At 45.3% G+C, this 72,089-nt stretch overlaps 1 protein-coding gene across 1 annotated transcript; it reads left to right on the top strand.

The window, feature by feature from the left end:
- Positions 1-46,317: 46,317 nt before the first annotated feature.
- Positions 46,318-66,594, top strand: SERP2 (stress associated endoplasmic reticulum protein family member 2). Its single transcript, XM_028106941.2, has 3 exons — positions 46,318-46,497; positions 51,097-51,169; positions 66,187-66,594. The coding sequence occupies exons 1-3, from the start codon at positions 46,414-46,416 to the stop codon at positions 66,225-66,227; spliced, it is 198 nt and encodes a 65-aa protein (XP_027962742.1). The 5' UTR covers positions 46,318-46,413; the 3' UTR covers positions 66,228-66,594.
- The last annotated feature ends 5,495 nt before the right edge of the window (positions 66,595-72,089 follow it).

The raw sequence follows: 72,089 nt of genomic DNA, 5'->3' as shown, positions 1-72,089 counted from the left end.
TGAAGATACATCATTTCAAAGGAAACTTTGATTTCTGAATAAATGTACCATGTTCAAGCACAAATCAAAGCACTGGAAAGTTAGACAATAACATTAAACCACTTGATACCTATTTAACTAGCAGGAAACATTAATAATCATGCATGATGCCATCTAATTTGTGTCACTCAACTGTCATTAATATATTGATGGTCATATTGTAGATTTACATAAATCTTTTAGAAAGCAATATAATAATATATATTAAGTCATAAAAGTGTCCATCTTGCAGGGTGCCTGGGTGATTCAGTCGGTTAAGTGTCTGCCTTTGGCTCAGGTCAAGATCTCAGGGTCCTGGGACTGAGCCCCACATTAGGCCCCCAGCTCAGCGGGGAGTCTGCTTGTCTCGCTCCCTCTCCTTCTTCCTCTGCCCCTTGCCCTGCTTGTGCTTTCTCTCTCAAATAAATAAAATCTTTAAAAAAAATGTCCATCTTCCTTTATCACCTCAGGAATTTAAGAAAATAATTCAAAAGTAGACCCAAAGTTTATCATTGAAACTACTTTTAATAGTGCAAAATGGAAAACACCTTAAATGTGGAATAATAGGACAATAGTTTGGTAAAACATTATACAACACCTCAATGGAATATTCCACAGTCATTTAATATGATCTTTATGGGAATTACATTAACACCATGTGACTGTCACCTAAAAAGGTAGAATACAGTACATTATTGACATTTATGAAGAATATGGCCTAATATCTTTGCAAATTCCCAGATAAGTGAAAACCATTGTAGCATACAATTTCCTCCTTTAAAATGCAGTACTTAAAAATGTTAAGTAACCCCTTAAGACCCTTAATGTATCCATGAGCTCAGAATTTGCTTATAAAACTGTAAATATAAATTCTGCCAATAAAACAAACTCTAGACTGCATTATATCATATTATTAGCGAACTTATCCAAATTTACTGAAATCTGCAAGGAAACAACCTCTTTATCATTTCAGGAGAGTTCCCTGCAGCCTTCATATGCAACACAAAAGCTATATTGAAAGGCTCTCCCAGCAAGTGTGGGCTGGGCTTGTTCGATCCCCGTGGATTCCTACCTTCTCAGACGACAGTTTTCAAACCCAGCCATTTCAAAATCAAACCCCTGCAAAATGACAAATCATTGCAATCTTGGAAGTTCTAGGCAAATAATTGAAACTAAGAATGTCAAATTCAAGAATGTCAACAGTATACTACCATTCATAATCACAAATGCGTTATGATTACAACTGTTTGAAAATGTAGACATATAGCCAATGCTGCTTGGAAACGCAAAAAAGACAGTTTCATTTAGGTGAAAGAATTCCAAGTAATATTTTCCTTTTAAAGCATTTATTAAGCATTATATTGTTGCTTTACAAAAAGTAAAGTTCACACAACGCTTTATTACTCTACAGCCAAATTCTTCTAGGTTGCACTCCATTGCTTTTAGCTTGTCGGTATTTTATAGTTTTTAATGTGTTTGCAGGGCTTTAGGGTTACAATAAGTAGGTCAAGACTGGAGAATTAGCAGGAACTCGCCACAGAACTAACCACATCATGCTTCCTATGGCATTTAACTCGTGTCAAAGGCAAGAGTGTCTTTGTACCCATGAGCAGTACAACAAAACCTCACACTTGGGCTTCAAAGCTGACTCTGGGTCACTCAAATAAAGGAACGTGCTTATGATTCCTGAACCCCCGCTGATTGATTTGAGGGGAGCTACACGTTACATGGGGGCTCTGTCTACATGACTCGGGGAGAAAGAGAGGAAGGGAGGTAAACAGAAATTGGGAGGGAATCATGCTGTATCCAGGCTAACAAGTATTGCAAACCAGTTTTCTTTTTCTTGTTTTCACAGCTCCTTGTGTTGATCTCTAGGGGTCATTCTGTCTGTCGCATGCAAGTCACCAGAGACGGAAGGGGTGGGGCAGGTGGGGCAGGGGAGAGAGGCTCGGCCTACACATCAGTACGTGAAACTTCCAGAAGCCGGACCTGATGTTCCTCCGGGGGACTTGGCCAGACAGGAGCGTCTAGCTGCAAAAGCTAGAGGGGACAGAGAAGGGAAAGCCAAATGTTCAGGTGCATAAACTTTGCAATTTGTAAAAACTCATTGTTTTTTCACCTAGTATAAAGAAAAATTAATAATGCAGAGAAAGAAATTCTGGTGTCCAAGGATAAACTGAAAACAGTCTAAGAGAAACACCAGTAACAAAGATTAGTGGGGATGGGGACCAGCAGAAATTAGCGTATTTAGCTTGGATCTTGAAAACTGTGAATTCTCTGTGAAATCCAATATCCACTTTTTGACGTAATGGAACTTCACAACATCTTTAAGCCTTGCATTTATGCATTTTTCTTATCGACCAAACAAATCCAATAGAGAAATGGGGTGAAGTCTTAGACAAGAAGAAGAGGGGAGAATGTTTAGTTATGCAAGACGGACGAGTTCTGGGGGTCTAACACACAGGGTGTGATGATAGTTCACACCATATCGTATGATTGAATCTTCTAAGAGGATAAATCTCAAATTAAGTCATCTCACCACACGCACACACACACAAATGGTGACCGTGTAGAGGTAACTGTCACCTACGTTAATTAGCTGCATTGCGGTGCTCATTTCATAATGTATGTGTATATCAAAGGATCAAGTTGTACCCCTTAAATATATACAATTTTGTATATCAATAATACCTCAATCAAGTTGATTTAAAAAAAAAAGAAGAGAGGAGAAAAGAACATTTAAAACATTTTAGGAGTATTAACACCTCATTCTTGACCAAACTCTCTACCAATGCTGGAGTGCAGGGCAGTGAAGGAAAAGAATGAAGCAGGGAAGGTAGCAGCTCAGAGACCTCAGGCTTCTAGAGCCAGTACGCGCCCCCCAACCCCTCCCTCACTGACAAACTCAACCAGTAGTGACTGTCCCCACTGATCAGGCACAGCCAATCCTCATCCCACTGACTCCTCGGATCCACCGTCTTACAGATGAAGACCTGGGAATGCCAACAGGTTAGGTAACCCACTGCAGAGTGCAGCAAGCGCCGTGGTCGACTCCCTGGCAGCCCCTCCACACTAGTGTAAAGCAGTCAGGCTCCCATGATCCCCAGCCAGGAGCCACTTCAGGAATGTTTCTGAGGCATATTTCTGCTGGCGATCACCAGGAGGAAGCTTCTCTCTCTTGAGAGACCATCCCAGGCAGAGGAACTCTCTCTTCATCGTTGGGCAAGGATGTGATGCCTCTTCTCCCCAGCAAGCATCACTCTTGGGGTGAGGGGAAAGACAGCAAAGATCCTAGGTGGCATTACTGAGATGCCAGCACCGCCCCCCCGCCCCCCCCCCCGCCCAGCCAACCCCACCTCTGCACTTCACGGGAATGAGATGATAAATTTCCTGAGTGTCTACACCAGCATGAGTCACATGCGATATCCTTTTCATCAAAAGCATCCTGGCAGATGCAAAAAACCAGAATCCCAAATCAGGTCTGTCTGATGACCAAGCACCTACTCAGTCTAAAAGTTTTCTAGTCCAAGACGCTGTTTCTGGGTGTCAAGTCTTGAAGGGTCTCCAGCCCAACAAGTGTGGTGTCGCTGGAGTCAGATTAAATCCCAGCTCTGCCACTGATTATCTGTGCAATCATAGGCAAGTTACCTCTCTTATGTCTTCTACCTCGTCTGAAAAGTGGGAATAATATTAGTGCTTGCTGTAAAGGAAGTTTAAAGACCAAAGGACATGGGGCACCTGGGTGGCTCAGTTGGTTAGGCGGCTGCCTTCGACTCAGGTCATGATCCCAGGGTCCTCTGCTCCCCCTGCCTCTGCTCTCTCTCTGTCAAATAAACAAATAAAGTCTTAAAAAAAAAAAAAACTAAAGGACGTTTCCATACAGTAAGTACCCCATGCCTACTAGCTGTCATGAGAAAGGGGGCTTCATGACTTTTGGCACCTAGGTTCTTTATAGAAATTTTACGTTTTATTTTATTTCCCCTGATATATGAAATCGGTGTCATAATTAAAATAGTGTTTCCTTAATGTCTGTCCCTCTCTGAGCTTTCAGCTTTTTAATTAGTGACTGTCCTCATTCTTTTTCAAGAAAACACAACATCATTAAACAAAACATTTAAAATGTTACCCATAGTATCACGCCACCTAATTAAACTATTCTTGTTCCTTGATATTACCTCTGGCGTGTAATATTTACATATCCACAATTTACAGCGAACATTCTACTTTGCTATTATTTTTACTTAAGTCACAGCACATTTCTCTGTATTTCTATATTCTTTATAAATATTCATTTTAATAGTTTTATGATATTGATATAGAGTATTTCACTGAACATTCTCCTAACATTGGTATTTTGTACACAAATTGCTTCCTTATTTTTCATCTTAAAGATAATGCAGCAGTAAACATTTTTGTTTATATATTCTTTGATTTCTGTGAATTTTTCCTTAAGAAAAATTCCAAGGAGTAGAATTACTCTGTCTTGGGTATGTATTGTCTTTATGCCTCCTGCTGTATAATTCCTTCCAAAAAGATTGTTCCAGTTTGCAACTGTAAAGTTTATCTTAACTAGTCGAGACCGAAATTGAGTTCCTCTAAGCAGTTACTTGGTTTGAAACATCAGAGAAGTCTTTGTACTTTGGTGAAATTGGTATTTTGATTGCCTTGCCATGGTTTCAAGCTTTATAAGTCAAGTTCTGCTTTCTTGCTTTGAAAGTTCCCCCTTGAACCAATCAGTCTTTTTTTTTCCCCATAGGCCATGAACTTTTAAAAGCTTGTCTGCTTTTATCTCCCTGTCTCCCTTCATGAATCTAATTGGATTGATATAGACCCCCAAGGATTTGTAAATGGCTCAAGGACACCATTTTAAATGGATAATCTAACCCAACTTCATACTTCCTGTAAAAGGTACATTTTTAGTCTGGAAGTGAAATGGTACAATCACTTCACCCAGATGGAGTAACACTGATTTCCCCAGGTCCTTGGAAACCCAGCGACAACTTCGTGAATACCTAGGACGTTAATTGGTGAAGTAACTAAGAAAAATGCGCCCCACGCAGAGTTTAATGTGGATCCTTCCTCACTCCTCCATATAGCAAAAATAACTACCCTACTTTTCCTTTGGAGCATGGAAAGTGGTTTTGACTACACCAGGATGAGTCTCTTAGGGGTGTGTATATTTCTCTGGTTTGGAGTTTACCTGACTCATGAGCAGACACCTCTCAGTCATAGGCAAGGCAGTTAACACAGCCCTCGATGCTCCTAAAGGGACTTTGTCTAGCTTGCTGTGAGGTCTTTCTATTTTCTCATGTTTCTAATGATGATCAATCCTAATCTAAATGCAGACACTACCACACAAGGCACTGTGACTGGTTCTAGAGGAGTCGTTCAGATGAGGCAGAGTGTGCTTGTGTTCGTTTCTCCCCCTCCAGACTATCATACACATGAAAACACATCATTTAAAAGTTCTGGTAGAATGCCCAAAGTATGTCTAGAGACCTACTGGAGTTACAAATGCCAGGTTAAGAAACACTTCAGGTTCAAGGATCTAGACATTGTTTTTCTGTAAAAGGTCAGATAGTAAATATTTTAGATTTTGAAGCCCAATGGTCTTTGTAGCAACTATTCAAATCTACCAGTACAAAAACTGCCACAAATGATTTTAAACAATAGGCACTGCCATGTCCCATGAGACTTTATTAACAAAAAGAAGTCCTGGATTTGGCCCCAGGGCCAGAGTTTGTCAATTTTGATCTAGTATGTAAATGGTGAAGTGTGAAGAACACCTACCCAGCATCTCTGTACTCTTGCTTTCTGCAATATGTGTTTGCAAGCCCATTTGTTCATTTCATCTATGTCTGTATTTGTATATCACGGGATTTAGGATGTAGACATTGATTCATTCATTCAAACCATGTGAATTTTTTTGCTACCTACTATATGCTGTCACACTACAGTGTGGTCCTTAATTTAGTCCTATCTCTGTCTGTTAAATATAACCCAAGACTGCATTTTTTAGTGATGTAGGTAGAATTAGTTAAGAAAATTAAAAGCTGAACAGTAGCGAGCAGTATAAATCAATTTTTAAGAACTTCTGATGAATAATTAGATCCAGTCTCTTCTTTGAGATCTGAGCAGATGGATTGGAATGGCTTCTCTAGGGATCAATGAAGAGTTGAAGGCAGGAAAGTTATCGGATGTAGGAGAGCATACTGAGCTCGGAGCTAGTGACCGGTACTGCAAATATTTAACTGTGTGATCTTTCCTTGGGCAAGTTGTTTAATTTCTCTGGGACTCAGTTTGCCCTTCAATAAAGCAAGGGATTGGGATTAGGTTCACTGGAATAGATGAGTCCCAAATCTGCTCAAGCTTTGAAACTTTAAAGTTTTGTGCCAACCAGCCTATGCTGAGAGGCTTCCATTATGCCAGAAAACAAGCAATTTAGAGAGATTTCTTCCTTTAGTAGAGCTCGAATACACATCCTGTGAAGGCCCCTCATTTGACTGTCACCTAAAACTAGGACATTGCATTCATCTTGGGAACCACGATGATCATGAAAATGGACCTGGCTTAAAAGTCTTCCACCCACTGTGGAAAGCAAGCATGCCCCCGCCAACTGCAACCCAAGGCAGAGAGGGGAAATGGAGGCACATGCCATGGGAGTGGGGAGAGGAGGCACAGGACCAGCCCAGAAGCAGAAGCATTAGAATTGGGCCCTGTGGGGTGAGCAGATTTTAATAAACCTGAAAGGGGGTCAGTGTTAGAAGATTTTGCTAACAGAGGGTAATTCAAACGGAGAAATACGGTGGGAGAATGGAGGCACCATCCCGAGCCAAGGTCAGAGTCCAGTCGCCTTGTGAGTGGGTGCGTTCACTGAACCCCACTTCTGTTCCTACTCATCTCCAATGGTTCAGCAACAGTAACTATCACAGCAAACAGGCACGGAGGAATTTTTCATTACGCACCAATTTTTTTTGTTTTTGAGTATGACTTTTTGGTTTACACCTTTCAGTTGGCTGGTTCTTCATGATCATGGATCCATGGTTTCAAATAAAGTCAGGTTAAAGTGGAACTATAGTGACTATGGTAAATTCAATGACTCCAACAGAGACGAGGAATCATGTGGACAAGTGAAGTATCAGAAATGTAGGTACACGAGTCTACTAATAAGCCCAATATTGGCAATTTAGTTTCAGTAAAACATCACCTAACATATGAAATGAATGTTATTAATTTGAATGATATTGATATGTTGTCTTATTTGTATTTAATTAGATTTTTAGTGGTTGTGTAACAAATAGAAGCATACAGAATATATGTCTACTTTCATATTTTTGCATTTTTATACAACCCCCTATAAAAAAGAATTTGAGTCAACACTTGGAGTCTTTTAAAAGAATTTTTTAAAGGTATTTATTACTCAATTTTTCTGGATATCACATTATATGAACTTAAAGTTTATTTCTTCATATATCAAAAGGAGATGGTAATTGTTTATTTTGCGGGGCTATTAAGAGGATGAAAAGAGTTCTGGAAAGTTTAAAATGCTCTGTAATATCAAGGAGATAAAACAGTATTTATTACAAAACAAGCACGAGGGAAAAACCAAAACAGCTGCCCGGTATCTACTTCTCAGTCTACATAATCAGGACTCTTGGCAAAACGGTTTTTATGGGTAAAGAGTAATGGCTTACAATTTCGATGTGTTCCTTGGGGAGTCCTAGACATGCAGCAAAACTCTACCTGCCTGACTGAATCATTATCCCTGTAAGTTCAAAGACACTCATGAGTTAATTCAGGGCTCCTTTCAGCCCTTTGAAACAAAACCCAGCCCAGGGTAAATGCAGAGGCCGGCTCATGAAGCTGAAGCTTCGCAGAACGGTTTGCAAGCAGCTGGTGACAGAATGTATCTTGAAATCGAAGCTGGAAAGTCTTTTGACCGAGGCAGGTGGGCAAGATTTTCTATAGAACATTCTTTTGCATCGAGGAATCCAAATAGGAGGCATGTCATCAAACCCTCAATTCAAGCTGGGCTCAGGGAGATGGGTGCATACAGGAATCACAAGGCAGGCGTGTATCCAGCTGAAACTATGGAAGACAGCGATGGGGCTACAGGATTTCCGCATGAAATTGCTCACTGATACCCATGCACTAGTATTTACTGAAGAGAAGTGGATCACTGCCACCAGTGGAAATGAAATTTGGATAAGTCAAGAATTAGCTAGTAGTTTCCGGAGTTTAAAATTTTATCTCTAGCACCAATGTGGCAATTCTTTATTCAAGGTGAGTCAATCCCCATTTCTCAGGTGTCCAGGGAATGACTGGTACTGAAGTTTTTGACTTCCAGTTGCCCTATTTCAATGACAGAGACATTTTCCTGGCAGACAAAAGTTTTTAGAGTCTCCAAGAACTTTTTTGAACTTCACAATAAGGTGGAATTATAATTTTTAACTTGAGATAGATACCTCTGAACTATTATGCTGGGGACTTTGTTCCAAGTCACTGAGCAACATCAGTCCTTTTAAATACTTTCCTTCATCCTTCTCACATGCCTGACAGCTTGCTCTATAGCTGATACACTTTCCTCAGCCAATGTGCTCTCCCTGTTCACTGCTGGGGCGAGTCTGAGCACCTGGACCGCCTGAGTTTGTCAGGAGCTGTCTCTTCTCCACCTCTCACTAGGGCCAGGGTCCTCTTGCCCAGGTGGGTGAGAAGTGATCGGGTTTCACTCCTGGTACCAATTCTTGTGGGTTGGTAGTAATACCGGATTCTTCCAAAGCAGACTTGGAAATGGGGTTTGACATACAGGGTATTTATTAGGGATCAACAGCCGTGGAAGTGAGGGGGGAGGGGGTAGGACTGGTCAGAGGGAGAAGTCAAACCAATACATGCCCAACGAAACCTTGGCCACACCGCAAGGAGCTCAAGAGTGTACATGACCCATCAGGGCTATCTCACATGGGGCTGAAATGGGTGGGTCCCCATACCCCCACAACCAGTCAGTGGCTAGGCTGCCACTGGATGAGGCAGATCTGAAGCGATGGAGGCCTGAAGACACGGAGAGATGGGGAACGAGTCGCTCCTGTTAGGGACACAGCGGATCCTCAGCATCTCTCTCTTCAGCTTTCCCTACCTAACTTCTCCTACCCACAGTCACCACATCTGTGGGCCCCCGTGGCTCACCTAGGGTCATGACCCAGACCCTCCTCTCTGAGGACTGTGAGTCCCCACTGTGGACATTCTCTCCTCTTGGGCCTCTACTCCAAGCATTAAAATTTTGCTGTCAGGTCATCCTTTTCTAAAGTGAGATTTGAGTTTTTAAAATCCAGTTTGAAAAAAGTCAACCCTTAAAGTAGCATCGTGCCCCTGAGCCCCTTCCAACTCCTGCAACGATCCATATGTGTGAGCCTCTGCACTCCCCTCTAATTGTTTATTCCCAGGCGGGCCCAGCCCTTTCCACCACGGGCTCAAAGGAGGCAAAAGAAGACCCAGCAGGATATGAAAAGAACTATTTTCACTCCGGAGAACTGGAGAAACAAAAAAGCTACCTGCATAGAAACTCACAAGAAATCCTGTAGAAGCTCTCTCATCATGAAAAATGTCTCATTCATTTTAGCCTTAAAATAATATTCCATCAGAGTAGTTTATGGGAACAGTCCTTTATTATCTTTGAAATGCCTTTCTAGAGCACTGTGATATCTCAGAGTCCCCCCATCGGCGCTTTGAGGGAGGTATCATTATTTTGCCACCTTTTCAGAAAAAGAAACAGAGATTCTGAGTGGTTCACTTTTTAACAGCCCATGTGTGGAGGGAGTCTGAATACAGAGGCCTTGCAATCTTCTGGGGATAGGGCCAGAAATCTTCTGTGCCCTCCTGCCGCCTCTGCCTTGCAGGGCCGGGGTCTCATCAGTGGCCCTCCAGGAGAGGAGATGGTGTAGCGCCCCTCTTACTTCCGTCAGTGCCCTCCAAGGGCCCCCCAACGAGTACAAAATAGCATACTTGCTTTGGGAACCCAGCTTTGCCCAGAAGTGACCTCCATGCCCCTCCTGTGTATTGACAGGACCTCTCTTGGGGTTTCACAGCCAGGATGTACAGGCCCGTGTGACGGTCCCTGCACGGGTGAAGGCTTGCGGGAGCTGAGACCGAGAGCTCTCTCGATCCCACTCCTCAGCCACAGCCCACTGCCATGTAGCTGAGAATTTTCTCAGGAGACAGAACTGTTCTTACCTTGCTTCTGTCCTTCCCACCTTCTTCCTCAGCAGCTCAATAAGCCCCGATGGCTCTCAGAGGCTCCCCACAGTTCTGGAGAAGTCCCAGCTGGGAGTCCGACGTGCGCTGCTCAGGTCATAGGCACAGAAGGTCTGGAAGATGACCGCCTTTTTCAAGGAGGCTTCTCCCACGCCTCCGGGGGCCTCAGTCCCTCCGTTGCAGCCCAGGCCTGTGCCTTTGCACTTTCTTCACTGCTCTGATAGACTGCGAGTTCCCCTAGGAGGAGGTCTATGTCACAATTTTATCCGCCATTTTATTTTAAGATGAATACATTTCAGAGTCTGTCCTGGGGATAGTTTTGACAGGAAAATGCCTCGTGTGTGGAACTGCACACTCCCCACAGAACAAGAAATGCGTTGTGGGGAAAGGCAGAGCCGAGAGCTGTTGGAGGCATGGGGTGTCCCAGGCGGGGAGGACGGCCCCTCTGTCCTGTTTGCTGCAGGAGTGGAGTTATCCTGGGAGGACCGAGCTGCCAGGACTCGGGCTTTGCAAGCAACAGAAAACTGGGTGGGCTGAGCTCAGCGGAAAGGAGTTGGTTGGGAGGGTGTTGGGGAGAAGACCGAGAATAGTGGGTCTGAGAAGCTGAGCGAACCGTCAGCAACCCACCAGGGGGATGACAGATTTAGGAGCTCACTCTGCAAAGTCACGTGAGGTCCCCAAATTTCTGCACGCATCCCTCCCCTGCTGCTGCCGCCTCCATCCAGAACATAGTACAGGGGAGAAAGCCCCCCCGAGCGCCGGGCAGTGTCCTGGTGGCAGGGGTCCCCCAGAGAGGGGAAGCTCTGTTCCTTACGTCTATTTAAGAAGAGGAGCTTCCCTGAAGAAAAGCTTCGCCCTTCTACCAGACCAGATGGATTTTAATCTCCAGCACAAGCGGATTCCAGTATAAAGCAGTAGAGATGGTGCAGATTTAAAATCAGACAGAGGGGCTCAAATCCTGGCTCAGCCACTTACTGGCTGCATGACCTCAGGCAACTGATTTAACCAGTGAGGGTCTCAGTTTGCTCATCCATTAGAGGAGGGTAACATTTTGTACCTCACAAAGTGGTTGGGGAGAGTTAAGAAAACAAAAATATAAAGCAGCTGGCCCAAAGCATGCATTTGATAAATGCTCTTTCTTCTTTCCTCCCTCCATATCCCAGTTCTCTGTGTGTCGTTGGCCCATCACAGGTCCAGCCTGGGGCGCAGTGAGAACCGTTTTCCACAGTGACAATCTGTCTTGCTAGGCGGAGGGAGCGGGGCGGAGCGCGCATCAGCATTTCTGCAGCAGCCGAGGACTAGAATCTAGGACTTGGACCCCAGTGGTGCACAGGGACGCTGTATGACAACCTGACACACACCACCCCGGGGCCTACCGGAGCCAAGAACACGGAGAACACCCACCCCAGCAGCCCCGACAGTGAAGGGCCCTCCAGTCCAAGTTATGTGGCTCTGTGGAGTTGACCATGTGAAACTCGCCTTACAAAAGCAGAGAAACAGGATCAAAGGGGGCACCTGGGTGGCTCAGTCGGTTAAGCATCTGCCTTCGGCTCAAGTCATGGTCCCAGGGTCCTGGGATCCAGCCCCACATCGGGCTCCCTGCTCAACGGGAAGCCTGCTTCTCCCTCTCCTCCCTTCTCGTTCTCTCTCTCTCTCTCTCTCGTTATTTCTCTCTCTCAAATAAATAAATAAAATTAAAAAACAAAAAAACCAGAATGAAGGAAGAACAGTCTTTTCCTAGTCCAGCATTCCTAACTATTTAAACCAAACAAAATATCTACTTTTTAATTTTGTAACCTGGAAAATGTATTCTCTTCCCACTGGAAAGAAAAAGGCATTAGAGAAAAAAGACTCCCTTTCACATTTTCTTTATGGGATGAAAGTCTGAACATTAGTACAAGCAAATAGAACGCCGAAGAAGCCCCTCAAAGGCCTCTCTAGGCGGAACATGCCTGGGGAGAAAACCATGTCCAAGACAATCTACGTGCCTCAGGTTTGAGAGCGTCGTGGTCACACCCCAGCCCTGAAGTTAGACGAAATATTTATATGTCTGCAGATTTTGACTACAGTCCTGATCTCAAATAGTCCATGCCGTTGCCCCACAAACAAATATTTGCCCAGGTGATAAATTTGAATTTAGAAAATGCGGCTGGGCAAACATGGGCTTAGAGGCCCCTTCAGTCCCGGCTTTAACTGTTACGCCTGAAAAGCTCCTTGTTGAGTCTCTTAGTGTGTCCTCTAAGTGCTAACAGGACGCCAGCACCTCACCTTGGAGGCTGCTGCTTTCTCCAGAGAACTGGAGGCCAAGGCCTTTTTTTCAAAAACATACCATGCTTGTCTACGAGAATGTTAGTAGTTACTGGGCCCCTTAAAAAAATTTCCAACAGACTAAACCTCTGGGAACACTTAGTAGCAGTTTTTCTCTTGGTTTTGCTGTTTTGTTTGTTTTGTTAATTCTCATACCCAGCCTGTTGGGTCCTGTCATGGGAATAAAAGGTGGGGGAGGGGGCTGGCAAAGCCCTCTCCACTCTCAGGTTCAAATACCACCAGGCCCGCCAGTCACTGGGCCCCCACAGCCTGGATCGGGATTAGCTGTTCAGCTTCTAATGGCTGAATGGCTCCCCTTGCAAGACTCAGTTCTCTTATCTCAAGGCTATATTGGTGCCCATTTCTTTGAGAAAACTGTCCTTTGCCAAACCTTCACACACAAGTACAAATTAGTTTACAAGCGCCTGGGTGGCTCAGTCGGTTGAGCGTCTGTCTTCGGCTCAGGTCATGATCCCTGGGGCCTGGGATTGAGTCCTTCATTGGGCTCCCTACTCAGCTTCTCCCCCTCTCCCCCACCACTCGTGATCTCTCTCTCTCTCTCTCTCTCTCTCTCAAATAAAAATTTTTAAAAAATTAGTGTACCCAGTTACCCTTCATCAAATACTATTTGCTTCAGTCTTCTGTTTTATCCTCTTGTATAAATGATTTAGCTTTCATTTGAAATATCATTTACAATTTCTTTACCAATTTGATGAGGATGCTGTCTCCGGTATGCTTACCAGCAGTAACAATAGAAGCAAAATAAAGTGAAGTGGGGCCTAAAGCTCTCTCTCCCTCGGCCTAGAAGTTTTCATTTGAAGTACCTTTATCATCCTGGCCAGACAAGTGCTTGCTTAGTAACTCCCCTTATCAATGATTTAGGTTTTCTCCTGATTGCCTTGTAAGAAGATAGCACCTCTGGTACTTTCTAGTTCTTCCTTTCCAGCTGCAATGAGAAACGATTTTATAAAAGGTCACCGTCCAGAAATACATTCTCATTTATCAGCACAGCCTCTCACTAGCATGCAACCGGATTGGCGGTTGTATAATAATTACTGTTATGCTTCCAACGGTGGTTCTCAAACATTAGAACACATCAGAATCTTCTGGGGAACTTTTTCAAAGTTCAAAGTTCAAAGGCCCAGGCCCTATCCTATTTCAAAGCGCCCAAGGCTCTGTGTTCTCTCCTCAGCCACCAGCATTGGAGGACCACTAGCAGAGTCCATGCACTTGCTACGGGACACACTGAAGCTCTCAGGCTTGCCAATGCCCATCAAAATCCCATCAGTGCCCAAGCTTTAGAGGAGACTTCTCCAGTGCTTCAGCGCCACCCCGGACCCAGGCAGAAACAGACCCCTAGAGGCCCACATCTGCAAGCCGCGGCCACAGATGGGCTCTGATGACAGTGTTTGGGCCGTGGCTCCCAGGTGACACATTCTACAGGAGAGGGACATCACGGAGAGCAAACAAGGTCTGAGGCTCACTTTCTCCAAAGCTGAGATTTCAGCTAGGTAATGAAACTCACTTTGCAGCCAGGCTGGGAGACCCTGAAATTCACTGCAAAAACAAAACCGCCCAGGCATTGTCTTCTCAGCGGGCTCTAGGAGCTCAGAGGGCCATCTCTGGAGTAGGTTAAAGTACAGATCTGGGGGCATAGACATGACTTGAAATTCTGTGACCTTGAGAGAGAATCGGGCTGCTTCCTGGAATGGTGTGGAACATTTTCTCCCTCCTATGGCACTGGATCAAACAGGCCAGTACAACAGAAATGCAACTTCTCTGGATACACACAAGAAATTGAAAATCTAGAGAAAGATGATGGAAGCAGAACATACTCTAGACCCTGACAGAATGTCTGCTTCCACGTTAATCTCCCACCACAAAAAGAGCAAACTGATCCATTTTTTTTGCTTTTTTTTTAAAAGGAAAGAAGTTCACTATAGGTTTTTTTTGTTTATTTATTTTTAAGATTTTTAAAATTTATTTTGACAGAGAGAGAGAACACAAGCAGGGGGAGTGGGAAAGGGAGAAGCAGGCTCCCCACCGAGCAGGGAGCCCGACACGGGGCTCGATCCCAGGACCCTAGGATCATGACCTGAGCCGAAGGTAGACGCTTAACAACTGAGCCACCCAGTCGCCCCACTAAACTATAGTTTTAAGATGAGGTGCCTAGGGGCACCTGGGTGGCTCTGTCGGTTGAGCATCTACCTTCGGCTCAGGTCATGATCCCAGGGTCCTGGAATCGAGCCTTGCATCGGGCTCCTTACTCAGTAGGGAGCCTGCTTCTTCTTCTCCCTCTGCTGCTCCCCCTGCTTGTGCTCTCTCTCTCTCTCTCTCCCTCTCTGTCAAATAAATAAAATATTTAAAAAAGAAATAAATAAAAATTAAAAAAAAAATGAGGTGCCTAAAAAACAGGTGTCGTCCTTCCCTCAGCTGGAAAGACCCATGGAGCAGACACTCACCACAGGGCTCATGTCCCAAGTAGAAGCACCTCTTGACCTCCTTGGCATCTTCACAAATCACAGGAAAGAGAGCTTTGTAGAGTAGACCAAAAAAAAAAAAAACCTGGAGTTACTGGCAACTCTGTTCAGAAATGACCAAGACCCTAGACTTCATTTCCACACATTCAGGAACCCCTGGGGTAGAAACTCATACTGATGTCATAGCAAGAACCTGGACTCCGGAGGTTTCAACTTTGCACAATGGAAATAAAGCTTTACGACAAAGTCTAGAAGTGGTTGTCCTGTATGAGTAACACTTATATAAGCATTATCATTTACTGTTTCACAACTAGAGAAGGAAGAAAGACTGACAAATGGAATGTTGCCCATCAAAATATAGAAGGAATGGGCTTTGGATTCACACAGAACTGAGTCTGAAATCTGGTTTCACCACCTTCCAACTGTGTGATCTCAGGAAATGTTGTTTAGCTTGTCCAGACCTCAGTTTGCTCATCTGTAAAACGAGGCAGTGAAACTATCTGCCTCATCGGTTGTTGGGAGGATTAAATTCAATGACATGATGCTTGGAACATGGTATCCGCACAAAGAAAGTGCTCAGTAATTGTCAGTTGCCATTTTGGATCTATAAGGAAACAAGATCACTTTATACTTTAAGCAAAATTCTCAAGTCATTGGAAAGTTGGTAATTGTAAGAAATAAAATAGAATCATGGAAGGTGGTGAAAGTATCCTACTTGTTATCCTGTCTAAAAATAAAATGTATAGGGAACTTAATCAATTCTTTCCTGAGTATCTGAACTACGTGCCCAGGACTATGCTTGGCATTACTGGGGAATCAAATATGGTCCCTGCCCTAGAAGAGGTTACACTCCAATTGTGTGGACAAACCATACAAGCCTCTAATGGTACAAAGAAAAATTAAGTACAAAACCAAATGATATGTTCAGTGAAGAAAGAATGAGAAAAATGAGATCAGTGCCAGCTTGGGAAACACTTTTTGAAGGTAGTGGGTTTGGCGGAGGGCTTGAGCCGTAATTAAGATGCCTCACATCTCTGTTCTCATCAGTCACCATGGGACATCCAAGTCTCTAGGCCATGCCCATCTCCTGGACAGGTCTGTACACCCCCACGCTGGCTCAGTCTCACCCTCCTCCTACCCTACCAAACTCTTGCCTTGTGCACTCGGATCTCATGATGTGAAACACTGACATCTAAACAGCCTATCTGAGAGATCTTGTCACTTTCTTGCCCTAACTCTGCCTAGCTCCCTCCTAACGAGGCCACTTCTCCAGCAGCCCCCTCAAGGAGCAACCCCTTCTTGCACACACATCCCCACCAAGTTCCCTGCCTGGCTGGGGTCCTCGGAGACTCCTCCAGCTTCTCCTCGCAAAACTCCAGTGAGTCTAATGCACATACTCTCAGAGCAGACTCCCTTGTTGTGTCACCTGCGCACAACCTGGGCTCATCCCCACTCCTTGAAGATTCTAGCACCAGGAGGATGGTTATTCTCAACATTTCTCCTGTGGTAGAACAGTGCCCCTCTTACACACACACACACACACACACACAAAGATGTCCATATCCTAATCCTTGGAATCTGCAAATATGTTAACTGGTGATGTGGCCTGAATTGCATCTTCCCCAAATTCCTATGTTGAGACGCTAACCTCTACTCCTCAGAATGTGACTATATTTGGAAATATGGCCTTTCAAGAGGTGCTTCCATTAAAATGAGGCACTCAGGTTGGGCTGTAATCCAATCTACCTGGCATCCTGAAAAGAAGAGGAAATTTGGACACTCAGAGAGACATCAGCGATGTGCACACTAAGGAAAGACCATAGGAGGACACGGCCATCTGCAAGGCAAGAAGAGAGTCCTCAGGAGAAACCAAACCTGCCAACATCTCGATCTTGGACGTCTAGCCTCCAGGACTGTGAGAAACAGATTTCTGTTGTATAAGCCCCCAAGTCTGTGGGATTTTGTTATGGGATCCCAAGCAAGCTAACCCACATGGCAACGGAGAATTAAGGTTGTAGATGAAACTAAGATTGCTAATGAGCTGACCTTAAAACAGGGAGATTATCTTGGATTATCCAGATGGGCCTGATCATAACGGTCCTTAAAAATGGGAGAGGGAAACAGAGGTCAGAGTGGTGCCATGAGAGAAGGACACAACCCGCCGTGGCCAGCTTTGAAGTGGAGGAGGGGCCATAGGCCGAGGGCTGTGCAGGCGGCCTCTAGAAACTGAAAAGGGCAAGGAAACAGAGTTTCTTCTGGAAACCCCGGAAAGGAGCACAGTCCTGCCAACACCTTGATGAGACTTGTGTTGGCCTTCTACAGAAAAGTAAGATAATCAAGCGACCGCCTTCGGCTCAGGTCATGATCCCGGAGTCCCGAGATCGAGTCCCGCATCGGGCTCCCTGCTCGGCGGGGGGTCTGCTTCTCCCTCTGACCCTCTTCCCTCTCGTGCTGTCTCTCATTCTCTCTCTCTCAAATAAATAAATAATAATAATAAAGTAAGATAATCAATTTGTGCTGTTCAAACCACTACATTTGTGGTAATTTGTTACAGCAGCAAAAGGAAGCTGACACAACTCTGGTCAGAAGCCCTGGAGATTTTAACATCCGGGCTAGAGTAGACACTCCATCCAACACCGTCCAGTCCCTCTGTGCCATGGGCTCCTCTCCTCCATAGGCCCCGTTCCCGCCATCTTATTACAGCCTGTAACAGCAAGCTGCCCACATCTCACTTTCAAGCACCACACTCTCCAACCTCCATCTGTTGTCTTTCAGCCTCACTGCCTCAGGTCCTGAGGCAAACTCCAAACATCCTGTAGTGGCACTCTCTCTCTTCTCTCCCGCTCTTCCCAGCTGAGGGGCGTTGGCCATAAACACGGCCATCCCTTACATGCACACAGCCTTGCCATCTTTACTTGTTTTTCCCCCTTTTGTACTCATATGGAAGCACCAAGCCCCAGAAAGATCCCACCCTCCACTTACTCCCAACCTGTATCCACACATCCAGACATGGCTAGAGGACAACATTCTGCCAGGCTCCATGGTCTCAGTCTCAAGCCATGACTGACAATCTCAAAGGGACCTTCAGTGCTGCAAGGCAATCCTACCACATTCCCCTCCATTCACTCTCGCATTCTCCAGGATGCGTATCTCATACCCGAATACTGACCTTGAAACATCACCTCTTCTAGGAATTCCTTCTGACCTCTTCCCTGGCAACCCCAAGGCTGCCTGAAGTACCTCTCGGCAGGGGTCTTAAAATATCCTGTGCCTATTATTGCACTTACTGTCTTGGATTATAATTACCTGTATACTCACCGATTAGTGAGATCCCTGAGGACAGAGACCAGGTGCTTTTCCAGGCCCTTCAGGAAGCCTGGTGTCCAGAACAGGGCAGGTACCCAGTAAATGCTTGGTGAATGGATGAAGAAATGAATGAATGAACCAACAAATAAAGTGGAAGGAAAAAGGCATGGAGCGAGCCAGGTGACTTGCTACATTACATAGTAGTTTTTTTAAACTCTGAACCACTTTTTCCCAAAAGAACAGAAGCCAGAGTGGCTGGCTGACCTCCCAAGGCCATTAGCGCACTGGGCAAACATCCTGAGACAGCCGTTGGAAAGTGAGTTGGATATATTTGTTTAAATCAGGATAGATTTCATTTGGAGATATTCTCAAGTCTGGAGCCATGAAATCTTAGAAGAGGATGGGGCCTTTGAGGTCATTTAATTTCATGCTCTGAGCTTGTCCGGCCTGACCTGAGGGGTGACCTTGGCTTCGGAGCAATATTGTTTGCTATTTTGGTGGATTTGTTTTTATATCAATTATTTTGAACTCAAGTTGTTTAAAGCCCGAAAAAGACGCTGGAAAAGAAAAATATTCACCTTAAAAGAGGCCAACTGGCCACTTTCACACATTTTTCCGGATTTGAAAAGTTAACACAGAACCAAAGGGAATGGAGAGATGTGTGAACCAAAGTCAGGAAATAAAGGCCTATAGGCTCACGTGTGTACTTGTGCAAACCACTGAATCTTACTGAGGTTTCGTTCCAGACAATGGAGGTTACTGTACCTCCATTCTCCCCCCCAGACCTGACTGCGTTAGGTCATGCCTGTGACCACACTGTGCTCCCGGGAGAGTGGGTATTAGCAAAAGATACTGTTGTAAATATTCCAGCAACAGTGAGAAACGAATGGTCCCTTCTTGTAATTTTTTAAAAATCATAAACCACATGATTTGACCCAGCCAAGTTGTGAGAAATGCAGCTAACGATCCTCAGACTTACAGGATAACAAATGGAAACTTCAGGATTTTGGCTGTTTTTTACTAGAAAGAAAGTCAAATGCAAAAATACAGAACACACAATTTCTCTGAGCCAGGGCTTCGAGCTTTTCTTGGTGAACGTCTATTTGTTAGAGGGGAAAAAACAAAACAAAACAAAACAAAACAAAGCAAAACAGAAAGAGCAATGTGTATTCGGCACCAACTAAGTGCCAGGCACCGTGCTGGGCCAGGCGGAGGTAGATGAGGAAGACGAGTTACAGCATCTTCTCTGGAGACACAGGGTGATGGGTTGGGGGAGACACACATGTAAACAAGTCACAAGGACGACAAGCACTCCCAAAGAGCCACTGTGGGAATGTGGATGCCATCTGTTAACATTTCTAGTCCCCCTCCCAGGCAGGGGCGGGTTGGTTTGGTCAATAAATGCTAGAGAAAATGATACAGGCAGAAGCATTTAACTGCGGTGACTAGGGACAGTATGAGCTGAAATTCAGTGCCACACTGAGCCAACGCATGAGGTCAGCCCCTGAGGAGGGGCCCCCAGACCCACAGCAGACTGCCTCAACCAGAGCTCCACTGATGCTGTCCAAGACCTGTGAAGCATAGGGAGTGTTTGCTCTCCCCCATCCTGACTGCAGAGGGGGCACCGCAAAGGAGGGTGTTTGAGCGAAGCTCCTCCACGCTCTGGGGCAGGAAAGGGATGGGAACCAGAACCCTAGCGGAGGCACCAGCACCTCGGCAACTCGTGCTGCCTCTTTTGTCTTGTTCCTGTGGTTCAAGGCCCTACAAGTTTCTTCGAAATCTGCCTGCATCATGGACACTCTGCATTCCTGGGGAGCTGCTTCTGTAACATTTGGTGGGAAATAGGTCTTCACATCCTGAATCAGAGGTACAAAGAACAGTCTTCTCTTCTTGAGTCCAAAGACCCTTATAAATTCAAAAGGCAGTGACTCCATCCATGGCAAATTTGAACCTAACGGCATTCTTTTCAGTTATAAAGATAAGAGGATGTAAGAGTTTAGTGGCTTCCTTGAGAGATTTCTCCTTCACTTACCTAAATATGGTATCTTCAGAAATCATCGTCTGGAGAAGTCTGGAACACTATGTATATCCCTTTCCTTCAGGAGTTCAGAACATCCCTAAGGACAATGGGAAGACACACAACAAGGAGGCTGATCCATTTGCAAAGATGTCTCCACTGGACTACTAAACCAAAGTGTTGGGAGCCCCTGGCGTGTTACATATAGGGCACAAAGCAGTATTCGACAGAGTAAGATGACTGGTTAAATACAACACATAGTTTTTAAAGGTTTATTGAAATATAATTTAGATATTATAAAATTGACCCATGTATAGTTTGATTATGAGACAACCCATCCAGCTGTAGAACCATCACCTCAATCCACATCTGGTGCACTCCTATCAGCTGAAAGCTTCCTCACACCTGTTTGCAGCAAATCCTCGTCCCCATTCCCACTCTCAGCCTACAGTTTTGCCTTTTCTAGAAATTGCATATCAATTGAGTCATGCAACAGGGAGTCTTTTGTGTCTGGCTTCTTTCATTTTGAGTTTCACCCATGTTGTTACATGTTTTAATAGTTGATGACTTTTTACTGCCAAGTAGTATTCCGTGGTATGAATATATCACATTTTGTTTGCCCGTTCAGCAGGTGATGGACATTTGGACTTCGGGCTGTTTACGCATAATGCTGCTCTGAGCGTTCATGCACAAGCCTTTGGGTAGATATTATCATGTCTCTGGAGTAGATACCCAGAAGTAGAATCACTGCGTTGTAAGGTAAATTTATGTTAAGGTGGTTTTTTTGTGTGTGTGGGTTTTTTGGTGTTTTTTTAATGGGCTCCGGGCCCAACATGGGACTCAAACTCATGATCCTGAGATCAAGGATCACATGCTCTACAAACTGAGCCAAGTACGCTCCCCTAAGTTTAAGTTTTAAAAGACAGCCAAACTGGGAGCACCTGGGTGGCTCAGATGGTTAAGCGTCTGCCTTCGGCTCAGGTCATGATCCCAGGGTCCTGGGATCGAGCCCCGCATCGGGCTCCCTGCTCAGCGGGGAGTCTGCTTCTCCCTCTCCCTCAGTGATCTCTCTTGCCCTCACTCTCTCCAAATAAATAAATAAGAATCTTAAAAAAAAAAACCAAACAGCCAAACTGTTTCCCAAAGTGACTGTATCATTTTACATTATTACCAGCAATGTATGAGTGTTTCAGTTTCTCCACATTCTCTCCAAAACTTGGTATTGTCAGTCTTTTTGATTACCGACATTCTAGTAAGTACATATTAGTATCGAATTGTAGTGTTTTTTATATCTCCCTAATCACTGATCATGGTAAGAATCTTTTCATATGCTTCTTCTTTTCTTTGGCCAGTCACGTGTTTTCTTTGATAAAATGTCTATTAAATATCTTGCCTATTTATTTACTAGATAGTTTGTCTTATAGTTGAGTTGTAAGAGTTCTTTTTATGTTCTGGATGTAAGTCCCTCATGAGAGACATATAATCTGCAAATCTTTTCTCTCAGTCTGTGGTTTGCTTTTCATTCTCCTAGAAATGTTATTCAAATTGTCAAAGTTCTTAATTCTGATAAAGTCCACCTTATCCTTTTTTTTTTTATGGATTATACGTTTGATGTCATATTTAGGAAATTTTTGCCTAACCCAAGGTTGCAAAGATTTTTCTCCTTTGATTTTTTTTCTAAAGGTTTTATAGTTTGAGCTCTAACATTTAGATTTATGATCTATTTTGAGTTAAGTTTTGTATATAGAATGAGGTAAGGATATAAATATTTTATATTTGTTGGTGTTGTTTATTGTGCATGTGGATATCTGATTTTTCCAGTACCATTTTGAAAAGATTGTTCTTAACTCCATTGTTGAAAAGACTGTCCTTGCTCTTCTGTACCCTTTTCAAAAATCGATTGGCCACAGATGTGTGGGTTTATTGCTGAACTCTAATATCTACCATTGACCTATGTGCTATCCATATGCAAATGTCACATGTATTCGATTACTGGACCTTCACACTAAGTTTTGAAATCAGATAATTTATGTCCTCCAACTTTGTTCACCTGATGAATGGGCAAACAAAATGTGATATATTTATACCACGGAATACTACTTGGCAGTAAAAAGGCATGAACTATTAAAACATGTAACAACATGGGTGAAACTCAAAATGAAAGAAGCCAGACACAAAAGACTCCCTGTTGCATGACTCAATTGATATGCAATTTCTAGAAAAGGCAAAACTGTAGGCTGAGAGTGGGAATGGGGACGAGGATTTGCTGCAAACAGGTGTGAGGAAGCTTTCAGCTGATAGGAGTGCACCAGATGTGGATTGAGGTGATGGTTCTACAGCTGGATGGGTTGTCTCATAATATAATAATAAACTATACTTTGTTCTTCTGTTTCAAAATTGTTTTGGCAATTTTAGGTCTTTTGCATTTCCAGATAAGTTTTACAATGATCAAACACTTTTTTTTTTTTTTTTTGAGCACTACAGTTTCTACCTTATGGAAACAATTCTGCATTTTTTCCATGTCTTTTTTTTCTGAGAGGTCAGAATTCAATCTGGCTTGAACAAGAGAGATCGTCAATAGTGTAAAGTGTTCAAGATTATGCCTAAAGTCCAACAGGCGCTAAAGACAGATGAGCACTTCTCCCTTCTCTCTTCCACACCCTTGCTTGCATTTCCACCAGAAGGTGGGAGTCAGAACAACACAGGTTTAGATTCTGCTTCTATAACTTACCAAGTGGACCATCTTAGGCAATTCGCTTAACTTCTATACAAATACGTATGTTGTATTTGTCCCATGCTTTAGAAAGCTTTACATAATATAAACACATTTAACACAAACAAAAAATGTAGTAAAGAAACACACGGCCCCTCTGTCATCTGTTATGCAGACCTGGCATTTGTCGGTGGCCCAGCATAACCTGTCACTAACTAAACCATTCTCATAGCCAACGCCACTCAGGCCCCAGGGAATCACTCGTCCACACTTCTTGCCCTTTTGTCCTTGAAACAAAAGGCAACTGCAAATGCTGTGAAGGTTTGTGAGTTGAGCCACTGCCAAGGTCAGAGGTGAACACTGCTTCAAAGTGCCCAGCATTTTTAAGTGAGAGAAGCATGAAGGTAAAAGACAAATTAAGTTGCCAAGCCCTTCCTTTCAGAGAGCATGGATGACATAAATTAAATATTGCTTCACAGTAGCGCCAGACGGCTCATTTGTGCTCCAGTGCGTGCTCTCAGGCACTTGCAAATTAGCAGGGCATTCACAACATGCTGACAGAAAAACGTTTTGCAATATTAAACAGCTCATATTACACTTAAATTTGTGTGTTGATTAATATGCACATGACATACATAAACCATGATAACAATTCTTTATGTTGGCAACTAAAGAGACATATAACACTAGAAATACAAACAGATTTGTTTTTTTATAAAATATTTAACAGGACTCAAATATTTGAAAAATTAAATTAAAACTCAGCTCCATTTAAATCATTTTGATTTGAAGTCCCTCTTAATTTTAATTTGCCTCTTAATTGTAAAAGGTAACTGTGACTATTTTAGGAGAAAAATAACTATTAAAACTGTATATAAAATAATTATAAATTTTCACATTTAATACAATTCATTTTTTACTTCATCACCTTCAAATAATTACAATGTATTTTAATCCTGCATATCTTTATTATCAAGTAAGCATAAGTGATATGAAAATCTTGAGCCAAAATAAGGCAAGAAAAATAAAATGTATCTAATAATTATATAATTTATTATGATTTAGGCCTCTACTTATTATTTATCCAAACATTGCCAGCTCATCAAAAGATCACCCAGACATGTACGATAACAATTAAATTCAGTCTTCGTTAATATTTTGCTAACTATCGGTCAAGTAAACACTATAGCCTTACATGTATTTTTTTAAGATTTATTTATTTGAGAGAGAGAGAGAGAGAGCGAGAGAGAGTACGAGCAGGGAGGAGAGGGAGAAGCAGGGTTCCCAAGAGCAGGGAGCCCTGCTGGATCTCAGGCCCCCGGGATCATGACCTGAGCCAAAGGCAGATGCTTAACAAATTGAACCACCCAGGCGCCCCGCCTTACATGTATTTTTAAGCTTTGTTGCTGTTTTGCATGATAGGCAGACATAATGTATTTTATTTACCAGTTTGCTAGCGCCATTGCTGAGCTTTCTGGACACAGATGTGCGGGCTGTGATTCTCCACCACAAACTCTCGCTCTGGCCCCGTGGCTGTTAGAGTCGGGCCTGCCTAAGCAGTTCAAACAATCGAGGCAGGGAATGGTAGTGGGCCCGGGGCTTGAGCACCCCTGAAGGGAGAGGAAGGGAAAAGGACCAGCGGGCTCTTTCTGCAATTTGTTGTCAGGGAAATCTGGCTCTCGTCCCCTTATGAGACCGAAGACCTCCCAAGGTTGCACTGAAGAGGCAAAGTCAAGGCCAAGGAACATCAATTGGTGGGCCACAGAATTGCCAAGTCCAGCTGAGTCCGGGGATAGTCTGAGAGGCAGGCCTAGGCCAGGGCCTGGAACTTCTCCAGGGCGTAAAGTAGAGGGGAAATGCCATGGCACCCTGTAAATGAGGATGCTGAGGTCTGGCAGGTGCAGAAATCCAGGCTGAGGATGAGCCCAAGGCGGGTGGGGGCATGCGATCAGAAGGACAGATGGAAAGCTCTGAGAAATGACTTCAGATAGACGCACACCTCTGGAAGAGCAGAATTTGCTGGGGTCAAGGTCCAGAGGAGATTTGCCTTACATAATGACTAGAAGCCGTTGACTGGCCCACGTTACCTGATGATGGCAAAATTGTCTGCTCCTGCTGCCAACAGTGGCCAATATCCCTTCCTCCAGCGGGAGCCCTTCATCCCCAGCAGGAAACCCACATGCCGCCCTCGCCCCACCCTGCCCTGCTCTCCCACCTCCCAGCTTCATCTCCCCGCCCCCAATTCCTGGTGCCCCACTTGACGCTAAGGAACACCTCCCCATGCTGCTCCACACCCACAGGCTCTTTCCCACCTTGTCATCCCCTGTCTGTTCCTGGTGGAACCTCGTACACCTCCCAGACCCAAAACAGTGCTACCCCCAGCCACTGCCATCCCACACTGGGGCTGTGGCCTTCTGTGGGCTCTTGTCACACAGGATGGACTCCTGTGTCCTGGCCATCCTTTAGCGGATGGAACAGGGTCTGTCCCCAGTAAACCCGGAGCATCGGAGGCTCAAGGACCCTTCCATCTTTTGTTCCCAGCATCAAGCATAGTGCCTGGCACATGGTCAACATTCAATAAATAGTTATTGCATGAACTGAACATAATCTCACTTGAACTTCATAGCACCAGGTAGAAATTGACATATTATTATCTCATTTATATGGGTGAAAACAAAGGCTTAAAAAAGTTAAGTTCTCTCACCAGGGATGTTGGATTAAGTCTTCTGATGCCTAAGGCTTTTCTACTAAACTGTGAGTGCTAAATTCAATGGTGCTTTTTTTTTAATTTTTTTAATTTAAGGTGGTTTCTGTAGCTGTGAATTCTGTTTGAAGAACAAGGGAACAAGTGGTTCTCAACTTTGAAACTATGGAGCAATAGTTATACACTTTGGAATATTCCTTGGCCAATGAGAATCGTGTTTGAACCTTCCCTTTGCATAAAGTTGAGTTGGTATCTTTAGTTGAGAAATAATTACATAGTACAGAGCACTCAACCCACAAGAGTCTTTGTTGTTGTTGTTGCTTTTACATCAACCCTTTACAGGAAGCTGGTTTTCACCCAGGTAACCGCTGCAAAATATTTATCCAGGTAAAAGAAACATTCCTCAGCCAGTCAGAGGCATCTCTGTTGTGTGACCTCACCTACCTCATTACCATTTACTACCCCACCAGCCATGCAATTACCTCCAGTAGGGAACACATCCTGTTTCCGCTTGCTCAAACTCCCAGACGAACATTTTCTCCGACTTTCCAGAACTGCGCTGGGAAGTCTGAGACAGGAAAATAAGTGGCCTGACTCTTGAAGCTCAAAACCTCTGCCTCCTAGCATGTTGGGGCACAGACAAACTTAAAACCATCCCTGAAGAGTTAGAAGCACAACTAGTGCGGTCCTTGACCTTCAGGGTGCCGCTCACTGAAGGAGGACGTAGCTCCAATCAGGGGCTAGTAAACAATGCCCAGGGGCTCACACAGGTGCACTTCGTCCTGTGATCCCTCCCCAGCACTCCCCATGAGCAGACCTGAAAAGCAGTAACAATGCCAGAACATCAAGGTGGAGCCTTAGCATGAAGGACACCAGAGCCTCCCATAAGCTAATTTCCTCTCCTTCCGCACAACATAACAGACAGAAAAGGCTAAGGAGTTCCACAGGGCCTCAAATACCAGCCCTGCCTCTCTGTAGCGGTGTGACCTGGAGCAAATTATTCAACTTACCAAGCTTGCTTAACCATTTGTAATACATATTTTGTAATTTGTACTTAAGGATAATAGTATTTACCTCACAGCTATTGTGAAGATTAAATAATACAGTGTGTGGAAAGTGAGGGGCACAAAGTTCTGGCACCGAGCTGGCCCATCACCAAACCCTACTTTCTTCCCTCTTTCCCACCCCAATCCCTGGAAGCTCAGAGAACTATGGCTTAATCATCGTGAAGGAACTTGAAGACTGGCGAGCACAAAAGCAGGAAGTGGAAATTCAGGTCCCCGCCAGGGCCAGGCAGAGGTGTTAATAAATTAGATATCCAGTGTGCCGACATGGGGGCTATGACAAACAGGAGAAAGTGTGCCTCTTGGGATTATCTTAAATACATAAGCACCTGACCCAGTATTACCAGAGCTTCAGTATTTTTAAAGGTTTTATTTGTTTATTTGAGAGAGAGAGAGAGAGTGTCGGGGGGGTGGGGGAGAGGGACAAGCAGACTCCACGCTGAGCACAGAGCCCAATACCGGGCTCGATCCCAACAGAACCACCCAGGCACCTCCAGAGCTTCAAATTTTTAAGAGAAGCAAGAACCCAAGATATGTATTGAAAGTTTTAAAAATTGAATCAAATTAAAATAAGAAATAGTATCTTGCAGGTCAAATAAAATACGTTCCCTTGATCCTTCACTTTACCTTCTCTATTCCAGGTTAAAAACACAAATGGCCCAGTACATTATATAGGGAACTCGGAGACCAGTACAAATCCTGTGGCACTCATGTCGTTCACTGTGACCTGTAATCCCAGATATAAATCTAATAGTTATCACACAAATAGCCAACATATAATGGGCTCTTACTGTGTGCCTACATTACCTCACCTAATCCTACCTAATAGGGCAGGTGTTATCACGGTCATCATTTTGCAGATGAAAAATGCAACTCAAGAGAGAGCTGACTTTCCCAGGATCGTCTAAGCAAATGTGTGCTCCAAAATCCCAGTTTCCTCAACACTACCAGGATCTAATGCTTAAGTGAACTTGAAGAGTTAAGGAAGAGAAGCTCAGGGAGAATCAGAGCCAACAAGTCACAGCTTCCATGTCTACGTCGACACTGTGTGACATAGATTCTCAAGAGACATGGGAAGCAGAATGTTTTCTGCCAAGGGCCTTTGGCTAGAGGTATTTTCTGTCCCACAAGCTCACCAGGAAGAGTGGCTCCTGAATGTAACCAACCAATAAACAGAAAGAAGCCTACACTTAAGAAAATTAGGGCCAATATTGTTATGGCCACATAGTCCTGTCAACTAACAGGATGTGGGTACAGAAGCAGTCATCAGACTCAGAGCATGACATATACTCCACACACACCACAGGCCACACCCTGGCCTGCCCACCCCCTCCCTGTCTGCCTCGTACACTCAGGTGAGGATAGAGGGTGGATGGTGTGAAGCCTCAGGAGATCCTCAGGAGAGGAGATCCTCAGGAGAGGCTTCACACAATCCCACTCATCAGATTTGCAAGATTTGGATAAGTTTGACCAAGTGTTATCGGAGGTGTGGGGGAAATGGGAATACTCATACGTGGCTGGTAAGAGTGTAAATCAATTCAAACATTAGAGAACACTTCATAATGTTGCAGATGCACATGACCTATGACCCCGCTGTGGCATCCCAGGTATTGATCCTGGAAGAAATGCCCCTTATGTGTCCAAGGAGCTACATAAGAAGGTTTACTAAAACATTCTAGGTGATAGCCAAAAACAGGGGAAGTAATAAATTTCATGCCATATCCACAGGATGGAACACAATGCAGAAGTTGAAATTAATCAACTAGATTTTTATAAACCAACATGGTTACATCCTAGGAATCTAACATGAAATGAGCAAAGAAAAGTCACAGCATGAGAAGTATAACAGTCACCACCTCTCTGCAAATATTTTTGAAGTACACTATTAAGCTATGTTAGTAGGAAAAGCAAAAAGACATGAATTGGAAGATGCACACTAAATTCATGACGGTGGTGGTGTCTGGGGAAGGGAAACAGAATGGGACTGGAAAGAGAACAGAAGGAATTTGGACATTTCTGAAGCAAGTATGATAAAAAAAAACCAGTGCATCTATTCCTTCTGGCTGGTGAACACAGGGTGTTGGCTATATTGTTATTATTTCTGAACTTACAAACTTCTCATTCAAACTGATAAGGGAAATGGTATCCTGAAAAAGCCCTGTACTGGAAAGCAGCCTGCTCCAGTCCACCTGCCGCACACCGTGTCCTCCTCGAGTCCTTGGCGGATGGCTCCCTCTCTGACAAGGGCAGCATGAGGAGTGCGTCTGCAGGCAGATGCCTGAGCAAGATGGTCACTTGAGTCTAATCTCATTCTGGGGTCAGTCATCCCGTGAAAGTCTAATGTGATTCATGATTTTAAAAGGAGGAACATCCAGCTAGGACACACAAGGCACCAGCCAAACATCTTCCAATCTTACAATATAGTCAGAGGGAGAGTCAAACTTCTTGACAGGTCCACATACGACAAAACCCAACATGACATTATAAGCTTTGGAATCAGATAGACCTGGATCTAAATTCCAGGATTATTATTTTCCAGTTTTGAATCATTTGGTGGAGGGGCACCTGGGTGGCTCAGTTGGTTAAGCATCTGCCTTCTGCTCAGGTTATGATCCCAGGGTGCTGGGATGGAGCCCCGGGCTCCCTGCACAGCGGGGAGTCTGCTTCTCCCTCTCCCTCTGCCTCTGCGCCTCCCCCCTTGTGCACGTGCTCGCTCTCGCTCTCTCTCTCAAATAAATAAATAAAAATCTTAAAAAATATAATAAAATAGAATCATTTGGTGGAGTAACTTATCTGTGTCTCAGTCTCCTTACCTGTAAAGTGAGGAAAAAAACCATCTTCCTCACAGGTCTGTTGTGGGGATTAAATTAATGAAGAAGGCATGTCCTTACCATACCATATTTTATTAACTCTAAGTCACATTGTTTCCCCCACTTTAAAATCTCTGAAATCAGGTCCTGCTAACAATCTCCAATATCTTAAAATTATAATTGGTGATAAATTTTTTGTTATTTCTTTTCTTTTCTTTCTTTCCTTCTTTCTTTCCTTCTTTCTTTCTTTCTTTCTTTCTTTCTTTCTTTCTTTCTTTCTTTTTCTTTCTTTCTCTTTTTTTTTGAAAGAGAGAGAGAGCAAGCATTGGGGGGAGGTGCAGAGGGAGAAGAAGTGTCTTAAGCAGACTCCACCCTGATTGTGGAGCCCAACGCAGGGCTTGATCTCACAACCCTGAGACCACCACCCTGATGTCATGACCCCAGCCAAAACCAAGTTGGGCGCTCAACTGACTGCGCCACCCAGGCACCCCTTTTTTTGTTATTTCTTAAGCCCACATAAAGATAGCAATGGGGTCTTAGGTTCTGCTGTAGAAGTTCCTGACCTTTGGGTTTCAAATGGTAATTATGTGTAAATCAAGATAAATCGGTACATTGTTAGGCTATTAGCTAACCTATTTTGCCAACCCTAAGAAAAGTGCTAAGAAGAACATACCTCATTTTAAACAGTCCTCCCAGCCTCCTTAGAAATATAATCAGGTTCCCTCCTGGCACTAGACAGATTATCTTTAAAATCAGTCAGTGTATTTCAGCCTACTTTCTGGATCTCCTGCAGGACTGCTGGAAGTACAGACAGGCATCTCAGAAGAAAGTGTTATGTGCACAGTAGCCATTGCAAACGAGCCCCAAGCTCATCTTTTCAAAAAGCAACAGACATATTTGCTAAGCATTTCTGAGAGATGAGGGGAAATTTGGAAAATTTTTGAAACATAAAAAAATGTAATTGGGAAATAAGGAATAAACCCTGGAGAAATGTATATAATAAGAACACATATTATGCTTCATATTCTTCAAAGATTTTTCATCCATTTAATGTGATTGTCACGACAATTTCATGAATTAAGAGAATGAATATTATTATATTATTCTTGTTTTACAAATCAAACAAATGAGGCCTAGAAATAAGTGGTTTTTTAAGATCATATGGCTAGTCTAGCTAGGAGTAGAACCCAGATGTTCCAGTTCTCGGTCTAACTTCTGTTCTGTCAGCTCTAAGAGCAGCCCAGAAGAAACCACTTACAAAGATTTTAGTCTGTGATCTGTGATAATGGGCTCACATGCCAAATATTTTATTAGATTTCTTGCTCTTCTGATCCTCCTCTCAACCTATTTCATAAGCAATAGCAGAGGAATTACTTTTCTTTTTCTTTCTTTCCAACTTATGAACACACATGATCAATTCTTCAAAAACATTTGGCAGTGTGTAGTGAGAGAGCCAAAGGCAACCTAGTCACTGTTGTCACATCCCAGCCTGGCAATTCGCCTGTGTCTCTGGGCACATACTGAGGAGATTACTGCTCCACTCACAGTGTCCTTACAGCCCTGAGTGAACTGCCCTGTCCCATTAAGCTGAAGTTTCATCTCTCCAAGATGTCAACTTGATATCTTCTTTTCCATCCCGCCTCACTGTCAGCAAGACAATCTGTGAAACAACACATCAAAATGGAAATTGAGCCTCAAAAATGCTGTCATAAACATGTGTCAAGTTTTTCACGTGGTAGATTTTTTTAAAATACAGCTCAGATAGGATTGGGATATACGTAATCAAGAATACATCTGTGTTTTTATTTTTGAACTAGAAAAGTGAGATCCCAAAGGTTTTTAATGTAGCGATTTTAATCTTCAACAAGCTTGTTGTTATGGCCCATCGCTAGTCACTAATTCATTATTTTCATGTGCAGGAATGACACAAGAAGATTAATTTGTACGCTGTGGAAACTCCAGTCAAAACAGTTGGTTGATAATAATTACTCCTTTTCACTGAATGCCCTACTATGTGTCGAGTGTTGTACTCTACTTGAGGAGATTAAGTATTATTAAACTGGTTTTACAACTGATAAAGTCGAGGTTTAGAGACCTAAGTAACTTGCCCCAGGTCTCCCAGCTCCTAAGTAGAAAGTCAAGGTTTGAACTTCAAGCCTATCCCCTTAACTACTCTGATAGGAGTTTAATTTGACCTGAAGTTTTCTCTTTAAAATGGGGTTTAGGGTGCCTGGGTGGCTCAGATGGTTAAGCATCTGCCTTTGGCTCAGGGCATGATCCCAGGGTCCCGGGATCAAGTCCCGCATCAGGCTCCCTGCTAGGCGGGGAGCCTGCTTCTCCCTCTGCCTCTGCCTCTCTCTCTCTCTCTCTCTCTCTGACTCTCATGAATAAATAAATAAAACATTTTAAAAAAATAAAAAAATAAAATGGGATTTAAAGATTTAGAATTTGGAATTTCCATGGGATGTTGAGTGGCTCTCGAAATAATCCTATTAATATTAGTATGTTTTGGCTTTCATATATTCAGTCAACTGATACAATTTCTTTTCTTCTTCTTGGTCGTGGGGATAAAATGGTAATAGCAGATATGGTATCTGTCTTTATGGAGTTACACCCCAGAGGGGACACCAGCTGCTAATCAAATACTCGCACAAGTAAATGCCAACCTACACTTCAACATGCCACACCACATTTAATCTGATAAAGGAGGTGTATGGTACACATTCAGGGGGACCTCACCGAGGCCCAGAGGTTATGACAGGTTTCAGAGCAGAAAGTGTTGAGATTCACAACCTATGAAGTACAACACTTGGTTGTTTGTCGCTCTTAAAGCTGGGGAAACAACAGGAATGACAACAATTAGAATTTCCAACTGAGTCTGGCGGTCAGTGCTTTCAAGCTGAATCTCCTGTGTCACAGGAAGGCAACCAAGTGTTGCGCTTCATGGGTTGTGAATACGTACCATACACCTCCTTTAACAGATCGACAGTGCTCAGTTCCCAGCTACTCACGTTTATACTTTCATAGTTCTCCTCGACTCGGTTCTCCCCGCTATCCTCCGTGTCCGAGTCATCAACAGGATGTGCTATTTCAAACATACTCAGGTTCAGCTGAGAAAGCTGGGGACAACGTCTTTCGCGTTACGAGGATACAGTGGAATCAAGGCCTTCACCAGCAGTGGTGGAGTTGAACAGCAGTGCAGGTTTAGGGGATGCTTGGATTGCAATATTATATATTCCATTTGAGGCAAGACATTTGAGTGATAGTAAAATATCCAAGGGGAAACACCTTGCAGACTGGGGTGGGAGATAAGAACAAATGATAAAACTGAGTCTCAGACTAGAATTTATCTGCATTCAGTAATAATAACTCTTTATGATTACATAACCATCATCATCATTTCACATGGCGCTTACTCCACGTCTGCACGCATATTAAGATTGTTGGAGTCTTAGAGTAAACCTGTGAGGCAGATATTATCATTTTTGTTCTACAGATCGGGAATCTGAGACACAGAGTTCAAGTGACATGGCCAAGGGTCAAACGCAGGCAAGCTGCCCCCAAAGCCGCATCCTTAACCATCCACCTCCCTACATAGCATTACACGTTACAACGCACTTGTACACCTACCCCACGCTTATTCCCCACAGCATGCTCTTCCCCGACAGAGGAAGTATTGTTATGCTTAGCTTTACAGAGGAGAACACAAATGCCTGCCCAGGACATAGGGTTTCAGGACCTAAACCCGTATTTTCTGGTTCCAAATCCAGTGTTTTTTCCACTGCCCTTGAAAGCTCATGGGCTCCCGCCTTAGGCAGCACAGAAGGAAAAGAGGGAATTCTCACTAATGTGAAGGAGAAAAGGGGGAAGTTGTAGGCAAAAAATGAAAAGTCAGAAACAGAAACAAAGCCTAGAAAGCCAAATAAAGATATTTTCCCTTCTAGTAAGAATCTCACCAAATTGTGATTGATGGCTGCCTGTGGGCAAAGGGCTATGTTCAGTGGTTAATAAAAGCTTGTCCAAGATCAGATGCAATGGTAAACACCCGATTCTTGTCGTCGATGAGTTTGCTCTCTGACCCGCTGGGAAGTATGTCAGGCTTTAAACACGGGTAAAGAATTTTTTAAGACAATTGTACTGCAGTTTGAGTGACTTGGAAAAGAGTGGGAGGGTTTCAGAGAAGGAAAAGTTACAGGCTGAATTGTTACAGAAAAGTTCCAGAAAATGCTTCACGGGGAAACATGGGTCCTGAGCATGCTACACAGAGGGATCCTTCTGTGCTCTTGCTCTTCTGTTTATCTTTAATTACGCCTGCACATTTGTCTTGAACCTTTCTGGACCAAGACGGCAGAAAACAAACTCATATCCCTTCCTCTAGCCTTCCTCTATCTCGCCAAAAAATGAAAAGAAGTGACAACTTCTCTACACACAAGGCTGAGGTGGTTACCTGAGTGGCCTGTTCCAGTTCTAGAAGCTCTCCTTCCCATGCCACAAGAATAAGTTTTATTTACACTCTTATCCCAGAGGAATTTGAAAGTGTTCTGAATGCACCCCAGGGGCCACCCTTCAACCACCGTTAACTAAGTCAACAGTCCCTCAAGGAAGTAATTTCCCTTTTAGAAATCTGCAAGCCCCACCTGTAGCCAAAGAAACATGTGATTCCTATTTCCTAAGAAGAAACTAACCCAATATGGGCAACATTTGCTAAAGTGGTTTCCTTATCACTGTAACCGAATCTCAAAAAGCCAATCTCTTAACAAGGAACCCAGTTGTAAATCTCTCCAGGTCCACCTGTGTGAAAACAGATGCCTGAAATAAAGACCAGAAGTTTAACAACTCCCTTTCCCCTTGATGTGAAATCCCATTGCTGCTATTGAGCAGGATTTATAGACATTGAGTCAATTAAAGGGAATTATATGCAGCACCTAGAACAGGCAAATTCATAAAGACAGGAAATAGAATGACAGGCAAATTCATAAAGACAGGAAATAGAATGGTGGTTACTAGGGGCTGGGGAAGGGGGAGATGCGGAGTTGTTTTTAATGGGGACAGAGTTTCAGTTTGGGAAAATCCAGATGTTCTGGAGGCAAATAGCGAGTTGGAGCACAACCGTGGGAATGTACTTAATGCCACAGAACTGCACACTTAAAAATGGTGAAAATGGTAAATTTTATGTTACATATATTTTGTACCACGATTTTATTTTATTTTTTTTAAGATTTTATTTATTTGAGAGAAAGAGCATGAGCAGGGGGAGAGCAGAGGGAGAGGGAGAAGCAGACTCGGTGCTGAGCAGGAAGCCCGACACGAGGCTCGCTCCCAGGACCCTGAGATCATGACCTGAGCCAGAGGCAGACGCTTAACCAGCTGAGCCACCCAGGCACACAATTTGAAAAAAGGAATAAAAGATATTTGTTTCAAAACCTAGAATCTAGACTCTTCTCCTAATTACAGTGACTGGGGCAACTGCCACCTTTTTATGACAAACCGGTTTTTAGTAAACTATTTTTAAATATAATAACTGAAGGGGAGGGACACAGTAAGGCTTTTGAAGAGCATAAGATGAAGAAAAGTGAAACTGTTCACTAGGAGCCATCGTGTGAGTAGTTCAGGTGCGCTATCGGCTCCTGGATTATTCAAGGAACCACTCAGCCTGCCAGATGGTCATTCAGCAATCTAAGAGAAGCGCATTGAGGCTTGAAGCCAATTATTACCTCTTTAAGGAAACTAAGACTTCAAAACTACATTTCAGTACCTGGAATAGGCAAATTCACAGAGACAGAAATAGAATAGAAGTTACCAGAGGCCTGGGAGAAGGGGAATGGGGAGTTCTTGCTTAGTGGGTACAGGGTTTCTGTTTAGGATAATGAGAAAATTCTGGAAATAGTGGTGATGGTTACATAACATTGTGAATGTACTCAATGCCGCTGAATTGTACATTCTAAAATGGTTAAATTTGATGGTATGTATATTTTCCCACAGTTTTTTTTTTTTTTTTTAATGTTAGGTAAACCATCCCAGCCCCTTGAAATAACAATAAAATGAAAATCCTTTCCAAGAAAGAAAGAGAGAGTCCTAAGGAAAAAAACTAATAAAGAATTGGTAGTTGGTAGACAGTGGGAGGAAAAAAATCTATATTTCACAAGAGGGCTCCTATGGGCGTGAGACAGCACTTAGCCGGTCTACTCTGCAGACCTCTATCAAGGATCTTTGGCTGGCAAGGCCCTGTTCAGCCGAAAGTTTTCCAAGTGGCCCAGTCCCTCTTTCTCTGCCCTCCTGTCCCCTCCCTCCCGCTCCTAAACTATTCAGAGCCCTACCCGGTCATTTTCTTTCTTTTAAATTGGCAACCGCCCACGTTGGATAAACAAGACACACAGGACGGAGGGGGTGGCGAGGCGGAAGCACATTTCAGAGCTAAGAAAACAAATAGCCAGTGAAGCAGAAGAAACCACAATTTAACTTAGACAAGTTCAGCTCTGGAAAGAAGTGTCAGACGAGTCAATTATTTCCAGATCCCTACAGGCCAGGGATGGAGAAAGCCAACCATACCATTTGTCGGAGTGAGTTCCTGCGGGGTGGAGTCCAAGTCAGAGGAATGGATGGAGAGAAACAAGAAGGGGAGTTAAGGTCCCTTTTCATTAAGTTGTCACCGAGAAAGCCAAGTCTGTAATAAAGCTTGTTGGGTACTGATTAGACTCTGTGGGTTTAGGCAGGGGAGGAAAAAGGATAAAATAGCAGTCATGACATGACACCTTCTCCCTGACTCTCACTGGAGCAAAGCAGGAGGATGTGGACCACACCAAGCACAGAGGCCACAAAGCCACACGGCCACACACTGAGAGCTTCCCATGGGCTGCTCAGGTCTGAGCATCTCAGGAAGGTGAAAGAAGCAGCAGGAGCCAATACAGACCACAGGCAGGTAAACGGGCTCTGCCTCTTTGGCATTCTTAGCCATCGGGAGAAACACCCGGACTGACCTTGCCCTTCCATGAGCTCTTCACAGAGCCATGAGCACAGAGGCAACTTAGAGCCTTGGGGAAAAAAAAAAAAAATCAGTTGTGGTTTACTGTAGATAGAGTTGAGTAGGGTCCTGCTTCTCAGATTAACAGAGCTGTAGAATGAACTAGATGAATTGTTCTTTTAAGCCCAACCTACTCTTTCGGCAGGTAGCAGTATAAACGTGCAGCCCTTTCTACTGCATGGAGTTCAAATGCGGGATGCACATTCAGGCAATGCTGTTTTTAACATAGGCCGACTTTGCTGATCGGAAGTATGCTGCCTGCATGTCAGTGCCTTTGAAACATCAACTGTGCAGAATGCTGTGAACCGCAGTGCAGGGAAGGTGACCAGAGAAAGAGAACACAGATCATGCAAATACGAACCATGTGGACACACTGGCAGAATATCAATTATAACAAAAGATAATCCACAAAAGGGGCACCAAGGCACTAAGTGACCAGGGAAGACATGTAGGTGGAAAACAATTGTGGGAGTTTCCTGGAGAACTAGGCTTGCCAGTAAAATTGTGAAGTTTTCTTATTAAAAAACAGAGACGCTAACATTAACTGCAATTGATCTGAAAGAAACATATTTGTTTTCCTTCAAAACAAAGGAGCAGCAAAGCCTTCAGCCCATCGGTCACATTTCCTTCCTTCTGGACTTTGCTCCTTTCATTGCCGAACTCTGTTTATGGCTTTTACTAGGGAATGATGACTAGCCGTGTCCAAATGAAGTAGTTTATTTATACGATGTGCCTTACGTATTGTCCAAATGAACAGAAATGAGCTCCAACCGCCCCCCCCCCCACACACACATATGCTTAAATTCTTTGGGTACAGTTTTTGCACATGAAAATTACCTGCCTCAGTTACAGGGCACCCATCATGATGAATTTTCCTTTTTTTGACGTCTGCTTTGCATCCCCGTTAACGGGGGAGTTGAACTGGATAATCTCCAAGGCCCTTTTCAACCCCAGAGTCCCATGAGTCCATGCAGGAGGTGGGATCATGGGCTGTGAAATGGGGATCTCTGACAAAGAGTGGCGAGGCCCGGCCACCCGAACCCCGACCCGATGCCACCACGGGTGTACCAGGAGAACCCCCCCACTGGCAAAGTCACGGCCGTCACTGTGGCCAATGGGAGTGCTAGCGGTGCAGGTTGGGCATGTCTGGGGTTTTCTCAGTTGTCTATAAAATGTTTGGCAAACAGGACTGCAGGACGCATTCCTACCACCATCCGCCCCAACCCCCTTCTGACCAGATTGTTGTCCCATAGAGAAATTCTGTAGCAGTCACCATCTGTGTGCTAGTTTCTCAGCTGTAAACCTGGAATAATAATAACATTGACCTACCTCCCCATAGTGGTGTGGGGATTGACTAATTAAGCCCGGTAAAACGCCTTGCAAACTGGACAACAGAACTCTCGGCCTATCCGTCAGAAAGAATCCACACCATCCCCTCGGCCGGACCCAAGGGTGATGCTGCGGCTCTTGTCACTCTCTGCTGGTATTTTGTCACACTTGGACAAAGGGCTCTGGAGTCAAAGGGCAGCTTAAACCACACACCCAGTAGCTCGCTCAGAGGAATTCCTGCAAATCCGCTTAGTGCTGATGATGATTGCCACATACTCTGAATCACTTCCTTTCCTCCCCCAGACTGGCTTTTTCTCGATTTCTGCTCCTGGATGAAATGGGTGTGCATGTGGGTGTGGGAGAGTGACACTGCCTGTGGCCCTAGGCTTGACTTCCAGGTGACACGGTGGTTCTAATGCTTCCGCCGCGCCCCAGAGAGGGGTCCCCTGCAAAGCTTCCTCTTCTTCTTGTACCCCTTTCCTAATCGTGGTCCAGATTACACTTGGGATATTCAACAACTTGAGGGCAGCCCCTGCCTGGCTTGTATTTCCACCCAGATGAAGCCGAGGACACCACCGCGGCCCAGGGCCCTCCAGAGACAAAAGCAGGCAGGGACGTGGTGGGATTAAAAGCTGCTGTGGTTTCAGAGAAAATAGCTCCATGCAAACATCCGGGCCTTCCGCAGATAGTTTCCTAATCCACACATATCATTGCCAATGAGCTCTTTGCAAAATCCTTTTAAAGTATATCAGATGTGACAGGTTTCCAGAAGCTGGGATCCTGCGTTTAATGTGCTGACATTCAGAAAAGCCAACAGCATTCCTGATCATTCACAAGGCTCCTTTCAAGTGACTTTGGGATGCAGTTATTGAAAAGGCTGGACTTTTCTTTAAATCAGACCTGGCAGAGATTAATAATAATAATAATAACAACTGTAAAAAGGAATAAGTGAATTGGATGAGGAAAACATGAATGTTATTTAAAATGGTAATTTAACTTTTAATTTAGATCAAAGAAAAGCAGCAAAGACAATTAAGTGAGGGCTTACATTGTTATCTGTCTAGGACAGCGGGGTCACAACTCAGAGTAGGAACCTGTTTTGTGCACCTAACACAAGTTGACTTGCACTCTGAGTGAATGAAATGCAAACGAGATAAAACACTGAATAGATATTTATTGTAATTAATATCCATACCCCCCAAATCCTCTCAGTTTTCCACTATCCTTTCATTCAGTATCCACTGAATACCTAATGTTTGCCTTTATGATAGCCCCTGGGAATGCCATGAAGAATATCCATGGTCTATGTCACGAAGGAGCTAATAGTTTATGAAAAGCAATTTCTGTGCAATAAGTATTGTTCATAAATATAAGTCCTCTTTCTCTAAATTGTTTAGAGCATTATACTAAATATAAATGCCTCCCGACAAATAATGAAGCTTAGAAAACAGAGCAATATTATCATTTTTTTAAATTTAAGTCTTTCAATAATTCACCATTAGAAAGGTACACTCTTTAAATCCAGAAATGGTCAAGAATATTGCCTATCTGTCCATTTTCTCCTCTAGTCCCTATTGGGAATCACAGACCACAGAAAGAACTAACCTTGATTAAAGAGCTAGCAAAGCTCATTAACTACTTAGTGGACAAATTCATGGCCTTGGCCACATTAGCATAGCACTCAATCTGACTAGTAAATATAAAGAAACGAAAAGAAGCAATGCTACTTACCTAGGATTGTTTGCCCAATGCCATACAACTAAGAAATAATAGACTGAACACACCCATATACATTATGGAAGGAGTATACATTGATATAACTTCTCTGGAGGATAATTTGGCAATATCCATTACACATTTAGGTGCATAATTTTGGGTCCAGTAATTACACTTCTAGCAAGTTCTCCAACAGATATATGCATGCATATTTGCAAAAAGATATACAAGACTGTTGATTGATTCATAGTAGGAAAAAAAAAACCTGGAAATAATCTAAATATCCATCAATAAAAGGTTGGTTAAATCAATTATTATATCTCCATACAGTGGAATACCATGCAACCATTTTAGAAGAATGTAATAGGTCTAGATATAATGATGTAGATCAGCCTCCATGATATACTATCAAGTGAAAAAAAACAAAAACAAGGTACAAATCATATTGAATAAAATGGTACTATTTGAGATTTTTAAAGGGGGATTAAAAGGATTTTGTAAAAAGCGTAATTATACATAAATAAACATACATACATGTGCATATATAAAATGCATTATGCATACATGCTTGAATTTACATAGAAAGACACAAAGTGTTTGCTTTGAACTTAGGTCAGGAATGAAAAAGACCAACTCTTCTCTATATGCCTCTGATATCGTAATACTTGAATTTTTTTCAGATTTTAAAATAATTAAAAAGAAAAAAAAATTACCTGGAAAGATTGTCCACATGTCCTCTCAATTCAATGGCTTCTTGTGTTCATCCAGAGTTACCATGGTCAGCAGTATTTAAGTATCTCGGAGAAGACTCCAAATTATCTGAAGCAGGGACTATTTGCTCATCATCTTGACCTTCCTTGGGCAAGTTACTTAACTTTCATAAACCTGTTGTCTCAATGGCGTACAGAGATATAGTGGTAGCTGGCATTTATTACATGACAACCATGGGCCCAGTGCTTTTAACATGGATCGTATCATCTCATCTCAAAATAATCGTGTCTAATAAACATTATTGCTATTCCCATTTTGTGGATTAGAAAAGAGACAGATCACTAAAGTAGTAAGTGGAGGGCCTGGGATTGGTCTGTTCCCAGGGTCCGTGGACTTGTAGGGTTGTGTAAGAAGTGAGAAAGTATAGGGAAAATACTTGGCAAGGTCTGGCTCTTCAGGAAGTGCATAGGAAATGTTAGATATTATCACTCGTGTAGTTTCTTCCCTGCCAGGAAACTCTTCCAGCCATTAAAAACATGCACCCAACTGAACTGAAACAAGGTGGCTTTGTCCTGAAAGCGCTGTAGCAATCTTAGCAAGGGCATGGTCATGAGCCAACCCGGGAGCTCCAACATGTGCAAGCAGCTCACATCTCTTCAGTGGGGAGTGGATTGCCATGGGAAGTCATTAGGGAAAGTACTGTAGCGGGGTATGTGTTTTCCCCTTGGGATATGAAGCTTTGACTGCTATTAATAACAGATGTGGCCAGCCAATTACAGAGTGGAGTTGGGTAATCACATCTTGCATTTTAAGGCTTAATCTGATCACCTTTGGGGTCAAGGAATTACATAGTTATCATAATGGTTAAAGTCTGTTTGTGCCACCACTTATGGACCAAAGCTCAAGCCTTGGAGGTTCGAAATGGAGTTTATCATGCACAAGTGTGCATGCTTATGTGTCTTTGTGATTTGTGTGTGTGTGTATGTGTGTGTGTGTGTGCATGTATAAGCTGCTCCAAAGCTCGGCCCTGTCACCCTGGCTTCCTCTCAAGTCTACCTGGTAAATGTTTCTCTTGAGAAAATGGGAAGCCAAGAGGCCTCGATTCTGCCTTCAGTTCTGCTCCAATTTCTTTGGCAATTCCTAGGCTTTAGCTCATTTGTGAAATTAGGGCAGTCTCCCAATGTTTACTTCTTTGTCTCCTCTACACAACTGGGAGATCCCTAAAGGCAGAAGCTCTTGTATCAATCACTGAATTCTCAGTGTCGGAAATAGTGCCTGGCATACAGTAGACACTCAATAAACACTGAACAAATGACTCTCTTGAGTTTCCTTCCAGTGATGATGTGGCATGATTCCATGAAACCATAATCTAGTGCCTTGAGTGGATTCCAACACATGCAGCAGATAACGTTGGCCGTCAGCACTCTTCTTAGTTTTCTCTGCCTACTGTTGAGAACATTTGCACCGGAATATAACATGTACGAAAGGAGATGATGTTGAGATCCGCCAAATTTTTCTCTTCTCTGGCAGTGCCGAAAATGATTTGGATGAAAAAGACACTGAAAGTATTGAAGTGTTGGTGATTTGCTGGCTTTATTCAAGCAGGCATGTCTGCCAATCATTCCCATCCATACTTGAGAACCGGCCACCCACAACACTTGTCACCAAGGCCTCTAGACTCAGTTCCCCTTGGTGAGAAAAGACCACTGGCTAACAATGTCTGAAGGCTTCAAGTGACATGACGATCATTCCAGATTTGGAAGGGGAAATGACCAAGCAAGACCTTCTGGTTTTTTTGTCTGTTTTCATGTACATGAGTCAGGGTTCTTGGATGTAAACACCACAAATAAACTCTGGCCAACGGAAGCAGAAGAGGAGTTTAAGAATTTCAGGTACCACAAAACAAGTGGGCTCTACCACACACACCCTCCCTGCCACCACCACTGAATACTGTTTGCCTCGCGGGTACCCCACCACCAGGATGAACATTAACTTGTTCTTTTCTTTTTGTACTGCTTGTTCAAAATTCAAAGTTCCAAAGGGAGCAGATGATTGGCCAAGCTGGGCCATACCCAGGTGAGTACAGGCATGCCTACGCAGGTTCGGTTCTGGACCCCTATAATAAAATGAATATCACAATAAAGTGAGTCAAGCGAAATTTTTTTGTTGTTGTTTCCTAGTGCATATAAAATTCATGTTTACACGATACTGTAGTGTATTAAGTGTGCCACAGCATTACATCTAAAAAAAATGTACAGGGGCGCCTGGGTGGCTCAGTTGGTTAAGCGACTGCCTTGGGCTCAGGTCATGATCCTGGAGTCCCGGGATTGAGTCCCGCATCGGGCTCCCTGCTCAGCGGGGAGTCTGCTTCTCCCTCTGACCCTCCCCCCTCTCATGTGCTCTCTCTCTCTCACTCTCTCAAATAAATAAATAAAATCTTTAAAAAAAGTACATACCTTACTTTAAAAATATTTTATTGCTAAAAAATGCTAACCATCATGTGAGCTTTCAGTGAGTTGTACACAATGATCACGGATAACCATAACAGATAAAATAATGGAAAAGTTTGAATATCGTAAGAATTGCCAAACTGCAACACAGAGACATGAAATAAGCAAATGCTGTCAGAAAAAAGGCACCCGTAGACTTGCTCAAAGCAGGGTGCCCACAAACCTTCAATCTGTAAGAAACATAGTATCTGCAATGCATGATAAAGCAAAGCACAATAAAACAAGGTATGCCATATCTCTCCCATTGGGCTCCCAGAATGGAAAGGAAGGTCCTCCTAACTCACACAGTGGAGGAATCCCCCAAACAGAAAAGAGTTTTGCCTGCTGGTCAGCCACAGAAAAATGACAGGGATTTACTACATCACAACTCAATCGTGTAGCATCTGTACGCTTTGATAATCCACATTTATAAAGATGGGTAAAACCTAGAGTACAGTCGCACACCCAGTACCCTAAGTGGGGCAGACTCATGATGAATGTAGGTAGGGCTTGTTAGGATTCTTGCTCTAAAGGTTGAAAAAATTACCAGCCAAAATTAAATTTTAATGATTTAGCAGCTTCTTGCTACTTTACCCAGGGCAATTTTGGAAGTTGTGGTTAAGTGTACTACCAGTATGCTATAAAATTCCTGCAGCTGGCACAAATTAACCCAAGGGAACTTTCAACTCCTGATCACGTTTCCATTCCTCCCCTAGGTTCTCCCACCTCCAAAAAGCAAGAGGACCCCAGGCCTCGCTCCTTCTTAGCCCCGTGGTTACTCTGGAAGTCCTCAGAGACTCGGCTTCAGACCTTGGCCCCAGCTTCCCTGTAGAAAGGCTTCTAGGATGAGCCAGTTCAACTTCTAGTTTATGTCAGGCTTCGGAAGGCTGAGTGGAGAAAGGGACAGAACCCAAGATGGGAGAGAAAACCTCTCTTAGCAAATAATGCAGATGCTCAAGACAATAAACAGGCCTGAGATCTACGTATGAAAAAGCAGAAATGAATTATAAGTAAATGTGATAACATTGTCAATAAAGTAAAAGAGAAGAGTAAGTGACAGCATGGTTTGTATAGTATGCTTCTGTTTGTTTTTAAAAAGGAAATATACCAGTATGTATGAATAAGAAATCCTGGAAGGGTAACCTAGGACCCATGGGAATTAGTGAGAGAGGCAAAGAAAAACCTTTAGGTTTCACTGTATATCCTATTTCTGTTTGCATGTTGACTGTGAGTAAGCAGCCTCTGTATAATTAAAACAAACACATTTAAAATGATGTAAAAGCGAAGCACAGCAAGAAAAAGGAGTAAAATCAGCCACTATCAAGCAGGAATCAGGGGTCAAGAAAGAACTTTTTCCCAAACAGTGGGCTCACCTGAGCCTGTGGGAAGTCAGACTTCTGTTAAGAACACGTTTCTACTGGCAGGCCCAAAGGGGCAACCATCTCTGTATCTTTTCCTTACTGTTCCTCAGAACCAGGCCTCTACTCAACTCGGGAGGGAACGTAACTTCTACTTTCTCCCCAGGCATTTGGGCAAGACCTGAGAAAGGTGACTCAGGGAGAGGCACTTTCTGGGCCTCACACCTCTGCAAGGCTCAGCACATGTCCCCATGGCAGGGGTGGCCCTCTCTCTTCTCCCCACCGAAAGAGTCCATCATTACTAAAAACACAAGTCTTTTTAATAATGGGCCTGCTTGGGGGCGCGCCTGGGTGGCTCAGTTTGTTGAGCAACTGCCTTCGGCTCAGGTCATGATCCCAGGGTCCTGGGATGAGCCCTGCATCGGGTTCCCTGCTCCTCAGCGAGCCTGCTTCTCCCTCTCCCTCTGATACTGCTCCCCCTGCTTGTGCTTGCTTTCTCTGTCAAATAAATAAATAATCTTTAAAAAAAAATAATGGGCCTGCTTGGTTTGTTGTCCTGTAATAATCGTGGTGATGTTGGTGGAAACTAGTTTGGAAACTAACTGACCTTTAGAGCAGAACAAGTAACTACCCAGACTTTACTAAATGATGCTGGGTAGATTCTGTCTTCTTCTGGGTTACCAAAAGCAACCCCCAAACCGTCTATATTAGAGCTTGAAGGACAGCATACTGAGAGGAGGGTGACGATGAGGCTTAATAAAGAGCCCTTGAAAGAAAGAAGGAGTGCTCTCTAAATTCCCACTGACATTGGGAAATTCTATCCACACACAACCCTATAGACACCTGCAAGGGAAGGACTGGGGTGCAGGAGCCAGAACAAATCTAATACCCCAGTTCTTCCCCACCACTTCCCACTGCCCCAAATCTTCCAGGCTGATGTTTCCCCTTTTTTTCTCAACTCTTCTGAGCTTCTAAGAGCTCACTTCAAGTCATGCAGCACAAGGAAAAGTGAGGGACTGAACCCCTTTCCCCCTTGCCCTGGAAGAAGCAATCTGTAGGACCCTAACAGCAGGGTCTGTGAGGCACAGACCCTCCAGTTTTTACCCCTCTAGCGCAAGGAAACCCCCAGTTCACATCCCTCTGGACAAGGGTGGCTGGAGGAGGTTCAAACAGCCCCAGGCGGGTGGGGAGCCAAAGCCAGACAAAGCCGCCCAACTTAGGGTAGTGACTGCCAACTCTGGCTGGGCTGCTGACTGCGACCTTTCTCCACCTTTCACTCAGGTGAAACCGTCTATATTAGAGGTTGTGGCTGGCAGTCCTCCAGGAAACCCCCTCAGCTACCAAGGCAAGATGACCTACCCCAGCTCCATCCTCACACCCACTTAGCCCCATCCTCAGGGAGTTCCAGCTCTTTCCCCAGTACTTGAAAAAGGTCCTGCAATGGGCTTCCCTCGCGCAGGGCCCTTCCCCAGACACCTGAAGGGGAGGTTCTTTGGACTGTCCCCCAACAGCTGGGGCCCAGCCTTGCCCTGGTTTCTGCTTGTCTTCTGGGAACCCCCCACGTCCGCCAGCCGCCGCCTCCAGCGCAGCTCTCGGCCAGGCGTCAGCGGTGCAGGGGCGACCGCCCGCCCCGGCTTAAAGCGCGGCCGTCCCAATCCGGGTCCTGGGCCTCGGTGGGTCCCCGGCCCTGGAGGCCCGGAGCAGTGGCGCCCCCGCCCCTATGAGCGCACAAAGCCGGGGGGCCGCCGGAACCCTGGGCCCCGCCGCGATCGGCCGCTGGATCCCGACCGCCCAGGGCGCACAGTGCGGCCGCCGGGTGCGAGGGAGACGCACGGCAGCGCCAGCCTCCGGGCTGCGCTGGTTAGGTAGCAGGGGGGACCGGAAGGATGGCGAGGAAGTAGGAGAGGGTTTCCTGAGATGAAAGATTACTTCCGTCCGGGCTCTGGCCTCTCTCTGGAGCCGGCTCGTTGGGGGCAGGGGAGCGGGGCGCGCGGGGCTTTGGGGGCTGCGCCTTGCCACCTGCAGCGCCCGCACCGGGCGGGACGCGCGCGGCCCTGTCGGGGGGCTAACGCGGGGGGATTCTTGCAGGTGGGAATCGAGGGCATTTCCTAGCGCCCAAGCCATGGTGGCCAAACAGCGGATCCGGATGGCCAACGAGAAGCACAGCAAAAACATCACCCAGAGGGGGAACGTAGCCAAAACCCTGGTAAGGCGGGGGCGGCGCCGACCCGGCCGAGCGGGGCAGGGCCGGCGGGGGCGGGGCGGGGCCGACCGGGGCTGGGGGGCGGGCGCAGGGCCCGGCCTCCCGGCTCCCCTTCCCCGGGCCCGGCCCGCCCCTCCCGCCGGGTCCCGCGGAGTGGGCTCTGAGAGCCGGGCTCTGGGAAGCGAGCACCACGAGGTGGTCTCGTGGGCGGCGAGGGTCGGGGTGGTGGTGGACCTTCTGGAGTGGCTGCTGGGGCTACCACCGGGGCTCGGAAGAGCCTCCCCAGGAGAGGATGGGGCCTTTGTCTGTGGGAAAAACGGAAAGTTACATCCTTAAGGAACAGTTAAAGGAATTGCGTGACACGGGGCCCGGAACCTAGTAGGTGCTAGAACGTTTGGTGAATGAATGAATGAATGAATGAATAGGTAGATGGAGACCACTTACCATCACCTCCTTCCAGGCTTTGACCCCTGCCCTCCACCCTCAACAGACAGATTTAAGTTTTCTTTCCAGCCCCTTTCTAATGGGGCTGTATAAATTGGAAGGGCTCAAAGTGCCAAATGAGGTTCAGACCCCTGTTTCCTTTCATCCTCCTTTCTCTCCTTTGCCTCTTCCCTAGTGAGGCCTCTCACCACTGGGCTGAAGTTTAAATGTAACATAACTCTTGTTCACCCTTTGAGTTTTGGCTCATCCTAATGGTATGATCCAGAACTTTGGAGACCAGATTAAAGCTTTTATAACTGGATTTTAAAGTAAAATCTGGGCCTTGTGCACAGGGGTTTCTTTTAGCAAAGCAGAATATCTTCAAGAGAAAATGCCAGACCTGTGATTTTGGACATTCAGAGGCATGCCTGGGATGAGTTGTTGGGCAGTGTTGGGTCTCCAAGTCTATGAGCCAAGGCGCCTGGAATCTATTATCCTAGACACTTAAGCAAAGTCCAACTGAAGCTTGGGGTTTGGCTGGAAAAACTTACAGACCTGATGAGGCCATTCCTTTTAGCCAAAGAAATGATGCTGGTTTGAGTAACTGAGCAAAAAGCTAGAGCTACAATCATCACAGCAGAATTCCTACAAAACCTAGCAGTACTATGGCAGAGAAACCTTAGGATCAAACTCAGCTCTACCCAGAGCTTTATACACAGCTCTAGACTTAAGTTACGCTTGAAATTCTCTCATAGGGTGTTAGATCATTTAGTTATCACCTTGCAGTAAAATGCAAATATACCATTGAATCAGAACCACTTTTCACATAGATCTATTTTCCCTATTTGTTTTTACTCAGAAAAAAACAAACCGTGCTCTCCAAATTGACCTTGGAAAAGCAAATTTTAATTGATGTTAAAGCACTCAGGGTTTTATATTCCTAGGAGATCACTTCGTCCTAGATATCATACAGATTAGCTGTGTGGTTCTTTTTAATGAACCAAGAACTTAAGGAACTAGGAAAGTTATTAACTGAACTCAGTTGACAAATATCGCCTACAAAATTAGCAACTGGGGAACTGATTTGCAGAGCTGATGTATCCATTAGGCTTGGTAAGCTCAATGTCTGCGACCTCCAGCTTTTCAAGGCCATTGGAAGGTGTTTGAGACCTGGGGGAAAGGGAAAGTTACTGTCTTCAAAATAAGAAAAGAAAATTTAAAAATTGGAGGAAAATGTTTAAATATCTAGGAAATGTACTTACCCCCATTTCAACTCAACTAAACTTTCAGAGCTGCATTCAGATTTGTTTAATCTATGATGCGAGTGAATTTTAATAAGTTCTGATGGACCATGGAATGGTGCCTGGCACCTATGCGGGTGTCCAAACGGCCCTGTTACATTTGTAGTGAAAGTTTTCCAAACCAAGCCACAATCTCTGTTTGGCTAAAGTTAACCAAAGAAGGGCTCTTTGGTTAACTTTATTGTAAATGGACCAGCATCCAAAAAGAAAAATGAAATTTTCTTTCAAAAGGAAATATTTTAAACCCTAAATCTCATTCTCCTAATTACAGGTCAAACACAGTTATACTTTGAAAGAAGTAACTTGCAAGGGATAACCTGTTCAGGAGGAAATTGAGGACACGTGAACAGATTCTAACTGAAAATTCAGAATAATCTTTCAGAAATAAACCCCTTCAGTTGTATGCAGATGCTTCAATATTTCCTTAGCTAATAGCTATGGAGTGAATACTATTCTCCCAGATAGCAGATAAATTGAAGAAACAAAGAAATAGAATAATCATTTTGTGATTACACAGTAGTAACTTCTCTAGAACGAAGAGGGATTTAAATTTCAGAGTTCAGAGTTACCCTGCTGGTATGTAATCACAGGGAAAGCCAGTCCCTGACATTCCGAAGCCTCAGGAAGTAGTGAACTCCTGTTTGAAATGAACCATGTTATTTGCAGAATTCTACTGCTTTTGTTACCTTTCCCAGTGATAGATTCAGGCTTGCGTGCATTGCCTCAATGGGATTGTGCTGGGGGCTGCTTCCAAAAAAGAGGAACTTAAAGCTCTCAGAAAAAGGATATATTGCTGTTCTTGAGCTCTGAAGGTCCCCCAAATAATATTGATTCACTGGAAAATGTCATCCAACAGATTCTGGAGTTATATAGTCCAAACTCAGCATGTTGGTAATTTGTGTTTTTCTGCAAAAGGCAAATAATGGACTCCATTCGGTATCTGCGCTAGACCAGTAATTCATGTATAAGGCTCCTGAATTCACTTGTTGGCTTTGCTGGAGTTAGAGCTAAATGAACTTCTTATGTAGCATCAGCGGGATGACAGCAACAGAGCTGGTTTCTGGTCAACTCTGACAGATTGTTAGGGCGTTAGTGAAAGAGGGTGGGGAGGGGTAAGTGCCACACTCTGTTAGGTCACTTTATTTACTATCTCAATTATTTACTTGATCTACCCTTGATCTGGTGTTAAGGGCCAAAGAAAGACACAGTAGCAGCACTGGGTAAAGTTATGCAGTTGTGTAAGACTGATTGTGTCCTCGTCTGGTCAAGCGCAGCTACCATTCCAGGTGCTTCGCTCCTCCAAGAGTGGTGCTAGATACAAGCTTGTCAAGGACAGAGCGCTGAGGGGTTTTCATCTTTAGAGTCTACCTGCCATTAGCAATTTAACCTATAGTTCTCTAGTAAGAGAGACGCAGGGACAACCTTATCACCAGTTAGGAAGTATTTATAAAAAACGGCAATATCCTTCCTAGACCCTGTCTCTCCTCGACCTGACCTAAGAAATCATATTCAATGAAGTTCGTAAGCTCATTCATTCTTCAATGAGCACTTATTTAGCACCTACTGTGTTTAAGTCCTGTGCCAGGCACTGTTGTGCATTGTAACAGGACAGTGCCTGTCCTCGTGAGTCCATAGTCTGGCGGAGAGACAGACAGCACAGACATTATCACGAGAATAAACAGATACGAACTGTGATAGTTGCCGTCCAGAAAACATACCTGGTGATGTATAAGTGGTCAGTGAGCCCACTTGAGGTAGAGGAGTGGAGGCTCTCTCAGAACGTACCAGGCAAGCTGAGAACCAAAGCATTGTTGCTTATCTGTAATAAAATGTGTTCTCTAATTGACGTTGGTGATAGCTTGTTTTTGGCTCACACACATGAGGAAACATTGGTGAGTTCTTTATTTTTTTCACTCCAGCTTCTCCCTTTTTATTTGAGAAAGTCACCACTTTTATGGATGCCTGTCTCTAAAAATAGTTTTTCCACTGATCGATTTGATTTTAAGGACCAAGCCCTACCTGCAAATAGACCTAGAGGGGTTGTGGACGGTTGTTCTTACTATGTCTGTGCTGTCGGTTTGAGGGGAGCAGGAGGTATGCAGGGCTCTGGTGGTGCCCTTCTGCTCCCCAGGGAACACAGGGATTTCGCCAAAGAGAAAGCTTCACTGAGGTTCAGGAGCTTTATTACAAAATGCTGCTTCCTTCGCATATCCACTCACGGTTGCTTTGGTGCTTCTGCCATTCCAAGGATTTCCACGGCACCAACTTGCCAACTTTTTTTGGCCTGTAGAAGGTTTTGAGAAAATAGCTTTTCTGTGACGTTACTTGGCATTCACAGATTCGGGGAATTAAAGATGACCCTATTAATGGAAGACACCCAGGTTCTCCGATGGAGCAGACCTAAATCCCAGCCCTTGCTCAAGTGAACAAACTTCGGGTGTCCGTTTCCCAACTACAGATTGGAGATAAGACTATGCCTTGCATGGCGTTGTGAGTGGTGGAAATGTGTAGACTGCCTAGGGGAGAGCCTGGCTTAGAGTGTGCCTTCAACACATGGAAGCAATTTGTAGCAGTATTGTCTGGGGCTCCCAAACCGCTGTATTGGTTTGTGGATTTTTACCCCATCTGTCCCCAGAATATTTAAGCCCACAGAGTTCACTGAGTTACAGGAGTATAAATAAGGTTATGATGAATCTTTTCACACCTATCTGGACCCTTTACAATTGAATTTCTTCATCTACGTCTGCCCACTGGGCATGGAGACTGGATCCGTCTCACTCACCGTGGCATCCCCAGCCTTTAGTAGTGTCTAGTAATTACCCCACAAATGTTTCCTGAATCAATGAACTTAACCTTCCTTTCCCCCATTCCCTTTCAGAGGCCACAAGAAGAGAAATATCCCGTGGGACCATGGCTGTTGGCACTGTTTGTTTTTGTTGTCTGTGGCTCAGGTATGGGTTTTTCACTGATCTCACAGCCCGTGTTCTGCTCTGTCCTTCAAAACACACTTCACAAGTAAATAGACAAAAAAATATATTGGTCTGGGATTCAAGTTAATCCCTGCCTGAAGCCTTCATCTTAGTGGGTTTTGATTTGATCTCTCTGGTCCCCCAGAGCAAATACGAGACAGAATTGATATACTATCGAATCATAATCATAAAATGATGACACCAAGCAATTAAATTGGCTGAATACACTTCCGAGTTCAGTTAAAACTTTGTGTGAAAACATAGCCCTAAAAGGGCAGTTAGAACAGGAGCCACCTGTCTGCCTGAGATAGATCCATTTCCAGAGAAAGGGAGAGGCTTTCTGCCTTAAGAGGAAATGCCACAGAGCTCCTAGATAGAGCTGAGCCTTTGACCTGAGCCTCAACGAACAGTCACCTCATACCGGAGGGTGGTAAGTTCAGACAGCTTTGCTTACACTCACGTGCAAACACACACACACGCAGGGGAGGCTTGAGCAAAAGATCATGCATTTGTTTTGAGTTGAATTCTGTTACTGGAAGTCTTGGAATTCCTGGCCCCCACGGGTTGGGTCTCGAAAATCGTGGTAAATGAGGAGAAGTGGGGTCACTTCTAACAAGGCAGGCCTTCCATGATTCCCAAGATCTCTCACTCAAAGAAACAAAACTGTACCCCATTCCCAATCTTTTACCCAACATGGGGATCCCTCGTCTTTAACAGACGTTACCCAACCTCTGCTAGAATACTTCTGAGGGTGGAGGGTTCACTCCTTCAAAAAGCCTCTCGCATTTCTGTATAGCTCTATTTCTGTTAGAGACATCTCCCCGCGTTTGAGCTACACTGTGCTATCTTCCCAATAGTTGAGGTATGAACTCCTAAAACCATGGAGCATAGACTCATTCTCTTCTGAACATCTTGAATCTTCGGATATTTTAAAGATGAGTTTAAACTCTGCAAACTAAACTCCCCTACTTCTCTCAACCTCGCCTCATAAGATGTGGTTTCTGGACCCCTCTTCTGGATGCATTGCATGACTCTCTTAAAATATAGAGCATTTGCAGCTGCGGAAGTGGGTCTAGAAATGGTGTGACTGCTACAGAGGCAGAAGGATTATCACGGCCCTTGATCCCATCATTCTACTTCTATTAATATGACCCAAGCTTCAGTTTATTTTCAACAGTCACAGCACATCCTAGACTCACATCGAGCTAATAATGACCAGCCCAGCGCCACCAGGCTCTTTACATAAATGTCCTGCAAGCTTCAGAGATGCATCTCCACACCTCCCCCTAATCCAAGCTGTCCCTTGTCCCCATCACACATTGCTTTATTGTATTCATGGCCCTCATCAACATATGAAATTATTTCGTTTGCTTACTTATTATCCATTTTCCACTACTGGGACATAAGCTCAGGGAAGGCAGTGTTGATTGTCCATTAAATCTGTACATTCTTGTAAGTATTTAGCACGTAGTGAGTGCTCAGTGTGGTGGGACGGATTCATGGATGTGTAGATGGATGAATAAAGCCAGACATTCCGCATACTGTAGATAGCCAGTTGATTTTTTTGAGACCTAATATACAGCTTCATGAATATTTCTATTAAAATTGTATAGTTGGTTGTCAGTTGTCTTTTTACAGAGTAGCCACGAAGTCTAGAAAAGTAGAAGAACAGACATAATAAATGGCTTGCCGATCTTATAATGTACGATATGGTCAGTGACATTACATGATATGGTCAATGCATCACCTTCATTAGCAATGCATGGTTCAGAGCACTGTAGAAAATTGCAAGGAATATGGTGCATCGAAGCCACATTTCCATCAGCGCCAGCATATTCCTCTGTTATGCGTTGCCTCAGATGATCTATCTCTGATTTTCACCCCAGAACAAAACAAACAAAATATGCCTTTAGCATGCCACACAAATATCAGAAAAATAAATCTATATAAAAAAGTAATCTGCATTTTCATGCTTTGTGGCAAGGCTGTTCATTATTCGATCTTGAACCTTGAGCCTTTTATCTAATCATCTTTCTTGGCCAGCTTTATAGTCTCTGAAAGTATAATGTTCCTCCAAGTCACTGATAAAGTCTAGACATGGAGAAGCCCACGGAACGCAGTTAGAGACAACTCCCTTCAGGTTGACCTTGAACCTCTCAGCAAAACTCGCACAAACAATCACCATGCGTTGGGGGTCCCCTGTGTGCCTGGCACTGTGCCGGGCTTTGGGAACACAAACGCCTCCAAGGGCCTGTAGGCACTGAGGGAGGAAGATAAGGAATCTGTCTGTTGTACCTGGGGCGGGGGGAGTTCTGTGATAGTGGAGCACCCCGCGTGCTTCGTGGGCACGGATAAGGGATTGTCTTCATCTGTTCGGGCTGCTATAACAAAATACCACAGACTAGGTGACTTGTCCGAGCACAATGTATTGCTCACAGTTCTGGAGGCTAGAAGTCAGACTGGGGTGCCAGTATGGTTGGGTGACGGCCCTCTTCCCGGTCACAGACTTCTCATTGTGTCTTCCTGTGGTATCCTCACAAGGCAGAGGGGGGAGGGAGCTCCGTGGGGTCTCTTTCATGAGAGCACGGATCCCATTCATGAGGCCACCCCCCCTCATGACCTAATCACCTCCCAAAGCCCCCACTTTCTACCACCGTCACACTGGACATTAGGATTCCAACATGTGAGTGCGAGAGAACGCAAACAACCAGACTAGAGTGGGGACTTGTAAGTCATCCTGGGCAGAGGAGAAAGTTTCCCAGACGAGGTGCCATTTGCACTGAGTGTCAAAAGACAAACAGCTTGAGATGGTATGCGAGGCTCAAGAATGGCCAAAGCCCAGTCCTAGGGATCCATGAGCCCAGTCAGCCCGCAAGCCCACAAGCCCACAAGCCCGCAAGCTGGGGTTGTCAGGGACTAAATAGGTCCAGAGCCAATATTGGGGTTTTTTTGATGTCAAGATACACATTAACTGCCTGCACCACTGGGTAGCCTATGGGCGGGGGCAGGGGTGGGATAAGTCAATAAAGTCGTTCGGTCTGTTTTTCTCAAACCTGTGTTTGTTCTCAATACCCATCTTTTTCAAAGGGCTTAAGAACCTTCTCTAAATTACATTTTCATTACAATCTTGCCAGGCTATTGGCCTGTATAGTGGGAACGGTGTCTTTTCCCCCTGGGTAAATTGGGACATCTGCTGACAACAATCTTTTGGAGCCCTCCCAGCCTCCATTCGTTTTTTTCGGGGATTAAATACATTGGCTCTGTTATGCTTTCTGTTATGCTTTTTGTCCAGGGTCCTGGGGTGGGAGCCTGCAGGGCCCGGAGTTGCGGATTTCAAGCGGCTGAGAGGACACAACCCGCCCCACCCACCCCCCCCCACACTCCCCTGCTTCAGGTCCCGTGCTCTTCTAGTTACCCTGCTTGAAATCTTTCTAGTCAAGACCGCGTTGCCTTTATGGAGAGGCTAGTCAGGAGTTGGGTCATCTTACTTTCTCTGTGCTCCGTTAACGTGCTACCATGAACCCTAAGTCATGAGCATCATCTCTTTTTAAATCATAACTAGGAATAATCCACTACACCACCTTTTTTTTTTTTGCTAACTTTAGCTTTTTTTTTTTTTTTTTGTAAGCCTCAGCTCAAGCCAGGCACTGTTCTCACAAAAATGTGTCACTCTTCTCAACTTGTCCTTGGTACCGTGCCCTTCCTTCTATCTTTGTATGTGTTCTTCTCTATCCAAACATGTCATGAAAAACACAATAACTCCGTTAGATCTGTCCCTGTTGCCTCCTCCCTGGGATGAGTCACGATTCCGTTCATCTTGCAGAGCCTCCTGTCCCTCTGGAGTTTCTCCTTCTGAGGGTTGCAGGGCCAGTGTGTTCTCTGTATGTGAAAGGGGGCCATTTCCACCAAGTCCAGCCAGTCAGGTCCTCTGCTTCGTGTCATGAGACTTCTCGGTGATAGGATGATTGAAGCTCCTGGTCACTGTTCTCTCTCAGTCCACGTGGCTGGTGGTTCATAGTTTGTATACTTTTATGCAGGAAACTTATGGAATCTTCGAAGATTAATGAAAGTGTTGATCATTGATCTGATTCTCTCGAAAGACTCGCTCTCATTACCTCACTCTGTTAACCCACTTTTCTAATAATGATTGGTTGGGCAAAGTGCTCTTTTTAGAAGTAGTGTGGGTGTACCTAGGATAAATAAATATTCAGGTCAGGCGAGTAATCAGGAATGCACATCTTATCTGCTTTCTCAGCTAGCTTGTGGGAAAGGATCAAGACTGGGAAAATGTTGGCGTTTAAGTATATGCTCTCTTATTGGCCACCCTTACTCCATTTTATGTGGAAAAACAAGTGCCCAAACCTCCAGGAGGTTACCAGACCCCTTAACTATGGGGAGCGATGTGTCACAGCAGAGTCCTGACCCCTTGCGTCTCGGCTGCTTTGCTGCGGCCTTCCTCATTCTCCACACATGCTTCTCATGCCTGCAGCCCTGATAAGAGCAAGATAAAGAAAAGGAAGGGGGAGGAATCAGGAGAGCCGGGAGGGGACAGAGCACGGGCGCCCAGAGACCCCTGGCACAAACACGCACCGGGCCAACGCTCGCCCCCTCACCAGGAAATCAGATAAGAGCGCCAGACCTCCTGGGGCTGCCCTGAGCCCAGGCACTGGATTGTAAACTCTAATACATTGTCCCGTTGAGCTGCAGTTGGAGGAGGCTCTTTAAATACACCTCCCTTCAGACTAAGTAGATTTCCACTTTCCGTGATTGCAAAAGGGCTCTTGGGCAAGACACTTCTTTGAAAACTGACCAATTGGCAGTGAGAGGGTAAGAGGTTAAGAGGCCTCGGAGAGGGGGGATAGTTCTGGAATGTGCCAGATGTAGGTTCAAAGCCTAGATTCGCTATCAGCTGGACAGCCTTGGACACATGATTTACTCTCTGTATCGATTTCCTTATTGATCAGAGAGGGATAACAGTAGCCCCTGCATCCACAGCAAGCTTGAATCCTGCAGCTTCCGGCGGTGCGGGTGGGGAGCGGGTAAGGCTTGGTTTCCATTTGCCTTTCCTCCTTCCAGGCTCAGCCACTCGCATAGGTCTTGATCTTTAAGAAAGCAGTGGGCCCTGCCTCTCCACTCCAAGGATGAGTGTCAGCAATTTAAGTGATAACACTCGGGTGCCTGAGACTCTGTTCCCATGATAAAGCATCAAAATCTTTCAGACCTCCCCACACAGGAAAAGGGAAGCACCCACACGCAGAAATCGATGAATAGGGGTTTGTACTTTAAGCTGAATATCAGAAATAAAATGTAAGTTGCATTTCCTTAACGCAACCTGAATGCACCACTGTTTTGCTATAAAAGTTTTCTTTGTGAGATACGAAAGTTTCAGGAGCAGTGTGTTCTTTTGAGACACAGTATTCTCCAGATAGGACATCTCAGGACCATACTGTTCTTTGTTTTGTTTAATTTGGTAACTAGCTCTATTGTTATTCATATTATATACATTCTGTCAGAAATCAAAAACCTGTTTCTCAGAAAGCCAACTACCTGTTTTTGAGTCCCCTCAGAGGATTATTCCAAATGGGCCAGAAACTTGTCTTGTTCAAGTCTTGGCCTGGGACTTCGTTTCACTTGGGCCTTTTTAATTGGTCGCATTTGTCTTTTTTTGATTTCCAAGGACCCCAGATGCACACTGAAGCCCAAAGGATTGAAGCACCTCCCCTGCTTAGAGACTTTGCTGTGTTTTCCTCTCCCCGGTTTATAAAAACATGGTCTTCCATTTCTGCAGGCGGTGGGGCCTCTTTCCAGATAAGCAGCTCCTCCTGGCTGTCCCGGTCCCCAGTGGCAAACCTGCCCCCTTGGGAACTGTGTGACAGCTTCTGAGGAGGGCTTGTTCTTATCTGAAGACTCAGAGACAAGCGTGACCCAGAATGTGCGTCTGAGGCGGCAGAGATGCTGTCGCCCAGATAGGCCAACTGCTATCTCTGCAAGACACCTGCGGTCCTGACGCGCTGCCCCAGACCATTAATGAAGGAATTCACCCCCCCACCCCCCCACCCCCCACCCCGCTTGCAACCCAGAGCCCTCGCCTCAGGGGTTTTCCTCTCCCCTTTGTCCTCAGCAACTTTAAGAGCTTTTGTTGGGAAGGATTCGGAGGCCACAGCCCAGCTCTGGGGAAAGTATGCTGCAGTTGACCAGTCATGTCCGCCGTAAGCCTGGTGTTGGCAGCAGGGCCCGTGCCCATCTTTGCCAGCCCTGGCAGAGCCTTTTTCTGACGTTAGGGCCGCGGTGTTGACAGGACAACCGTCTTCAACATTTTCAGCTTTTCTCTTTGACTAGAATGCCTTCCGGCTTCGATGAAATTAGGTCTTTTCCTTAACATGCTGGCTGTTCAGACTGGTTGGTGAGTCAGCATCTACACATATCTTGTGATCCTGAGGCATTATGCACCTTTTCCGAGCCCTGGTGTGAAACTGTACGTTGACAGCCACAGTCAACATGGCCGTACCCTTCCCCGTCCTCAGCCCTCACTGAGGTTTCCACTGGGTTCGTGGAGGAGTCATCTCATTCCCATGATTCCTTGATTCCCAGAGGGAAACCCTTACGTACCAGCCCTGCCCCGGTCCCTCCCTCAGACTATTTCTCCCTCACGTATTCCTAATTTCAATTTTATTCCTCTCGCTCTGGCCAAGCTTGATATTCATTTCCTAATTAGAGATTATGAGAATTTTAATGGCTACGGAAGCCTGGGTATTTTCGAAACCGATGAGCTTATATCCCCCATCAACGGGAAACCTCTCGGGTAATAGGATTAACCAATGACTGTTATTTCGTTCGGACTTTTCTCTATTTCCCAGATATACCTTTATAATCAGAAAAAATTAAGTGTATCTGAAGAAGAAAACATCTAGACTAGTGGTTTTTAGCCTTTAAAAAAAAAAAAAAGAGCAGCTGAACTCTGTTCAAATGTTAGAAACAAATGAAAGAGCCCCTGTTGAGGTTGAAGTGGGATCTGTGTGCTTGTGAGTGTGTGCGTGTGAGTGTGTGTGTATTTGTGTGTGTGACTCTGTGTGTGTGTGTGTGTGTGTGTAGGGGGTACCTCCTGTGTTGCTGGATATTTTGAGTTTTTCATCCCAGGAAGGGACTAGACATCTGGACCCTCTTTGCCCATCAAACAGGAAACTGTCTCTGGCCCAGAGCTGGCCTCTGTCATGACAGAGCTAACGCCGCTCAGCAAAGGGCCTGCTAGGTTGATCGGGCGCATGAATTGTGAGTAGCCGCACTATTTCTTTGCAGAGACATTCCCTTTGTCACTTAACAGACTACACTCTCCTGAATCCTCCAGGGACTCTGCCTGCCAGGGGCACAGGAGAGAGGGAGGTAAGAGCATGCCACAGACAGGGCCGTTTTTCAGGACCGCCTACTCAGAACAGATATGAAGAAGTGCTTGAACCTGAGGGGCCTGAACCCCTCCCATTCCCCCAGCCTCATGTTTCAGGTGGTCCACCTGTCTCCCTTTACATAAGGCCTCTCCGTTTCTGGAAGGGCCAACACCCCTACCCTCCCTAGGACCGGCGGCTTTTGTTAAGAACGGTATGGAGGAGGGAAAGGCCAAGTCACCGCGTGCCGGCTCCAGGGCCGGGCTCCCTGGGTTTGAAACCTGGCTCTGCCACCTACTAGCCATGTGGCCTTGTCCAACTTCCTCCCATTCTAAGCCTTGGTTCTCCCATTCTTAAAAGATGTGGGAACGGTCTCTAACTCCTAGGACCTTAGGAGCTTGTTGTTACCGTCATTATGTTGATGACCCTCAGTCACACGGTCTCCCCACCTCTCAGCCTCCCATGCAAGGTTCTGACCAAGATTCTGAATGCTGACCAGAGAAAGAAAGAGAACATTTGGATCTTTCTAGTGACTTTCTTGGGTTATGGTAAGAAATCTCGTATGGGGATAGATAGCTCTGAGGTCCTGAGGGAGCTGTGGCAGAACCAGCTCCCGCTGCACAGGTAGGGGACAGGTTTGTCAGCCAGAGGTCGGTGGTGTCAAATCTGCTGGGGCAGCTTGAGCCTCTTCTCTATTTCTAGAAAGAATCCTTTATAACCTAGCGGATGGGGGTGAGGAGGACCTGTTCATACAACTGTTTTTGCTACCATTTCCTGAGTACTTATTACAGCACGAGGCCCCACATGTACCTTTTTCTTCGTCACATAATCCCCACAAAAAAAAACTATGGTGCTCATTTTTCCAGACCATGGAACTAAGGCTTATGAAGGAAATCAGCCAACATCCCACAACTAAAGAGTGAGAAAGTTGTTACCAAACCTGAACTCTAAACCCATCCACTTCCTATTACCCTGCCTTCCTTCTCTCTCACCACTTCCTCCCAAAGTACTCCCAAGCGGAAGTTTTCCACCAACCCTAGGCCTTCACCTAGGTTTTCCTAGGTTGGTTGGTTTTCCACCAACCTTTCAGCGTATGACTGCATATTGGAAACAACTCCTGTTAAAACATCTCCTACTTTCCCTGCCAGAGGTTCCAGACGCACAGCCATCCCGGGTCTGCTCCCGGATGGATAAAACCTTGGCCCAGCCACGGGCTGCTGGCTGACTGGGCCACCGGGCACCCGATCGCCTTACCCTTTTCTGGACCTTACTCCAGGACAGATTGGAATTCACCATGTCTGCGGGTCGACCAATAAACACTGGCCTTTCCTGGAGACCTCCAGAATGATCTCAAAATTGTGACACCCACAGTGGTTGTCACCCCCCTCTGCTCCGAGGCTGGCTGGCCAGCAGGAGGTTTGAGAGACTGAGCAGGCCTGCAGGAGCCCTTCCGTTTCACCACCGAGGAAGGACTGAGGACAGTCCTCTGCTCGGGAACTCCTGCCTCAGGACCTGAGGTGGACACTCTGGAAAAGATGTCTCATCCGCCATGGGCTCCATGAGGTGACCTGCGACCTCCCTCGTTCTGTGCCGCCCTCTGCCCTGTGCCCCATGGAGCATTTGGGTTTGTGTATGGTCTGCTGCTCGGAAGAGCATTGCTGCTGTCTGCCATTTTGCTGGGCATAGAGGGCATCCCATTCTTAGCTAATACTGTCCCTTCTTTCCACAGTGCCTTTCTGCCCTCACGGGTCCTAGGCACCTCTCTCTCTTCCCTCTTCTCCCTCTCTGGAGAAGAAACCGGGAAATGCCACTGGGAATAGTATTGCCTTTGACTTTCTTTGTGCTGACTCCTCCTGAGAGCTTAATGACTCACCTTTGCAATGTCTTATTTCTACTTGTCTCTCACAGACCCTGTCCTTTTTTTCTTACCCGCTTTTTTTTTTCATTTTTTTAAATGAAAAATGATCAAAATTATGTCATTTCTAGAGTTGTCTTATCCTCCTAAACGATATTCCTCTGGCCTGTCTCCTCCTCTCAGTAACTCTCTTGATCTCACTTATCATCAACCTTATTTTCAATAAAAGTGGCCTTCTGCAGCTTCCTGCTGCCTGGCAGGCAGCTCTCTGGCAGCCTCCTATTGTCTAGCTGTCTGACAGTTTCCTGGGGGATCCCTTCCTGTCATCCCTGTGTCCTTCTGGCACCCCCAATTAGCTGGGATGGGTCAGTCCCCCGGGTAAGAGAGGGTTGGGATGACATAGTCCCAGAACTTAAGGAGTTTGTGGTCTTTCATGACGTCCCCTCCCCTCCAAAGACTGAGCTCTTGTAACATCAGAATGTAAAAGTAGTCATTTGATGTTGACTCTTGATTCACAAAATAATTGTTTGAGGTTTTAAATATGTGTGTTTCCTCCATGCTGTTTGCAAGTATTCACCTTGTGTTCCTCCAATGAATATTTACTGAGGAACTATTATGTGCCCGGAGCTGGGCTAGGCCCAGAGGTACAGTCAGGAGCAAAATCATCCAACGTCCCAGGGTGCCTGGGTGGCTCAGTCAGTTAAGCATTCAACTCGTGGTTTTGGCTCAGGTCATGATCTCAGGGTCCTGGGATCGAGCCCCACATCGGGCTCCACACTCAGTGGGAGTCTGCTTAGATATTCTCTCCCCTCTGTAACTACTCCCCCCGCCCCCTGCATTCTCTCTCTCTCTCTCTCTCTCAAATAAATAAATAAATCTTAAAAAAAAAAAATCATCCAAGGTCCCTGCTTTCCTGGAGCTTACAGCCTAGTGGGGAAGCAAGATAAGTTCATCAAGTAGTCATGCTGAAACATGTGACATTTCAGACATGACAGTGTTTGAAGGAGAGGCACATAAGGCTGTGGAAGCATATAACGCAAAAGGCGGGTATCCTCTGGGTAAGTGGTTCTCCAGGTGTGGTCCCTGGACCAGCAGCCCTCAGCATCACCTGTGACCTGGTTAGAAATACTCGATCTCATTTCCCACTCTGGACCCACTGGATTAGAAACTCTGGAGGTGGGGTCCAGCCTCTATTTTCACACATCCTTGGGAGACTATTTTACACATGCACGTGTGAGAATTCTTGCTTCAGATGGCCAAAGAAAGCTTCCCTGCAGAAATAACTTTTGGATTAGAAGGGAAAACCAGGCAATAGGGCAGGGTAGGAGAAATCTTTCAGACAGAAAGAATGGCATGTGCAAAAGCCCTATAGTAAGAGCAGAGAGCTTTTGAAAACACGAGGGATTACCCCAAGAAAGAAGAGCAATACAAGATGCGTCCGGACAGGTTGATAGGGCCAGGATATGCAGGTCATGGAGGCCCCATCAAGGATTGGGCAATAGGAAGCTTTTGATGTGCTTTAAACACAGGGATGACACAATCTTATTTGTTTTCATTTAAAGAATAATTCTAGCTACAGGATGAGCAAGGATTGAAGAGGAGCAAGAGTAGACCAGTTGGAGGGCATTGCAAGGGTCTGGGGAAAGATGGCAGTAACTTGTACTAGGGTGGCTTCCAGAGACATGGAGAGAAATGTGCATAATCACAAGATACTTAGGTATAAGTCCACAGGTCTTTGGTGGTCAGTTGGAGGTGTCAAGGAGGACTCTGGCTTTTGGGGTTTACATGCAAGATGGCGGATAGTGATGCCAAGTTTGGCAGTGGGAAGAGATCATGAGAAGGTCCTGTTGTGGTTGAAGTGTCTTTGAGCCACCTATGTGTAGATTCCAGTTAGATAGTGGAAGGTGTGGGTCTGGAGCTCTGAGGAGATGTCAGGGCTGGCAGTACACATAAGTGAGTCATCAAAAGCTAAGTGCCACCTAAAATTGTGGGCCAGGGTGAGGTCGCCCAGGGAGAAAGAATGTAATGAACAGAAGAAAGCCAGAGGAACATCATTATTCTTGTTTACTGGTCAGGTGGAGTTAGAATGACCCCTGCAAAACCCATGTAGTGTGAAGAGCCAAAGAGAAGGAAGAAAACTAGAAGCCAAGAGAATATAGTGTCACGAGGCCAAGGGAGGAGAGGGCTGAAGGAAGGAGTGCTCAACAATGGCGAGTAGGGAAGTAAGACATAGAGGCAGCTAGAAAATGCCCATTGGATTGAGTGACGTGGAGGGAGCTTTGTGGCTTTAGCAAGAGCTATTTCAGTAGACTGAAAAGAGCAGAAGCTAGACTGAAATGGATTGAGGTGGGGATTGAAAGTAAGGAAAGGGAGTGAGTATAGACAGCTTTCTAGAAAAGGTGGTTGAGTGGAAGAGAGGGCACCTGTTGTCGGCAAATGTGGAGTCAGGAGGATCATTCTGGTTTGTTTGGATGTGAATGGTTCTTGCATGCGAAAGCCTAAGGATTTCGTTGCAAGGGGTGGTTAAATAAAAAGAGAGATGTGACCATCGGAGGCTACCGAAGATCAGGAAGCTAAACAGGTTGCAGAGGGCAAAGGCTCCGGGATTCTGTAGCTCCTGCTCTAGCCTGGATTTTTCTGAACCTTAGTGACCTGCCCAAGGCCAGATGCCCTGACCTGGAATGCCTGCCGTCCCTCCTCTTCTTGGCATCTCTCCTCCCTGCTGTCTGGCTTACCCACAGCCCCTTTGCTACAGCGTGCTCAGCTGTTTTCTCAGCTTTGTTCACCCACTGTTAAGTTATTAACTTGTCAGGGTCCAGACTCCCCACTTCCTTTCCCACTTTGAACCCACTGTTGGCTCCCTTCCTGTTCTCTGCCTCGCAAAGTCAGCAGTTGGAAGGCCGGGGTTACTCTGCAGGTCATTACTGGTGGCCACACAGAAGTACAATTACTGTAATTGGTGTAGAATGTTGAAGGTTTCTTAAAGACGTTAATACAACTGAAAAAGGAATAATAAACACAACCATCTCTCCATTATCTTAAAAGTGGAGGCAAATGGCGAGCTTAAAATAAACTTTATCCAAAGTCATTTCTCCAAGCGGGTCCAGGTTTAAAGAGTCACCTGTAACCATGAGAAGGACCATCAGATTCTCACATGTTAATTCACGGATTCCATAGGGTCAGGAGTGATCTTTAGTCAGTTCTTAAAGCAGATTCAGTAACTGGTAAGTTGTTTTAATACAAGTGTTGCAACTCTGGAACAAGAAAATTTTGTCTGAGATTCTTTAGGGAAATTTGCAGCAGGTCCTTAAACAGAACTGAGTGGTTTTATCATTACCTAGCCCTTTTGAAGTCATGAATGAACCGAATGGGGCATGATGGACTTAAGGCACAGACTGTTTCCTATTTGTTGACCTACATTTCTTGTCTAAGGATAAAATTAAGGGAGAAATAACATTTTTGAGCATTTTATGATGGGCAGATTTTTTGCTTATGTCCTGATATTTATCCCTTGCAATCCTTTGAGATTCATATTATCTACCGGTGTACAAAGAGAGAAATCAGGGCTCAGAACTATTTGGGAATTTCCCAAAGTGCACACCTCTAGAGAGCGGCAGGTGGCACGGGGTACTTGAGCTCCGGTCTTCCTGCTCCTGCGTGGAGAAGAAGCAGTCATTACTGTAGGAATGGTAATATCAGCAAGAGCTCCCATGCACCGAGTCCTCAACGTGTGCAGAGCCTTCGTCTGTGTCGGATCATTTAATCCCTGTAACAGCACCGCAAGCACCGTGGTCCTCGTTTTACCCAAGAGGAAACAGTCTCGAAAAGGTTAAATTATTCGTCTGGTCACACGGCTATTCAGTGAAGACCTGTTTCCATCTGACCCTAACATTCCTCTGCAAACTTGTTTGTCAAGATTAGAGATGTTTCCCCGATCCCAAGAACATGAGGCATGGTGGATGTAAATAGCTTTTCCCCAACGTTATTGAATATACAGCTGCCTCCCAGCACTCCTGTTGAGCTGGAAGACGGAATGTTTATTTAATTTTTATTCCCTGTCGGCCTTGGGAGGGGAGGCCAGACCTGCCCGCCATTTCCATGAGCTTATCCATTTCTGTAAAGTACTTTCTCACCCATGTAGCAACTTCTCCCGCCAAGACCCATCGCCAAGCCCAGAAGCAGCCAAGGAGATCTCTGAGCATGACCAGAATTAAATATCACAAGTTGTTGAATTCACTCCTTCGCTGTATCTGGAGAAGAGCCCCTCTGATCTTCGCACAAACGGGCTCGCTTTAATTTTCCATGTAATTCTAACAGCCTCCGTGTTCCGCCGGGTCTGCAGCAACATCATAATGGAAGAGGGCCCACCGCAGGTTGGTGTAGTAACCCCAGAGAGGCGAGCGGAGATCATCGTAATGAAACAAAACAGAAGCAGAAATGAAAGCCCAGCACACCGCCCGATGGAACACCTCGCATAGACTCCATGGTCATATTACAGCAGAGTCTAATCAATGACTTTTTCACTAGGGTCACGCTGAACATTTATGAAAAATTAATACGATGTCATGTTTGGAGTACATTCAATTTAGGAGCGTAGTGATGATGTGTGCAGGGTTTGGGGTTTTATATATTTATTTTTTTTTAGAAAAAAAATGCATTCATGCTTTATCTCTCCTTCAAATCTAGCTGTCCAAGAAAGATTGCCCAAGGCCCTGCGTGTTACTGGTCTTTGTACACCCGAAGCACAGTACCTGGCGCACAGTGCGTGCTCGCTAACATTAGATGATGAAATGCCAACGACTTGTTTCCTGAGGGTTCTGGAGAGCCTGTTTTCCTGTGGCCTCTCTGCTGCATTCCTGTTTATTCTGTGTTTAGACATGATTCAGGGCAAGGATACACCCAGCCTCGCCTCAGAAACAAAATCCTGCCACGCATGGTAGCTGCCATGTCCCTCATTCCCGTCGTCCTCATCAAGACTGACTGACATTGCCCTCTGGAGAGGGTGTAAAGTAGAAGCTGGGGCCTGATTTTCCTGGGACGCGTTTGACCGCGATAGCTAGCACCAGGCCGGGGAGCTGTTGAACCAGCTCTTAGCAAAACAAGCCAGGGCTCCCGGAATTCTCTGTGGGTTTAGATGCTTCCCCCCCACCCCCCCGCCCCAGCGGGATAAAATCAGTGTCGCTGGGGATGGGAGCTCGCTGCCTTGCAGAACCTGTGCAGGCACACGGGAGATCTGGCACCCAGGGCTCCCTGCAGTCAGGGGCACGGCGCTTGGCGCATCTGCTCCAAGCACCTGGCCCGCATTCCCAGCTCAGGGGCTGCTGGTTTTCCAGGTCACTGCCATTTGGAAAAGGCAGCCTCACTGACCTGTGAAATGAGTGCAGTGCCCGTATAGAAAGCCCTGTCCCCCTCTCCCCAGCAGCCACTGAACACTTCTGCGGAAGGGGTGGGGGCAAAGCTCTCCGAGCGCCTGAGGGAATTCTAGTCTTCACTCCTGATGGAATTAGCAGGAGTCATCCATAAATCCCCGAGGCATCCATCATCTATCGGCAGACAGAGCCAGGCTGCCTTTTTTTTTAAAGAAGTTCACTGACCTTTTGTTAACTTAACTCCTTGTTAGGAACTATCTCATCAGCTGTATGCTCCCACGACCAGGGCCAGCGGTGGGGGGGGGGGGGGCAGGAGCAGGAGCGGGGCTGGCTGTGGGCTGGGGTTTCCAGCTGTGTGCTGCCTGGTACCTGAGCTGTCTTCTTTTCCTCTTTCAGCTGTCTTTCAGATCATTCAGAGCATAAGGATGGGCATGTGAGGAGGCCCGGGGCTTTGACGCTGCCCCTCCTTCTGGAGGGCGGAGGACCACTTAAGCTTTTAGCCGGGTATCTGTGGGAAGCAAACAAGCCACACAGAATAGAAAAAAAGGTTCCCTCAATTGTTCTCTGATCACTTCATCGTGGATGTCAGACCAAATTGCCTTCTCACAGGACATCTTGGTCCATCCGTGTTCTGGAGCGGAAAGGACATTTTGCTTTTCTGTTGGCGGGATTGGTAGCTCCCAGGTGTCTGCAGCAGCGGGCTGTCTGGTTTTGCCCTTGGTTTCACTGATGTATGCATGTGGCCCTCTGAATGATCACCAGTTTACTTTCCATGGATTCAGCCTCTCCTCCATTGGGAATTGGTTTTACAAATAAATGTCTTTGTTCAACCTTATACCATGTGTGGACTACCGTGAGAAAACTGCAGTGAAGAAAATGCCAGAATAGCTCCAGGTGGGATTGCCGGGGCGGGGTGGGGGGCGGGGGGGGGGCACTGGGCTAGACGATTGGGGCAGGGTCAGGAATCTGTGGCTGGGGAACCAGAGCTAGATTTACCTTCAAGCTCTTTGCCCACAATGAAGCCCTGGGCATCTCTAATGACCTTGGATTTTCCACCCATGTTACTTTTTAAATTTTTTGGTCTTTTGACGTTTTGTTGTTCTTTTTTTCAGTGCAGAAAAGGCACCTACAAAGTGTGTTAAGTTTCGATTAGCTGTTACCCCTTCTTTGTCTGCCTGAGGACTTGGTGGGGAGCAGATGTCTGAGGCCTCTTTATGAAAACCAGGCAACCTCAGGGCCCAGCCCTGCCCTAATAAAGAGCACAGGAGGGCGGGAGTTCCACCTCACTCTGGGTGGTCAGCCCCTGGGCTGGTGGGTGCAAACCTCCCCTCCCTGGCCAGCCTCCCCATCAGCCTCTCCAAGTGTGGTCGGCCTCTAACTGGCATCCCAGCCTGGGGGGCGGGGTGGGGGGACGGAGAACGCATCTCAAAATGCAGACTCTGGGGTTCCACCTCAAGCCTACTAAATTTGAAGTGCTACAGGCGGAGCTAAGACTAATGCTTTGTACAAGCTCCCTGGGTGAGGCTTATGCACTCAAAATTTTGAGGACCACGATCCTAAGAAAGCCCAGCCATAGAGGCAGTGAGTTTTGTCCCCTTCCAAGCAGCAAAGGCAGCCAAAGCTTGCTCTCAAGCAAAACGATCCTGGCGGGGTGGGTGGTGGAGGAAGGGGCTGGTCAGCCGGCCCTTTCTGTCCCCGCTTCTGATGGGGCCTAAGGAAGTCCTAGGGGCAGCCACAGAGATCAGCAACGGGATTAAAGATGTACACCGTGCAACTTGAAACAGGCCTCGGTTGCATTTTAAAATTCCATCTCTGCATTCTTGGCAGTGTTTTTCATTCCTGAATATTGTGAGAGCTTTAAGCACAGAAGTGGCAGCAGTGGCCAGGACCTCTCTCAACCATTCGGGGGCTTTGCTGTAAACAGCACACTTGGAAACGGGGAGTGGTGGTGAGTGGTAGGGGGGCTTTGGGTCCCCTGGAGTCTTTCACCCCAGATCCTTCAGTGATGTTCTTTAAGACCTGCTTTTCTCCTATTCTCCTCCCTCGCTCTTCCCCCTGAGAAGAGGGTAGCAGGCTTGCTCCAAAATTAGCAGCCCTAGGGACAGCCCCCCACACTTGTGCTCCCCCACCGCCGCCCCCCGCCCAAGCCCCTCCCAAGCCGGCAGAAGGCACCTGCCACCATGAGGGCTGCACACGAGATGCCCTGTGAGCTGGTCCCCTCATCCTGTTGGCTCCTCTGCCTCTTCTCTTCTAGGTCACTAAGACCAGTGTACTGTGAAAGATAACACCTCAGGGCTCCTGCCAAGAGGCCGGAAGAAGAAAGGCCACTTGACATCAGGTTTACCTCGTCTGCTCTCGCACATGCCCTCTCTAGCGGGAAAGGCCATGGCTGGGCCAACACTTTGGGGCTCCTCCTTTATCGGATAGAGTCTTCCCCCAACACGAATTTGGTCTTTCCCACAATAGTAGTAGTCAATGGGGGTGATTAGGGAAACTGAAATTTGGCCAGATTGGGTTCCAGATAAACCCAGCGGTCCCCAGGTGACAGGTGTTGGGTAAAACTTCCTGACACTGATTTATCTCCCTAGGCTATGCGATCATGTACAAATTGGTTTTCTATTACTTCCCAAGGAGCCTCCCGGAAGTACTTGTGTATGACAGTCTGCCCTCCCCGGTGACTTCTTCTATCACTCTTCTGAAAGAGGAGACAGGGGCTGCCCCAAGTAAATTATAGAGTCATGGTTGATTTATGCTGTCCAGCAGAGACTTACAGACACTTTGTGCCATGACACATAGTAAGAAATACATGGCAACCGAAAGCACAACACACCCACCAAAACAAGTTTTCCAGAACCACACTTATCCCTAACATATGTCATGCACTCTTCCCGGCCCCCGGACCCTTGGACTACTTAATTTTTTAAATACTGGTTGCACCCTACTCAACGGTTCTTATAACCCACAAATAGGTTCCAACCCACAGTTTGAAAACACTGCTCTTCGGGCGGAAAATCAAGCCCTTAGTGGGAGACAGATGAGCAAGTCTCACAAGGTAAGAAAGTTTACATCTCACTCTGCATTCTGGTGAGAGCCTGAGTCACACCAGTCATAGACCATCAGTACCTCCTGGCTGGCACATAAACACTTTCTCTGTGTCTTTCAGGTACGTTGGCAGATCCCACAAAGAGAACACTAGCAACCCCTTGAATTCATTGAAATAATGTGAAATAAACACCACATTCCCTTTGTCAGCAATCACTTGCTATTCGTCACAATCACTTGGGGTGGGGATGGCTGTTTTTTCTTTTCTTTTTTTTTTTATTTTTATTATGTTCAGTTAGCCGGCATATAGTACACCATAAGTTTTTGTTGTAGTGTTCAACGGGATGGCTGTTTTTTTTCAAGCAGGAATCCACCCCGGGTCGCGGAGAATCAAAGTCTCCAGGGAAGATGGGCATATGCATATGTATTGGTTTTTCCTGTCGGGATGATTCTGATGCTGCCCATCCACCCATTAGCATTTGGGAAACAGACTCACCGGTTTAAAAACTTTGACTTCGTTTAAGCCAAAGCAGGGACTCAGCAGTAGTACCCCCAAACCTAACTCTGCAGCAACTCTGCACGGGAGTTTCTCCCGCCGTCGTTTGAAGTATTTGGGGCTCTCTGCAGAGCCCCGCAGCAGTGAGATACGATGTCTTATTTGGCTCCAGGTCTTGTGTGTCCTTGTGTCTCAAGTAGATCACAGAGTGGGGTACAGGGTGCTTAATACTTGACTCCCAAAGCCCTGTAGGAGGGAAATGTGCATGGTGGGAAGGCTAAGGGCTTCCTCCAGGTCTCAACCTCCCAGGGCACTACTTAGAGATCAAACACTGTTTCTGGGAAAGCCAGTACACTGAAGAAAGAGCTCGCCGGTCCAGAAGAGAAGGAAGTGTGCACTCCTACATAGGCTGCTCTTTGCTAAAACACAATTCTCCTCCTCTGCAGACACAAGAACATTCTAGCTTAAGATCCGGTTGCTGCCATGCTGCGGTAACAACTGGAAAGCTCAGGCACTCAGCCGACAGGTGTTCACTTTTCTCTCACACAAGCCTGGCTGCAGCAGGCTGGCTAAGCTTCCCTGCAGGGAGCATCTCCACAGTCCAGTTTACACCACCATCACTACCCAGGGTCACTGAGGTATAGTAGGGACAGCAGTCTTCGCTGCCCTGGCCCAGAGGTGCCCCTTCACTTCCACTCACCACGACATCGGCCCCTGCAAGTCCCATGGCCCAGCCCATCTGCAGGGAAGACTGGGAGATGTGGGGGTACATGTGGGTATTTCGGAACTCTGTTTCGGCCGTAACACTTACTGTATCTTGAGCATGTTTTACGACTGTGAGACTCAGTGTTCTGTTGAGGGCAGTTTTCTAGCCATCACCTTTTCTTTTTCTAAATTTCTAAATCTCACTGCACTCCTAAGGCCTCGAGGGCCTGTCTGGGCCAGGCTCACAGACGGTGGCTCAGAGAAGGCTCACCGTGTGCCGTGGGTAGGTGACCTTGGCATTTATGGCCCCAGCCAGGATGTTTGTAAGCACGAAAAGGGGTACTATTGATAATTATACCAGGACACCAAACATAAACGGTGACTGTCCTGGGCAGATCAGGACATATGGTCAGCCTGCGCATGGACTGATGCACAAACCCTTATCTCAAGAGACACTGGATTAAGTTGGAAAGTTTGCCCTTTCACAAACCCGTAACATAAGGCAGACTCTCCTAAGAAATTTAGAATTTAAACCATAAAAGTGATACAAGTAATTGACTTGCCTTGGCAGAGCTGTGAGAAAACCTTTTGGGACTCCCAAGGATATCAACCTTCTCAGTGCCCCAGTGTGAGTGGGGAGTCGAGTGGGATGGTGGCCAAAGTCAAGCTACGCCCTTGCTGGCAGGGTCGGGGGAAGTGCTGGGAGGCAAGCTCTATCTTCGAAGTAACTGGAAAGTTTCAGCCTTGAATGTTCAAAATGCCATCGGTCAAAAGAGAGGCATCTATTGCACCACTGACATCTTGAAAGTCCTCAGGATACAAACCTGTACACAAAGACTTCTGTTTTCTCTTACTTGGACAGATACAAATGTTAAATATTGCATTAGGGACACAAGGAGAACTGAGGAGAGCTGCAGAGAGCTCTGGAAGAAAAGCCCAAATAAATATTTGTTAAAATTGGCCACAAGATTTTTATAAGTAATCCATTTCTTCTTGGGGGAGGGTGAAAGGAGGTACAGAGATGAGAAGGGAAGTCTCTGCTACGAAGAAAAGCCCAGAGAGAAACAAGCATAGAGTCATCGCCCAAGTTTTACCGCAAAGCATTCTTAAGCATTTTACAATCTCCACACATACTTGGTTTTTTGAATCTCCCCAGAAGGTCGGTAGACTCGCAACAAGCACTTATGGAGGGCTTGCTGTGTACAGGTACTGCTCAGGGACTTGTTTATCTGCTCGTGGACTCCTCACAAAACGCCCCTCTGGTAGGTGTCATCATTATCCTTGACTCACTGAGGAAGAAACTGAGACTCAGAAGGTTGGAAAAATTTGCCAAAGAGGATGCTGCTGATGAACGGGGGAGCCGGGATTCAGACCCAGGCGGGCCGGCCCCAACGGCTGAGCTCTTTATCACGGTGCTGCCCTTCACAGGGGCCTGATCCTAACGAACAGAAAGAACTGGTTTTGTTTCTGTTTCGGGTTTATTTTCACTGCTATATATTACAGATATAGACCAGTGCCTGGAGCTCAAGGATTGTTCATGAAATGAATGATCACGTTGAGTCGGCAAATAGTAGACCCTTGATGAATACGCACTCTCAGCAAGACTGGAGGGGTCAGGGGTAAATTTGAATTGTAGAAATGGCCCAGGACCAGAAGTCAGGCCCCCGGTCTCTTGCCCCGACTTCTGCCCATCACTTTTTCTCTGGACCTTGATGTCTGCAGCCATACATTTGAAGATATCCTGCCCTCCCACATCACAGGGCTGTTGTGGGAAGCAAATGATAGGATGTATGTGACACTGCTTTGAAAAAACTGTAAAATGTATACAAATTATATATGTATATAATTACATCTATGTATACAATTATGTATGTAATCCTTGCTGGCAACCATATAATAATATAATAATAATTGCTACTCAGGACAGGTGGGGACTGCATAGAAAAAAAAAAAAAGAAAGAAAGAAAGAAAAGAAAAAACAATTCACATTCAAAATCCTACCCCTACCAGGACCCTGTCTTAAAACAACAGACTCTCAGCGGCAAGAATGCCCAGA

Source organism: Eumetopias jubatus, unplaced genomic scaffold (genome assembly GCF_037043125.1).
Source record: "Eumetopias jubatus isolate StellerSeaLion01/CBP00866 unplaced genomic scaffold, mEumJub1_p1.0 scaffold_3, whole genome shotgun sequence".
NCBI lineage: Eukaryota > Metazoa > Chordata > Mammalia > Carnivora > Otariidae > Eumetopias > Eumetopias jubatus.
Note: the sequence above shows the minus strand (reverse complement) of the source record. Positions and strands in the feature narration are given on the sequence as shown.

What these genes read in the sequence shown, in the direction of transcription:
- SERP2 (XM_028106941.2), top strand. Translation starts at nt 46,414, where the DNA reads ATGGTGGCCAAACAGCGGATCCGGATGGCCAACGAGAAGCACAGCAAA. An exon ending in GGAACGTAGCCAAAACCCTG is followed by an intron (nt 46,498 to 51,096) that starts GTAAGGCGGGGG and finishes ATTCCCTTTCAG; the next exon opens with AGGCCACAAGAAGAGAAATA. An exon ending in TTTTGTTGTCTGTGGCTCAG is followed by an intron (nt 51,170 to 66,186) that starts GTATGGGTTTTT and finishes TTCCTCTTTCAG; the next exon opens with CTGTCTTTCAGATCATTCAG.